Raw genomic sequence first — 71,884 nt, forward strand, 5'->3', positions numbered from 1 at the left:
CTCCTTCACTTCAACTCCATACATTTTAAATTCCACTGAAATACGAATGAATTCTTTTGAGTGAACAATGATTTTAAAAAATGTTGTTATTTGACAGATATAATCTGATGTTCCGTCGATTTGCTCGTCTTTCTCAATGTTGTGAAACCTCAGCACAGCATGCTCACTGCTCCATTTAATGCCAGTGTTATTATTTAACCTAGTGGTCAAAAATGGGAACTGCAATAAGCGCTAATAGGGAACCAATGGGAAAGGATTCACGCTGCCCCATGCTCGTTCTGTGAACATTTTCTGTGAAGGAAGATGAAGCGGACAGGACAGCTAATAACAGGGTTGCCAGGGTCTGGTTTTTATTCCAAAATGGGCTGGTTTAAAAACACTCCGTAGCCACCAAGATTTGTTATAACAAATAATCAGAATGTAATCTAATATTATAATATTTCCACAAAGAAAGCCAACATGCAAATGCATACAGTGTGTCTGTGATGTGCAGAAGCATTTTTCTTGTCAGATATATCCAAAGAATGGAAGATGGAAAGGAGGATTATAGAGCGGATAACGTCCGTATATCAGAATTTGCGCACGCACCATGGTGACCCATGCAAAAGCTGAGAAAACGGAGAAAAATTTGTCTCCCTTTTTCATTTTCCAGACCTGAATTCTTTAGGCTAGATTGAGGTATGTTGTGTGTTGTGGTTTTTAGGATGAAGTTGTGCTGGAAATTTTGCTGAAACCTGGCAACCATCCGCCGGCTTGCCTTCTTCCCATAGTGCGTCCTGGTGCCATCTCTTCCTCAGTGATGCGACATACACGCATCCGGTCATCCACATGATGTAAAAGAAAACGTGATTCATCAGACCAGGCCACCTTCTTCCATTGCTCCATGGTCCAGTTTTGATGCTGACGTGCCCCTTTTAGGCACTTCCAGTGGTGGACAGAGGTCAGCACAGGCACTCTGACCGGTCTGCAGCTACGTAGCCACATACACAGCAAGCTGTGATGCATTGTGTGCTCTGACACCTTTCTATCATAACCAGCATTAACTTTTTCAGCAGTTTGTGCTACTGTAGCTCTTCTGTGGGATCGGACCAGACGGGCTGACCTTCACTCCTCAAGTGCATCAATGAGCCTTGGTTCGTCCTTCCTTGGAGCACTTTTGGTAGGTACTAACCACTGCATACCGAGAACACCCCACAAGACCTGCGTTTAGGAGATGCTCCGACCCAGTCCTCTAGCCATCACAATAAGGCCCTTGTCAAAGTTGCTCAGATCCTTACACTTACCCATTTTTTCCTGCTTCCAACACATCGACTTCGAGAACTGGCTGCTCACTTGCTGCCGAATATATCCCACCCCTAAACACGTGCCGCTCTAACGAGATATTCAATGCTTTTCCCTTCACCTGTCAGTGGTTTTAATCTTATGTATGATCTGCGCATGTTGCCGACTCTCTAAACTGCTACTCTAAACAGCCTGTAGCATTAGTCAAATCTGATAGCCTGTCAGATTCATTCTGTTTGAGGCTATGTCGTTATTAATGTCGTCCTGTGCCACAAACCGAAGTCTACCCTCACAAGCAGCTGCTGTATCAGCATGTGTAGTGTGTCATCAAAACATCGTCTCTTCACCCTGGAGGAACTCAGCGTTACTATTATGAAACCATTTCGCTTGCGCCTTTTAGCAGGGGCTCTCATCATAAAACTATTACACATACACAAAGGAACACAAACATCGAAAGACCGACAGGCATCACTATTCACTATAGCTATTTTGTTTTTGTTTGTTTGTTTCTCGGAGTTGAGTGTATCTAGTCCGTCATCATGCGGTGTCTCTTTCTGAACAGCGAGTACGGTAAACAGAAAAGCTATAGCTCTTTCTTTCAAAAGCACACAAAACCTACAGCTTGTCCTTTTGTGTCATTTGTGCTTTGATTGCACGGCTTGCTTAGTCTATTGACTTCAAGCTTCTCCAAAGGCATTTTGAGAAATCAGACAGTGAGAAATTAAGCCATATCGTTTGTATTTATTACACTCACAGTTGTGTTTCTCATACACACACACACACACACACACAGTATCGCTTCTTCAATATAAGGCACTGACATACTGTTTGGCATTCAGCATGTTATTCGAAGGAAATGGAAGACAGTGAACACACAAACACACACACACACACACACACACACACACACACACAATGTTGATGGCACGTGTTTAACTCACAGCTTCAATAAATAATCCAACACACTTCATGTTTCATTCTTAGATAACACAACGCATAAATGAAACCATCAGTAGAAAAGAGCTGGGTTCAAAACACTGACTGGATGTCTGAGAGCTATTTTTTATTTCATTAGTGATTAAACACTTAATTATCATCATTATCTGAGAATTATTATCCACTGCTGTATTTTTGAGACATTCCTCAAAAATGATCTAAAAATAATAATCTATACTCACATATTAAACACACGGACACGGCATGTGTGTATACTGTATGTCCTATAAGGCTTGCACAGCCACCAAATCAACACTTCTAATCAGCACCCCTGACTGGTGCAGGTACAGTCTAGTTTAGTGTTTGTCCTGTTAGCGTTGCTGATAGTGCTAGGGTTAGGGTCAGTCCTGACAGGATCACATCTCTATTACAATGTTAGATTAGCTATTGAGAAGATATTTAGGTGAAAGCTGCTTAATGCCGGTTCATTCGTTTTCCAGTAAATACTTGAGCCTGGTCTAGAAATAATTTCAAGGGGGTGTTACCGAACTGTTTGCCGAGTCAGAACATTCAAACGTTAACACGAGACAGCGTTAGGACGGCGTTAATCGTTTTAAGCCGAGTGCACACTACATGATTATCAAGATCTCAGAATCCCTCTTTCTCACAAAAATAAACATGAGAGATGTCTGTCACTTTCTATTGACTTTCTGACACTATTTTGCACGGGCAACAAGAAAAAAGAGAAAGAAGAGCAAATGTGGAGGAAATATTGGTTAGGAAGATGTGGAGAGAACGTATAGTGGGGGGAAAAAAGAACTTTTTATACTGTGCGCTGTCAGGAATCATGTTTTGGTATGACTTCTATAACTGCTAGGAGACTAGCCCAGGGAACTCAGGGCACAAGGCAGGGGACACCCTGGACGGAGTGCCGACCAATCACAGGGCACAATCACACACATTCTAGACATTTTGGAAATGCCAATCAGCCTACATCACATGTCTTTGGACTGGGGGAGGAAACTGGAGAACCCGGAGAAGATCCCTGAAGCACAGGGAGAATATGCATACTCCATGCACACAGGGTGGAGGCAGAATTCCAACCCACAATCCTGGAGGTGTAAGGCAAATGTGCCCCCTTGGTATTACACGAATAAATATTTTTATTATACAGACGTATTATTATTGTGTTTACATTTTGCCCTCTCGCTCCCACACAAACAGAAGGATGATAAACTGGATTCAGGGATCTGCTGCCCGTTCCAGCGGATTAATGCGATTTAGTCTCAGGCTCTCATTGGCTGTTTCTGTACTCTGAAATTCATGGTAAATGGTCTGCACTTATATAGCGCTTTTTTTTTTTAACCTTAACGTTTCTACGAAGCGCTTTACACGGTTTCTCATTCACACATTCATACACACTCAGACACCAATGGTAGCAGAGCTGCCATGCAACGTGCTAGCTTGTCATCGGGAGCAACTTGGGGTTCAGTGTCTTGCCCAAAGCCAACCCTACGATTAGTGGACAACCCACTCTACCTCCTGAGCCAAAATTAGTTGTCGACTGGGAAATGAGTTCAAACTGTATAGTGTGCACTAGGCTTTGGACTCGATTTATAATTCTGAGTCTTCGTATCTGCGAGCGTTTTCCATCATCGTGAGCAGACGTTCGGACTAGCGTCCGTCAACATAACGTAAATGTGTCCACTAGGGGGCGGTGTTATATGTAAAGAAAAAGGACAATTGGGAAAAAAAAGTATTACACTGTATTTTAGGATAATTATGTATAAAGAAAAGATGAACGACTAGGATTCCTCAATTTAAGCGATTTTTTTTTCTCAAAAAAGATTACAGATTGCCCAATTATTTTATCTTCACCTACATGCACTCGAGACAAAGAAGGGTTACTCGCTGGCAGAATCAAAATGAATCAAAACTGGCTTTCACACCAGACAATTATTATTCATTTTCAGTATGAACTGCTGTTGGTCTGCGAGTTGGCTGTTGTTAAAAAAATAAATCAATATCTACTTCTTATGTTCATTAAAAGGAAACAATAGGAGTGTTAAACTGACTTGTTCATATTTCAGAGAATGTGAGTTTGTTATAAAACATTGCTGTTTTTTTAACTGGGATTTATCTGCAATTAATAATGGCACAATATAAAAATAAATCCATGAGATTAAAAATAGCCACTTCAAGAAATGTGAACAAAAAAAAAGTGTAAATCACGTCAATGGTGATTGTTGATTTCTGATAAACACAATGGATAAGAGTGTGTGTGTGTGTGTGTGTGAGTGTGTGTGTGTGTGTGAAAGAGAGTTCCAGTTTTATGTTTGTGCTCATTGTGGTGAGCATCTTGTGAGCGCCAGACCACAGGGTCCTAGTGTCCGCAAAACATCAGAACAACATCAAAGTGAGTAGTGTTAAAGGTCAGGGGTCACTGGGTGAAGCTCTTTTTGATGGAGACGTTTGGGAAAAGCACGCTGAGCTCCTGTACGGTCCGCATGTCAATCTGTGAGCAGAAGGAAACGTCAAGTAGACGCAGGCGGGGACACGACTGGAGCAGCCTGCGTAGAGCAGCCGGACTCACCAACCGTGTACCTGCATGTGCGCGCACACACACACACACGTACACAATGACTGCACATTACAAACACCTCTGAATCCTTATTTTGGACAAATGTGAACGAGAATGTGTAACATGTTCTTATCAGAGTAGGCAATTCTGTGCATCTGAAACAGGGTGAAAAATGATCTGGAAAGAGTGTGTGTGTGTGTGTGTGTGTGTGTGTGTGTGTGTGTGTTTTAGTGCCTCTCCTCACCCAGTATATCGAGGTGCTCCAGTGCAGGACAGTGTGTTGCGATGTGTTCCAGGTCCGCGTCACAGATATTGCGGTTAGCGGTGAGGTAGAGTCTGCGCAGGCGGCTCAGTCTGCGCGCCGCATGTCTGAACGAGGCAGATCCTCCGTGGAGGGCGGAGCCGCTGTGGAGGGCGGAGCTCCATCCCAGGTCGAGCTCCTCTAAAACGCCACAGCCCGACACTAACTCGGCAAGGCCACGCTCGCTCAGACTCCTGCAGCGCCACAAATCCAGAGACACGAGGGAACGACAACGGGCGCTCAACACACTCACCACCACATCGTAGTCCTCAATCTGGAGACAGACAAAGAAGGACAGAACAGCGCCCCTTCAGACCACTCACCATAATACAAACACAAATAGAACAGACTATTTGAAAACCGTTTCAGTCGGGACTGATCTTGTATAGTCTTAATTAAAACAAAAGTCCCCTGTCAATCAGAGTGACACTAACCAATCGCAGGCATCTGTGAGCTCATATATGTGGAAGAGGGCAGAGAGTCGTGTGATAAGTACAAAGCTAGCTAGAGGGTAGAAATTGGCAAATGGCCACAATATGGAGAAAGTGGGTGACAGTGACACTAAATGTACTAGGGCTGGGTGATAAGACGATATCATCCTAAATGCAGCGATATTGTGATAAATTTAACAATACACTTGTTTTCGCAACAATACACTTTTTTTTTTTTTTTTTTTAGATATTGTGATGTATTTTTTTTGTTTGTTTTTTGGTAATTGGAAACTGACTGGCAGAAGCAGCTGATGTGATGTTAACATTTCATACTTTATCTTTAAAAGTAGAAAATAGTCAAAATCAACACGCTTTTATACGCTCTCCGTCCACTTTAATACGAACACCTGTACACCTGCTCATTCATGCAGTTATCTGATCAGCCAATCATGTGGCCGCAACGCGGTGCATAAAATCACGCAGATACAGGTCAAGAGCTTCAGTTAATGTTCACATCAAACATCAGAATGAGGAAAAAGTGTGCCTTCTGTGACTTTAACTGTGGTATGGTTGTTGGTACCAGATGGGCTGGTTTAAGTATTTCAGAAACTCACGAGCTCGTGGGATTTTCACACACAGCAGTCTCTAGAGTTTAGCCAAGAACAATAATCTGAGGCCATCATGGGTGCAGACTCACTCAAACTGGACAGTTGAAGATTTGTGGGGGAAAAAATCTTTATTTATTTTTACATTTTTGCCAATGCAACACGACTCTACTGCTGGAAAATTGTTAGCAAATGTATATATCTATCTTACGATCTATCTATCTATCTATCTATCTATCTCATATACATATATATCGTGATACATATCATGCATTGAAGAAATGTCCTTGAGAATCGGGATATAATATTTTTGTCATATCATCCACCACTAAAATGGACCCTTAGAGCACAAATAGACTTTATACACTGAACACAAAGACGAAGATGTTCTCGCTGAGAAAAAAAAATGGACAGTCTCTGGGTAAAAAAATGCAGACTTCTAGGACAGGGAAAAAAAAAAGGCTTTTTGTTCAAACAGGACTCTTTGGCCCCCCCAAAAATAAAATAAAATAGGTGCATTAGACAATTTGGAGAATTCTGAGGTACAAACAGTGACTTTTCGCAAACACTTCAGCTAGGAAAAGGACGCTTCGTACTAATGATGGCTCAGCATATGATTTATATGATTTTCTGTCCAAATGTTAAATTCATTCCAAAAAAAAAAGTTACAAAGTGTGAACACTGGTGTGTTTCAGAATATTCGAAAGAGGAAGAACAAGATGATTTCATCAAAAGATGCCAAATAGCCAAAAGAACTCACCATCACGCAGCTGCCTAAGTTGAGATGTCGCAGTTCAGTACAGAAAGTTAGGATGCTCAATATGGCAGTTTGCTACACACACACGCACACACACACACACACACACACACAAAGAAAAAGAGAAAGCATTAGAACAGACCACAATTATGCAGCCTGTTTCACTACCAACAGCTGAGTAGAAGCTCATTATTTCCTATTTATATACAACTTGGCATTTAGAATATAGGCCTTTGCATCTTACTTATACAGCTGAGGTCATAAGTTTACCTACCCCTTCCAGAATCTTCAAAATGTTAATCTAATAATAATAAGAAGAATAAGAATAAGAAGAAGACAGATCATAAGAATTGCATTTGTTTTTTTTAATTTAGTCCTGCCCTGAATAAGCTATTTCACATAACAGATGTTTACACATCATCCACAAGACACAATAATAACTGAATTTACACAAATGAAACAGTTCAAAAGTTTACACACGCTCGATTCTTAATACTGCGTGTCGTTACCTGGATGATCAATGACTGTTTTTATGTTTTGTGAGAGTTCTTCATGAGTCCCTTGTTTGTCCTGAGCAGTTAAACTGCCCACTGTTCTTCAGAAAAATCCTCCAGGTCCTGCACATTCTTTACTTTTCCAGCATCTTCTACATATTTGACCCCCTTTCCAACAGTGACTATATGATGTTCAGATCCATCTTTTCACACTGAGGACAACTGAGGGACTCGTACACGACTACGGACTCGTACGGGGGGGGGGGTTAGGTCGGGGGTGTAAACTTTTTTGTAAACTTTTAAATGTAAACATTTTAAATGTAAACTTTTTCAATGTCAGTATGTCCAGAAATAGTTTATTCCTCATCAATTGGACAAGTACAATTTTTAATTCATTACTGCACGACATGTCATTATTATTATTATTTATCCATTTAATGTTGTGGAACTGCTGTGGCAGAAAACATACTCAGTAAAAATACTTAACAAAGTTCTGACACTGGAGACTCCTTCCATCAATGTTAAAGATGTTAAACATCTCCTTACAGAAAGCTTCAGTGCATCGACGACAATATATTTATTCTTTGTTAAGTACCTTGTTAGAACGAGCGCATTAATATTAATAATACCGTCAGAGCCGCTGTTTATAGAAAAACATCAACACATTCTGACCAGATTGCTAATGAAATATCCAGATAAATCAAATCAATTTAAGATTACATTCGTGACTAATCAGGATGAACTAAGCAGAATGTCGGGTTATTAATGTTGGTGTTTACTGATACTGATGAAATGAAAGTTAGGGCACCCCGACCGTATTTCTCCACCCTGAATCAAGGAGGCATGACAGAACAAACACTTCATATGAAATAATTAAAGAAAACAGATCCGTCAACCACAGAAGACTGAGAAACCCTCGTTGTGAGGAATAGAGATGTCAAAATAAAACTATTACGTGACTTCATGGTCTGGAACATATTGCTAAAACCGGGATTAAAAACACAGAGGTTTAAAATTTCAGGGAAAAAAAAAAAACACATCTTAATTTTCACACAGACTAGCCGAGGTAAAAACACGTCTCTGTTAAAGCACAGAGAACAGAGCTATTGTTCTGAGCTCGGGTTAAAACACGTCTGGGTGAAGCGCTTGTGTGTGTGTGTGTGTGTGTGTGTGTGTGTGTGTGTGTGTGTGTGTGTGTGTGGTGATGTTTCTTTGACTGTACATCTCTTGTTCTGCTGATGATGAAGAAACATCAGTGACAGTATAACAAGATTTGAGAGTGGAATAGATATAGCTTGTGTGTGTGTGTGTGTGTGTGTGTGTGTGTGTGTGTGTGTGTGTGTGTGTGTGTGCGTGCGTGCATAAGTAAACAACGCCCAAAACACTATGTGAAAAGGCAGTCAGATCAGTTGTTTACTACAAAAGGCAGGCATTAAGAGGCCATAACAGCCCTGTATGTCCTCTGTGCAAGATAACCCCAATCGGGTACAGTGTTTATAGTTATTGTAGCAATAATTGAGGATATAAAAAGTCTACACGCTCCTGTTAAAATGGCAGGTCTTTGTGATGTAAAAATAAATAAATAAATGAAACCAAGATAAATCATGTGAGAACCTTTTCTACCTTTAATGCGAAATTTTAACAGATTAATTAAGGTGAAAAACAATAAGAATCATTTTAGGGGATTAAAAAAAAAGAAATAAAAAGAAATGTACAATAACCTGGTTTATAAGTGTGTACCCGCATAAACTAATACTTAGTTACAGCACCTTTAGATTTGATCACAGCGTTCAATCTTTTTGGGTAAGAGTCTATCAGTTTTGCACATCTTGACTTAAGAATTCGAAGTTAATGTAAAATTGAATGGGCATCCCCTGTTCACAACCTTCTTCAGGTCACCCCACAGATCTTTGATTGGATTTAGGTGTGGACTCTGGCTGGGCCGTTCCAATACCTTGAACTTGTTTTGGTGAAGCCATTCCTTTGTTGAGCTGGAGGTTTGCTTTGGGTTGTTGTCATGCTGAAAGGTGAAATTCTTCATCATCTTAATAAATGTTTCAGCAGAATGTTTTGCGCCAAAATTGACTGGTATTTGGAGCTATTCATTATTCTCTCCATGCTGATTATAGCCCCAGTTCCAGCTGAAGACAATGATACTGCCACTACCGTGCTTCCCCGTGGGCATGGTGTTCTTTTGGTGATGTGCTGTGTTTGGTTTATTTTTTATGCCAAACATATCTATTATGGTCAAAAATTTCAACATTGGTCTCATCAGATCATTAGACATTATTCCACATGGTTTTAGGAGATTGGATGTATTTATTTATTTATTTATTGGTTTAAAAAATACTTCCGTCTTGCCACCCTTCCCCACAGCCCAGAGATATGAAGAATTCTGGAGATTGTTGTCCCATGTAGGGAGCAACCAGTACTTGTCAGAAATTGCTGCAGTCCTTTTAATGTTACTGTAGGCTTCTTGGCAGCCTCACTGACCTGTTTTCTCCTGATCTTCTCATCAATTTTAGAGGAACGCCCTGTTCTTAGTAGTGTTTAAGACAAATTTAAAGAAACGTGTTGCTTTTGAAGACAGAAATCCCATAATTATGAACATGAGTGAGATAAACATAGCGGTTTGAGTTGTGTGTTTGTGTCCATAGCTTCACTGTCGCTAACGTAACAGCACCAGGGCTGCTCACCTCAATCTTGGTGCGGTACAGGATGAGTCGGCGCAGGCGTGCGAGTTTAGCGATGTGGTTGAACGCCTGAGGTTCGAGACGGTCGCATGACGCAAGATCGAGCTCCTGAAGGCTCACGCACGTCTGCGCGATCACCTCCAAACACATGTCGTTCAGGAAGTGACAACACGACAGCTCCAAACACACCAAGCTCGCTCCGCATGCCTTGATGAAACTGAGCGAGAGAGAGAGAGAGAGAGAGAGAGAGAGAGAGAGAGAGAGAAGTGGAAAGACACTATGAAAAGTGATTATCATGATGTACTATCGGCAGATGGCTGCTATTGTGTGTTCTTGTGTCCTCATGGGCCACATCCTAAACCATCTCACCTGCAGAATCCGCTTGCCGTGACGGCTCCTCTGTTTCCGGTCCAGGACATGTTGAGGCGCTGCAGGACTGCGCAGCGGGATTGTAAGTGCACCAGAGACAGATCGTTCAAGCTGAACCAATAAGGCTGCAGGCTGAGCTGAATGTACTGTAGCGGGTCGTAACAGTGGCGCTGTAGGAGCTTACAGCTCTGAGCCAGACGACACAGATCTGGCACAGCCAAGTGGCTCACAATCAACTGGATCAGCTGGGGAAACACACGGCAGATTCATTATTATGGCAGCACAGGTATAATTTGTGGGTCAAATTTATCTAGGGCACAAGCCAATTTTTTTTGTACCGATCAAAAATTTATTTCTGAGCTGACGCAGGTGGAGCGGCGCCAAAGGTGGAGAGACGTTTGAAATCTGCCGGTGCAGTGGAATTTTCGAACCTATTTTGGTCATGTTTTACCACCTCAAGCGCAGAGTTATACATTCCTACAACCCGCTTTTGTGATTGATCACGATTCATGTTACACCACAATAACAATTCAATATTTTCTCAGTTACAAATAACATGACTTTTAGTTGCATACAGTTGAGGACATACGTTTACATACGCCCTGAAGAATCTGCAAAATATTAATAATATAAAGACGGATCATAAACATTGCATTTAGTTTTTTATTGAGTAAGCTATTTCACATAACAGATGTTTACATATAGTCCACAAGTGACAATAATAGCTAAATTTACACACATGAACCAGTTCAAAAGTTTACACACACTTGATTCTTAATACTGTGTGTCGTTACCTGGATGATCAACGACTGTTTTTATGTTTTGTGATAGTTCTTCATGAGTCCCTTGTTTGTCCTGTGCAATTAAACTGCCAAGTGTTCTTCAGAAAAATCCTCCAGGTCCTGCACATTATTTGCTTTTCGAGCATCTTCTGCATATTTGACTCCTTTCCAACAGCAGCTATGATGTTCAGATCCATCTTTTCACACTGAGGACAACTGAGGGACTTGTACACGACTATTACAAAAGGTGCAAACATTCACTGATACATTAAGAGCCGGGGGGTGTAAACTTTTGAACGGGATGATCGGTGTAAATTGTTATCATTTTGTTTAACGATCTTTACTGTTCCTTCAGAAGACAAATGAAAAACAATTTACACGCTCATCCTGTGAAATCCTGTGAAATAAGACTGTTGTATAATATGACGTGGCTTCAATCATGTGCTGTAAGAATTTGTTCATAATAAAACAGAAACGAAACTTAGCGGACACGACTAAATATCCCTAAAATATATTTTTCTGTCTGTGGTGTTAAAAACGTACAGGGAAGAATAAATAGCGATGCCGCAAGTGTGTGTTCTGGGATTAAAACAGTGGTTTAATATTACTGATGAATAAGAAACCCTGGGAAACAATACACTGAAGAATCCTGTAGCTAATCTCGAAACAAGCAGGAGCGTGTCAAACACGGCGTCAGCTGGCACGTAATGGCCGTATAGCATTACAGACTTAATAAAGCGCTAGCGGTTTGGCTATAAGATCTGAGCCGGGCTAGCAGAACACATCATGCTGCCATTTCTAGTGACGTCCTAATTATCCAAAAATGATGATAACCATGCTATAATAAGGAGTCGAGTTGAGACTTGAAGCGTGTTGTGTTGAAAGCATCCAACAAAGAAGCACAGCCATTTTGGATCTCGTTCCTATAGCAGTGACGTGTTAAAAATGAACTGAACTGACCTCTCGCTTCTGTGTGGCGAGAAGCCGATTAGAGGCTTAGTTAAAGCCTAATGTTAATGTAATAGAGCTGAAACGTGATCACCTACTTTTCCATGTTTCTCTTCCGTTGATTACATTAGTAGGCATTTTTAGAAAATGGATGATTGCTGATAGTTTAAGATTTATCATTGAAATTATAAATGCTGTTTAAAAAATAAGGCTAAAATGTTTAACCATCGCTTGACAAGAAGGCGGCATTTTCATTACGGCTAATATCACAATTGTTGAATTCTCAATTCTGATTGGTCCGAAAGTGTTGATTCATTTTATATAGCAGCAGTTCCATATGGAAGCCTGTTTCCACCATGGAAAAAAAAAAAAGGTAAATGCGACTTTATATCTCGCAATTCTGACTTTGTTACTCGCAATTTTGAGGTAACATCTCAAAATTCTGACTTTTTTCTCACAATTTTGAGGTAACATTTCACAATTCTGACTTTTTTCTCACAATTTTGAGGTAACATTTCACAATTCTGACTTTTTCTCACAATTTTGAGGTAACATTTCACAATTATGACTTTTTTCTCACAATTTTGTGGTAACATCTCACAATTCTGACTTTTTTTCCTCACAATTTTGACATATCTCACAATTCTGACTTTTTTCCCTCACAATTTTGACATCTCACAATTCTGACTTTTTTTTTCTCACAATTTTAACAATCGCATTTTTAACATCTCACAGTTCTGGCTTTTTTCTTCACAATTTTGAGGTAACATCTCACAATTCTGACTTTTTTTTCCTTTCTTTCATTCGGTCCATTCTTTGTAACTCAGGAAATGTCAAGTGGACGTCTAAATTGTGAGAAAAAAGTCAGGATTGTAACATGTATACTCGTAACTGCGAGAAATAAAGTAAAAATTGTGCAATATGAACTCGCAAATGTGAGGAAAAATGTCAGAATTGTGAGATATAAAGTCACAATTGTGATAAAGTTTTCCACCACAGGAAAGTCTTCAGGACAGAGAACAGAATACAAAAAAAGGCTCTGCCTATTTTACTACCTAACTTCAACATCAACAGATACACTGAATTTTAAATGCTTTACCTGGGATCCCTACACAAGCTACAATAAAAAAATATATAAGCTTACATCATGCCTATAATAAACACTGAATTAAGCATATGCTTATTTATATTCAATAAACTTCAGCATTTCATTTTCTTTCAGGCTGTTGATTAATATTAATGCTGCAACTGGACTAAGACTTTTATTTAGGCAGAAGAAATGAATGAACAATAGCATGTGTAGAGGAGGACTACAAAGTTAACTTCATTAATAATAAATTTTGCGAGTTTGCGATCTTCAAAGCATTCAATTATGAGTCAGCAAAAATACAAAACCTTTCTTATTATTTTCATATTGAGACAATTCCTATAATTCCAGTGGTAGTCTATCAGTTTGTACTAGAATGTCACGATAATATCATTCGCTATGATGCAGTGTCAGTTATCGTCACCTCATAGGGTAGTTTGTCGAAGTAGCCGTTGCTCATGTTGACATCCTTGCTAAGCACGTCACTGTCCTTGTTGGGTGTGGTGTTGGCAATAATGAGGGGCGTGGTGATGCTGCTGACGTGGTTGCGCACACCACGCAGCACAATGGCGTCCAGCTCGGTGTAATAATCCAGTAGAGAGCTGTTTACTTCCAAACGCAGTAAATTGGTGGCGAAGCTAACCTGACGGATGGCGGGGCAAAACAGACGTGCCTGAGGACTGGCGACTTTGGTGGGCTCCCCCGCCCACAGCACCTCCCACCTGCACACATAAACAAGACGACATCATCTAAACACTGCCGTTCACACAAAGTCACGGAAAGACTGGTAAACACACTTCACTGACTTCATTCCCATCACCGGTATCGGCTATGTATGATATGTCATAGTGAACAGTTTGTCAAAATGGTAACAGGATACCATAGCTGGTGTACAACTTGGACACACTAGACACTACAGTAATATGTTTTTGCTGTTGGAAAATTGTTACTGTGATTGGAAACACACCACATACCCCCCTGGAGTAGAGGTGTGCATCAGGACTGGGAGGCATTTACTGATTATATTTATTTATCATTGATTTATAACCGTTTTATCCTAGTCAGTGGTCATTGTGGTTGAAATGACTTATTTGTTTATATTTTATACAAACAGAACCAACTAAATTCATCATAAAATATCATAGGAGGTGCAAACAATGGAAGGGATTGGTCCAGGAGGGTCTGCAGATGCAAGCGTGATTGGTCGAAATTTTATCAGGAGGAAACAGGCATTCAATAAATTTTTTATTTTTAAAAAAAGCAGTCCTGGCTCCTGTGTGGAGCAACAGAAAAGCATTCACCCTATTGATGCCATAGCCATCTATTGCCGTGCTCTCAGGGTGGGAGGGATGGCATTACTGTATGCCTCCTGTCAATCAAAGTGACACTAGCCAATCATGGGTGTCTTTGAGCTCATGTATGCAGAACAGGGCATATAATGCTTTCCTCAGAGCGTCCAGAAGTTCTCAAAGATGCGCTGGTCGACTGTTGGTAGTTGGCATGTAACAGGGGAGAGTTACTTTGTGGGTGGGAAGTGGTGAGACCAAATTGGTGAGAAAATGGGGGGAAACATTCTTGCGCGTATCTCTACTCACGGGTCCTTGAAGAGAACCCATAAAAGGGTCCACAGAACCAAAGGATGCGTGATGGTTTTTTAATTTAGTTACATTACTGGAAATCACAAGGGACCATTACCAAAGTTATTTTATTTACTGAGTACTTATATTTATTAACCTGTTTAAATTGGTTTCATCCAAACCTCAATAGCTCCCAGAACAATTCAGTCTATAAATAATGTCACCTTGGATCGAACATGTTTTGTTCGTGTAAAGTCCAGAAATAAAAAGCTCTAAAAAAAAAGAGCTATAATATTACTGTACATAATTTCGTATTATTATTGCAATTGAGTATAATATGTGATTATGTTAATAAGAAATCCGTGCTGAGAGCGGTTTATGAAATGTATTTTCCAGTTAAAGGAGTCCCTTTAGTAAGCTTTACAAGCTCCTACACCAACGGTTCGTCCTCTTAGCACCACTGATGTGTGTAAAGCTGCTTTGAGACAGTACTGCATAATAAAAAGCACTGTCAAATATTACGTTATTATTGTTTATGTGTTCTCTTTCATTCACCTGATATCAGTAGGGTGGTTTTCAGCATAGGGATTAAACGAGCAGGCGAGGATTTGGGCGATGGCCCCGGGGTGGTACGTCTCCAGAACGGTGATGGCAGTGGGGAAAACCTGCTCCTCAAATGCCACCTCGAGAAAATCTCGGCTGTGGAAGGAGCGTGGCGTGCGGCTGAAACTTTGCTTTGCGTGCTCGTCCTCCCACCAGCGTCCGTACGTGCGGAACACGGCCGTGTGCGTGAAGTCCCCTGAGCTCGGGAACACGCTGGGGGCTCCGGCTGCGTTCCACATCGTGTACGACATGCTCCCTTCACTGCCGTAATGCGAGCTGAAGTCCAGCACTTCCTTGGCGTACTGATCCAACTCTGCCTCCATCTTCGTGACGATGGGAAGAGCTGTGCTTCCGCAGTGAAACGCAGCATCGTTGAGTGAGCCGCTCCTGCACCGACGCCAATGCACAAACACGAAGGAACACACGCCCAGAAGAGTGAGCATAGGGAAGATAGGGAGCACAGGCAACAGGGACTACTTGAAGGAGGATTTATACATTATATAAATAACTAGGCTATTTAGCTACACTAAGCTGCTTTCTAGGGAACGTTGGCACGTAGATGAGATTGCTGTTAAAGAGAATATATACTCTTTATAACATAGCTATAACATATCAAACTATTATAACATATCTATAACTATATCATAAGCTAAGCTACATGCTGAGAAGCGTAAAATAGGCAGGATGGAGAACACATAGGGGACACAGAGGGGACACGGGGTGGTGGTGGTGGTGCTGGTGGTAAGGCGTCTACATTCCTACAGGCCGAGCTGCATGCATGACCTGCGAGACAAACACACACATACACAACCACACAACACACACAAAAACACACAGTGAGAGAGTTAGAACGGCAACACTACAGCACACCAAGCCTTTCCTTATAGCAGCGGACTTTTTACAATTTGTCAAGTCCTCATCAGATCTTCATGTACCCACTTGGAATTCGACATCTTTTTTATTTTTTATTTCCTTGTGTCTGTAAATGTGTATGTATGCATTTGTAACTGTCTTTAAATAGCTTTACAAAGACCATAAACAGGATAAGGCAACAAGCATGGTTCACTACAACACAGACATTTTCGCTCTTTTACAGGCAACTTCAGAATTATTGGCACCCTTCGAGGACACAAAAAAAAATTATGGCATAAAATGAACATTATATACATTACATTATATACTACACATCCTCAACTAGAGAAACTTACTACTTAATAGCCAGTACAAGTCGAACGATTTTACCGACACCGATAGCTGCGTCGGGCGGTACCTACCTGCCGATAACCGTTTACTTAAGCGATAGTTTTTAAAATTGATACTGAACGTAAACTTAACAATCAAAGTAAAATATTGCTGAACTTTATTACAAAAATACAGTACTGACTGTACCATGAAAATGCGCTGTACAATTTAAAACGAAATAATACATATAAATATTAATACATGAACTATTAATAAATATTAAAGTAAATAATACACAACCGAACTAAACCAAAACATAACACTCCAAATAAGAAATAAAAAGAGAAACATCCAAAGTGAATCAAAAAATACTGCAAATAACAACAAATTTAGTCAGTGATTTTTGTCACAGTTTTTATTTCACCTCTAGAGGCCGCTCTTGTGCGGTATAATAATGACAGCGGACAATTCTCAGGCGATTCCGCAATGGACGTAACCAGGAAGAACTATTGGTTGTTTCTTTGCCAATAACCAACATTCCAGCAATTGGTTATCGGTGCCGATTTATCGGCAAAACCGATCAATCGGTCGACCTCTAACAGCCACACCCCCTTTATAAAACTGTCTCCAGAACCCAAATGAAATTGCAAACAAGTAAAATCCCTTTACCTTTCAACACAAAAGAAACTGAAGCTTGTTGATCTGATAACTCGCTGTAAAATATGGTGGAAGCACAATACCTGGTTGCCTCTGCCAGGAGGTCAAGACCTAGAATTAGATCATTCTTTTAACAACATAATGACCCAAATGTTTGCTGAAACACAAAATCAGTTTTGCAGTGGTAACATCGTTGTCTGGATTTAAGCCGTAATAAAGACGTGGTCTGGATTAAAAAGCTACAAAACTAAGAATCTAGTTAATAGAGCTTGAAGAAAGAGTGTTCAAAGAGTAATCCTCTAAAATGTTTCCAACCTTTACAGAAAAACATTACAGGAAAAGGCTCAGTGCGTCTCTGTTATTCTCTGTCAGAGTTTTACAGAAAATATTTACAATACTTAAGAACATTTTATGCTTAAAAAAAAAAAACCTATTATAAAGATCTTCCATATGTTTAAGCTTTAAGAAGGGTGCCAATATTTTGAGTTGACTGTAACTACATTTAGCTTGGGTAAGGTTAGAGAGTCCAGCAAACAATTCAATAAGTAAGGATCGAAACGCAATAGGACATGCTGTTATAGGAAAATAATCAATGAAGGGGTTGCGCATGTAGCTTGAAGCAAAGTGAAATTATTAGCACCCTGAAGTTGATTAATATCCAATAACAGCATATCCTGGAGTGTTTTATTCCTCTTAAACAACAGAAATTCGCCAACAATCACATCTTGTAATAATTAAAGAACAACATGCCATACGTTAATCTCTTTACAGTTATGTTTTATTTTGTGGAACATCCACGAGACTTGTTATTTCCTGTTATCAGTTATGTTATAGCAGTATAGTATAGACAGTAGCTCCCTCTCTCTCTTGCAGTTAAAAAAATGAAGCTCATAATGTTACCAAGAAACCAGATATCTTAAAGTTCTCCATCCTGAAATCTTACTGACTGTTACAAAGCTTTGAGACCGGAGACTCCTTCGAGCAAGTGCACTATTTTCGTCAAACAACACAGTCTGGAGCATGTTATTGCGCTTATACCACAGCGAATTGCCACCAATTACAATGTTTAAATTATTAATGAATAGTACGTCACACATTTTAATGGTTTATAGTCTATAGATCCATCCATGTACATTAATGTTGTGCATGTTGTCTATGAGACAAATTAGTTACTGTATTCATCTAGGTCATTCAATCACCACGTCACTAACATCAATGAATATACGTTTTACATTATTAAATAATGATTTTAAAAAAAATTCTGTTTAGTATTAGTCTTGGCTTATGTGGAGCATCCGGTGTAGGAATCCTAGTGTATGAGCTGTTACTATAGAAACAATAATAGAACATATTAGAACAAGTGCATTAATATTAACCTAGCATTCACGTTACAGCCGGGACTACTTTCCGAGCCGTGCTGTTACACGAAAACAATGCACACTTTCTGACCAATCAGATTCGAGTATTCAACTGTGCTGTGGTATGAGTCTTTTTTAAAACGTTTATTACTAACCTCAGATAGGCCCATCATGACAATTACTTTACTGACTTATCGTACGATATAAATGAACACCAACATTTTAGCCGTTCATACTGCTTCTGTCTCTCATCTGCTCTAGAGATGTCCAACTCAAATACGAACTTTTGTCAAATTTTTATTAAAACATACTGTTTAAAAAAACGACACGCAAGATATTATCAACGCACGAACAATGTTTTTTGGAGATGAAAAAATTCGAAAGAATAATTCTAGTGTTTGAAATAATCCAGTCATAGTCAGTAATTTCGGGGAATAGTGAATGTACAGAGGTACACTGAAGCGCTTTAGTATACACATCCTATAAACCTGTGAGATTAATCAGACATATACACAGCATAAACCTAATATTAAAACTCGCTACTGCGCAAAATGACGCGCACTTGAACTTAAGTAAGGCGCTAGGTAGAGAGGATAAGTCACAGTGTGAATACGATCTTTCCATAAGAACGCGCTAAAACACGGACGATGAATAACTAAAGCATAAAAAATTCACAGTACTGTATTACAGCACTTTTTTACTTTGACATTCCAGTTCCAACATCTGAATATTCTTAAAAAACTAAAAGCTCATTTCTCTTTGAAAGGCTGTACATGCATTATTATGCAATTATGTTATCATTATATCAGTGGCATTAAAAATGGTCTTAAAATTACAGTAATATCGCTTATTGCAATTATTTCTGGGACAATATATTGTCCAACAAAAGTAGTTATAGTGACAGCCCCAGCCTCAAATTATGCGGAGTGTCCACCATACAAGTTTCAGTGAATGAGCTGTTACTATAGAAACAGTAACGTATTAGAAAGAGCGCATTAATACAAGCCTGTGATGTCACTTTTCAGCCGGAACTACTGTCAGAGCCGCTGTTATAGAAAATAAACCAGAATCAGAATCGAGAATTCAACAGTTTTAGCAAGGGGATCATTTAAATAATCCTCAGCCCACGCACATAAACAGTAATTAGACGTCAATGTTGTTTTAGCCTGGGATCATTAGAAAGCGCTTAGCTTAGCGTTCAGGCTAATTTGAATTATATCTAGTTTGTAAATTAACAACGTTTTTGTTTATGCTAGCGAGATTATCAAACAAAATGTAAAAAGAATACAGTTAAAAACAGCATCTGTGACCAAAACAGGGATATAACCCGGATGTTAGAGAGGAGAACAGCTCATCTCTGCAGTGTCAAATCAGCAGAATTAACAAGCAACTTCTCAGTAAGCTAAACGGCTATGCAAAGATGAAGCACGGCTAATAACTTACAGCTCCGAAAACCGGAAGTCCATCTGTACTTCCCTCTGTCCCTCCACGCATGTAACTATACTCAATACGTGAATTTGTGAATGTTTATATATATTATTTATGCTCATGTGTCATTGCGGGGTCTCATATTGTTTACTTCCTATAGCAACATCCGGGGAAGCGGTTACGCGCTAAGCTTTGTGGGATTTGTAGTTCATGACCAGTTCCATAAATTAACTTCCGCTTGGCGCATAAATCAAAGAAATAAAGGCTACTATAAGATACTAAACTATAAGAAATAAAAGCTTTTATATACCAAGAAAAAACTATTCATTTTGTAATCACTGTACAATGTAAAATAAATAAATAAATAAATAAATAAATAATAATAATAATAATAATAATAATAATAATAATTAAACTTAAATTTAAACACATAACAAATTGATAAAAATAAATAATGTGTAATAATAATATTAAATAATGAAAATATACATAATTGATGTATATAAATTGTAACCTGTAATTGCAAGAAACAATATTATAATAAAAATTATATTCTAAAATTAAACAATTTGTGGTCACATTCTACCAAGTCGGTTTAAATAGTTAATATTTATTTTATTATCGATTTTTTTTTTTTTTTTTTAATTTAGGAACAAATAGCAATTCAAACGAGTGAGCGCTTATATAAAAGTGCTGCATTGGTCATATAAAAGTTAGCAGTATTTTTTAAATAATGCATCTGTGCAACATGCAGTAAACAGATAAACATGAACGGATGGAGTAGTTTATGGGCGTTTTAATTCTTTAGACAGTTTATATTCAGTAGATCTGCAGTTAGGGCAAGTAGTCTACAGTATACCACCATTCAAAAACCCAGAACCTGTGTGTGTGTGTGTGTGTGTGAGAGAGAGAGAGAGAGAGAGAGAGAGGGTTTTTTCACCCAAATGTCCAGTCTAACAATGCCTAACAGCTTAATATGTCTGGTGGATGTGCTGAATAAAACATTCTCACAACACAAATGAACAGACAATGTGTTAATTGTGACATTTAGCTATTTTCCCCATAAATGCCCGTTCCCTCGTGACATGCCCAGCTGCCTCTCATGGGGTGTGGCTCCGAGCTGAGTGGCGTGCGCCGAGAGTCACCCGCGTCCATCACGCATCACAAGCCTCTTTTTGAGGAAGACGGGATTCTTTTTTTTCTTTGGCATGACATTTACATTTAGAGGGATGAATGGCTCATGCAATCTCGGAGGAAATGAGCCACAAAGAGCGGGAGAATAACAGAAGAGAGTCGGTGAAATAAGAGGAGCTTTCACTCCTTCTCTGTTCTCACTACAAAGGCTTTTTTTGTGCACCATGAATGTCTAATTTTCGATCAGTACTGTTTGGGTTTTTGTTTTTAATACTGCAACCTTTTCATGGTCTGTTACTGGGGCCCAGAAAACACACACACACACACACACACACACACACACTACTCAGCAAAACATTAAACCACTGACAGGTGAAGTGAATAACATTGAGTATCTTGTTACCATGGCAACTGTTAAGAGGTGGGATATATTAGGCAGCAAGTGAACAATCAGTTATCGAAGTCGAGGTGTTGGAAGCAGGAAAAATGGGCAAGCGTAAGGATCTGAGCGACTTTGACAAGGGCCAGATTGTCATGGCTAGGCAGTACTTATTACGACTGATGTCAAACCTTCCATTTATGTCTAAAATATTAGAAAAAGTTATGTCTACTCAATGATGCTCCTTTTTACAGAATAATGGTATCTATGAAGAATTTCAATCAAGTTTCAGGCCCCATCACAGCACAGAGACTACACTTGTCAAAATTAGAAATGTCACACATACACACACACACACACACACACACACACACACACACACACACACACACACATATATATATATATATATATATATATATATATATATATATATATATATATATATATATATATATATATATACTTCTGCATTTTAAATCAGCATTTTATATTTATATTTTATTCTAGTTATGGCATGCATGAAGGTAACCGTTATGTTATTTACCTTTGTTATTCTCTCTAATAAGTAGCAGTTGCTTATTCTACTGGTACGTTGAAGTTGGTCGGGAGGAGGTATGATATGAGAAGGGTATGATACTTAACTTTAATGAGGTTTATGTTAGGGAAATTCTTTTTATTTCAGCAATGTATAGATCAAATATAAATAAAGACGTACAACACACACACACACGCACACACAGATGCTGTGTAGAGTAACATGAATCTGCTTTTCTCCGTGTCCCTTTGTTGCTCCGGCTGCCAAGAAGAGAAGAAGAAGAAGAAGAAATAAAAATTTCTTGTGAAAAATGCTGCAAAAATATATACAAACAATGAGTGAGTTTGAATGTAAACATAAGGAGGTACTGCATAGTTTTACTTTAATACAGTCTATAAAAAAAAAAAACCTTTCTTAAGTGGTGCTATTTTGTCTGCATAACATTAGTTTAGAAAATATTGGCACCCTTACAGCTAATATTTGTCCCCCTGGAGAGAAGGGCAGCACTGGGCTTCTTCCTGTAATGGCTAATGAAAATTGGAGAGAGATGTTGAACACTCTTCCATTCAACACTCTTCTTCTGGTAGCACTCTTCCAGACTCTTCTGTGCATGTCTTTGTTTCAGACCTGGTTTTACATGGAAATAATGTCAGGATTGTACTGCTGTAGCACTATAATGTTAATGATATTACTATTTCAGACTGCCTTATGATGGTATCATAATACAGGTGTAATAAATATCGGCTTTGTGCTTTGCCCTTCAGCCCTGAATGTATCGGTCAAATAATAAACGCTAATCGACAGTATACACCGAAAATTATAGCTATCTTTTATTATCCATCAACCTCCGCTCATATTTATTCATAAATTCATCTTGCCTATCAGAATATTTGATTCCCACTCGGCGAGCATTTTGATTATTAAAGAGTTTCAGGGTTGGTTTTTTTTTTTTTTTTGTCTAAATGACAGAATCTGCAAATGTAATTAACACGATGTGATAGCGCTGTGAGGGACTCATAACCTTCATCTTTCCCCTCGATACTGCCGTTATCATTTTCATAAAATTCATGCAAATGGCTTAGGAAACAAGAACAACAAAACAAAACAAAACAAAAAAACCGTAACAGAATGATTCAGTTCTGATTACAGCTAATGCCATTACAGAGATACGAACAGGACGCAGTGACCCTTCGGCAGTTTTGTTGCTAACTTTTAACTTCGCCTACGTCTGATATCATCAGCTGAACAGGTCAGATATAAGACTCAGGAACCTTTATAGGTTTTAATTAACTAGAGATGAGTGAGTAAATGGCAATTATCCAATCAGCCAATCATGTGGCAGCAGTGCAATGCATAATATCATGCAGATACAGGACAAGAGCTTCAGTTCATGCTCACCGAAAAGTGTGAGCTCTGTTACTTTAACTATGAGTTGTTGTTGGTAACAGATGGGCTGGTTTGAGTATTACAGAAACTCTTGATCTCCTGGAACAAACCGGTAATGGTCTTTCGTTAACAACCCGCTAATGTTTCGTTAAAGGGGACCTATTATGTTAAATTCACTTTTACATGGTGTTTGAACATAAATCAGTGTCGGCAGAGTGTGTACACAACCACTCTACAAAGGTAAAAATCCACCCACTCCTTTTTTAAAATTCCCTATAAATCTTAAAGTCTCTCAAAATGAGTCGTTTTCATTTTCTCCCTAACGTAACGTCATGTTGGAACAAGCCCCACCCAGGGACTCTGCCCTATTAGTATAGCTCCTCCCCCGAGTGAGCTGCGCACACAGTCCGCCATATTTTCCGCGCTGGAGCAGCTACGGTGATAAGAAGAATGTCTCAGCTTCGTAAGCATTGTAAGTGTACTGTTGTTGGCTGTAAAAATGAACATAAGAGTCTTCATGTACTCCTGGCATCAGAGCCACAGACTGAATGTCTTTTATGAATGAAATGATCAACCAGGTAATTGTCGTTCAACAAACCAGTAATTGTCGTTCGTGAATGAAATGAACAAACTAGGTGAAACAAACAAGGATCTGCTGACTCAGTGATGTCATCTGCTGACTCAGTGATGATATATGACAAGCCTTACATGTTGTTGTTATCTTGTCCGTAGCATAATCTGCTATACATGAATGTGTAAAAATGACTTATCGCTTTTTTTTTAAATGAGTGTAGCATTGAAACCTACTTTATACACGTATGTAAAAATGTTTTGTTTTTTTTTTGTTTCAGATTACATTCGTATCCTCATTCGTGACCACTCTCTCAAAACTAGTCTGCACTGACTGAAATGTCTTTCTTGAAAATAAATTCACAAGACTTTCGCTTTGTGGACTGGACATGCCCATTTTAATAAATCACAATACTAAAACTAGTCTCTTGAAAACTTGGGGTTTTTAAATGAATGTATTGAGTGAATGAAACAATGACTTACTCATTATATCTAAAAAAAAAAAAAAAAAAAAAAAAAAAGACACTCACTGATGCCAACTACTGGTGTAATGATGTAACTTACCAAAAAGAGTCATTGAACGAATCAGTGAACGAATCTGACCGAATCTTTTTGGTGAACAGAATCAAAACATTCGAGTTACTGGGATTTACCAGTAATTACCACCAGTAATTAGTAGACTAGTTTGAGCTGACAGGAAGGGTAAATAAAATAATCTTTGCAACTGTGGAGAGCTGAAAAGCATCTCAAAACACACAATACGTCGAACCTTGAAGTGGATTGGTTACGACAGCAGAAGACCACATCAAGTTACACAGTTTCACAGAAACTGGACAGTTAAAGACCGTTAAAAACATTGAGAGAGGTGTTGATGATGATGATGATGATGATGATGTATGCTGTGCAGGACCTCAGAAATTATCTGAATTGCATCTTAATGAATAGCCAATTGTCTTCTTGTTGTGGATTATTGCTTTTGAAGCCTTACTATATATTTCTTCTTATATCTCACTATGTTTATGCTAAATTTACTCATATTCATTTGACTTTATTTTCATATTGGAATATATTAATGCTTAGTCTGCAAGTGTGCACTTGGTGTTTATAACAATTAACATGAAGGTTTTTTGGTTTGTTTATTTGTTTGTTTTAGTCCACACAGGAAGCGTCAGACTTCAGCGCTCACGTTAAACCACATTTCCAGCTCTGAAGGCAGTTTGTCGCTCAGCCTCGACGTCAGCCTCGAGGGAATCGTCTCTCTCACCACCATTTAAAATCATGATTAGTAATAAACCAATAGCATTTTCTTCAGAGGTGATGGACCAGCAGTTTAGAAAATTCACATTCCCGCTAAATGGCTTCTGAGTCTCATCAAAACAGCAAAAAACGTTCGGTGATTAAGAGCGCGATGATGCACGCTAATGCTAGCACAGCTTAGCTGCTAGCGTGTCTGCTAGGACTTCATTCAGGCAATAAGGCGCATTTAAGCAGATTAATGAACATCGTACACTCTCTGGGGCTTTTGTATTGAGAGGTTAGCATTAGTACGAGACCTACAGAGTTCTCAAATGGGTTAGGGAAGAGGAAAATACATTTGAAGTGGATATGTTTATTGGAAGTATATTAAAAACAAAAACAAAAGTCTTACGCGAATACTTTTTTCCCCTCACTGTAGATCCTCTAACAATAGTCCTGGGATTAAAGAAAATTACTACATCCGTCTTACGTCATCAATCAGCACAATCCGGGCTCGCATAAACAGAAAATGGGCTTGCATAAACAGAAACATTTTTAAGGTAGCGTGAAGTAATACAAATAGTTTTTCCTTCCATTAGCATCCATGCTGAAAAAAAACCCAATAGATACCATCACAGAAATTCTCACGGTTTCCACTAGAAACACCAATATAAACTATCAGCTGTTAACCATTACCAAATGGTTTCCATTACCTAGTAGGACATATTAAGGACACAGATGCTTAATGGTATCCACTAGACATAACATGCCACCAATAGAAGGCAACAAATTACCAGTAGAGACCCAGAGGGACCATTACAGTTGGCATGAAAACCAATACAATTCCCATTATAACCATTAAAACCATTACAAATTCTGTGAGGGTTTCTATTGTTGTTGTTTTATTCAGCATGGATGTTTCGTTTACGTTTTGGCATTGCTGCTAGTATATTTGTAGCTATAGTTTTGCGTCAGTCTATGCCGTCCACCTATTGGTGGCTTTCAGACGCGCGTCGTAGCAGCGACGCAGTCACATGCTGATACAGTGTTTTGATTTTTTTTTCATTAGATATAAATTAACAATGAATTAAGAACTGTAAGAAGTGTATAGTATAAAACTTGGCTTTACGTTAAACATGTTGGCATCATTGTTTGGAAGTAAGGGTGCACAAACATCCGCAGTTCCTTTATTGATAGAGACAAGGTGGAGGATTTCAGTGCTACATTAACACACTATGGATGAGTTGTGCATTTTAGGGAAATAAAGTTAGGAAAGCTCCATCCTTCTGGTAGAATGTAATTGAAGCTCCATTCAGTGTCCCTCCACAGTGTGTGTGTGTGTGTGTGTGTGTGTGTGTGTGTGTGTTTGGACATGGATGAATAATTAAGTCGCATTCAAATCCACTGCGTCTGTGGTGTAAAGGGACAACGAGACAGATGGCACAGCGCAGATAGGATCCAACACACACACACGCGCACGCACTCACGCACGCGCGCACACATCCTCCATCCCCCATCAGAACCGGGCTCGCGCCGCTAACACCGTCCTCGCGCCTTTTGTTTCTGCCGTTTTTAATTTCGGAGACCCGATCGAGTGTGACGCCGCGTGTTTACCGGGCGCGTCTGCTTAAAACCGTGAAGCGAAGAACATAATAGAAATTAACATAAGACGATCTTCCGGGGCTCGAGCGGTGCCGAATTAATCCGCCAGAGCACCGCAGAGGTTAAAGCAACTCCGCTAATAACCGCTCTGCCTTCAGGAGAAAGAAAGAAAGAAAGAAAGAAAAACAACAACAAGAGGTGAGACGGATAAAGCTGCTAAATTTCCCCTCGGAGTCGCGAGCGGATTGTTTTCAGAGGCCGATAATCGCGGTATTAGGGCAAAACTCCGTATCAGGAGGCCAAGAGAGGAAGGCTTGAAGAGAGAGATAAAGTGCATCCCTTCATCCATCCACCTCTGAGGAGCAACATCACACTCTTCCATTTCACTCTGATCTGTGAAACATTTGTATAAAGAATAAGTGCATTTCCAAAAAGTAAAATGTTTTGGTTCAAAATGCCCTCCTTGTGCACTGGTTTCTAAGTATTTAGGGGAGAGCAGGGTAGGTTGTCACATGGGTCCATCCTTCTGGTAAAATGTAATGTTTCGCGCATACATCGACTTGCAGCGACAAAGCAACCGGAGGCCATTCATTGTCACTGAGAGCTGGCGAATTCCAGCGGCATGAGCAACAGCGACCATAGGTGATTAGATGTGGGCGTGTACTAAGATGCGACAAAGTTGAGAACAGTTTAACTTTATGCAAATTTGGAGTGACTTAGGGGCAGTAGGGCTGGGTATTGTGACCAATTTGGCGAGTCGAATCTTATTTATATGGTTTCAATTCGTTTCAAAAATCGATTTGTTATCAGTATTTCATTTAAAATGTTAGTTTTGCAGACATGGAATCCATGTTTTAATATAAATGCTGATAACTGAAACCTTCCTACTTAGCTATATTACTGAAATGCACATTTACGTTAACAATAGGGCCCACACAATTATGTTTAATTACTTTTTACTTTTACTTTGAGTAGCAAACATTGTAATAAGAGATCATAAATATGTGCATGCAACGCACACAAGGTAAGCACAAACTGCAAAATGCACATTACTGTAAAAAAAAAACCAAACAAACAAAAAAAAACCTTGTAAATTTGCATCAGTTTAAGAAATAAAACCGTTTTCAAAATTCAAAACATGAAAGATGGCGACATCTTCAGGACGAGAGGCGAACTACAGATAATATTCACATTCTCTCGTGCATTAAGAATCGATTCGGGGATTTCTCGAATCAATATCGTTTCATTGAATTGAAGATCGATTAAAATCGGAGAATCGATATTTTTTACCCAGCCCTGTGGGGCAGTACTAATGGCAGTGAAGACAGTAGAGCGCAGATGATCTGTGATCCGCCATGCTGCGTGCGACAGTCTGGCACTTGCACTTTCGCACAAGTGAAAAAAAGGGGCATAATTATTTATTTAAAAAAACAAAAATAAAGTTACATATTGTAGGACATCTTTTAATTACTTACATATTTGTTTACTTATTTGAATAATAATAGAAAATATGAAATGTTGGGAAAAATGAAACGGTACTGTTATATATGAAACTAAAACCGCCTGTAGGTGGTGGCAAGTGAATCATGAATCGTTCATTCAACCTATTCGTTCAAAGCAGCTGATTCATTCATGAATGAAGCAAGTGACTGTCTTTATGAATGGATCATTGAATCATTGATTCACCCGATTCATTCAAAAACATTGAATCATTCCAGAACGAAACATCACTCTGTGTTGCCAGGAGACACGACTGTTCTGCTTTGTTTGGAACTATTATAATATAATATTGTGTCTAAAAATGGTCACTTAATGCTAACATATTCTGTATTAAACTGTTGAATAAAATGAATATCACATTTACAATCGTGCTGATATTTGGGAAAACAGCACTCTTGCTCGTGTGATATTGCTTAATCTATATTATATTATAAATATATATATATTTTAAAAAACAATAACTTATACAAGGGCAATTCATTCTTGAATCAATTCTTGAATTTTGGTGGAATTTTGTATTAATGTTGGTGGCATTTCCGACCCTGTGCAATGTTATTTTATGCCAAAGCCAGACTAGCTTGCTTGTTGTTAAGCTTAATAGACGTCTAGGGCCAATCAGGCTGGCTGTACCGAGATGTTTTGATAGTGGTTTAATTTCACAGCAGTAACAAACAATGCTGAAGCTGAGTGCAAACACTATCGTTACCTGGCTGTCATGCCTGTGATGCATATATACGCTGGCGAATTTAATATACAAACCCTCTCCCTCCAGAATGTTTCATTTTAGCGACAAGAAAGTTGGTTTGTTGTCGAAAGTGGAATGCTAGTTGCGCCACCCACTGATAAATGTTACTATGGCAACCAGTAGTAGGAACGCCTACTGGCGACTTCATAGCACAGCGACTGGTGACTTAAAATCGATGTATGTGTGAACGTACAAGTTAAGTTGCCACACTGTTCATTCCTTCATGGAATACTCCTGCCAAGTTCCATACAGTATGTAGTGTCTATAAAACTGCAATTATATAGATAAGTAGTGTTGTATTTCATGCCTTGTGACCATCAGGAGCATTGAGACCCAACCTAGATAACCTGTGTCACAATGTCATGAGGAACCAACTCACCTCCAGGACACACTGGAAAGCTGTTCAGAGATGACTGCTATACACTATACACTACATAATATACACTGTATGTCAAAATGTATGTGGACACCTGACCATCACCCGACCATATCTGGTTCTTCCCCAAACTTTTGCCACAAAGTTGGACGCACACAATTGTACAGAATGTCTTTTTGTGCTATAGCATTACAATGTTCCTTCACTGGAACTAAAAGGCCCAAACCTGTTCCAGCATGCCAATGCCCCTGTGCAAAAAGCAAGCACTGTGAAGACATGGATTGCCAAGGTTGGAGTAGAAGAACTTGAGTGTCCTGCACAAAGCCTTGACCTCAACCCCACTGAACACCTTTGGGATGAACTGGAAAGCCGACTGCACTCCAGACCTCCTCACCAAACACCTCACTAATGCTCTTGTAGCTGAATGAACACAAACTACAGTCACGCTCCCAAATCTAGTGGAAAACCTTCCCAGAAGAGTGGAGGTTAGTATAAATGCAAAGGGGTACTAAATCTGGAATGGTATGTTTAATAAGCACATTTGCGTGTGATGGTCAGGTTTCCACTAATCTTTGGCCACAGTGTAGAATCTGAAGATGGGAATCAATTGATACCCAGGAGGCAGGCAGACTTCCTGGAGCCGCACATCTCTGTAATGTCCATGAAAAGGAGGCACTGCTTATAGTGTCACACCAAGGGGTGTGAAGTGGTGATGTCCACCACCCAGTGGGCCAAGGGGAGTTCTCCATATCTTTCCTCAGTGACAGATGGACAGTTGATCTGATCATCGAACTGCCACCGTCCGGTCTGTATATTACCATAGGGTGCATACTGGACATAACAAGGAACACTCATAGAAAGCTGCCAGGTCAAATAGATTGGTTAACAAAAGTGGGTAGTAGGAACAACCCAGAACCTTGTAGGAAAGTCTGATAGAGGACTGATAGACGGAAAGTCGGAAAGTCCCTGTCTATGTTGGGGGCCACAAGGGGGGCCACACTTCTTGTCAGGGGCACAGGGGGCACCTGAACCTACATGGAAACTTGCTGTTGTCCAGTAGTCTCTGTGAGGAAACTAGGATCCAGATGATGTAGCTCATACCATTCACTGGGCCTGCAGGACTGGTTAGTGCAAGTGTGTTTGTGTGCTTGGCTGACATTCTGATAGAAACATGGGTCCCACAAACACAGTTTAAGCACAGACTGGAGGAGAAACATTAGAGAACAGGCCACACACATACATACTCATGGATAGACAAACAAAATCTTAACTATTTAAGAAAACAGTGCCACCTGCTGGTGCTGTAACTGAAGCCACACACATGGCAAGCAACAGGAGGCAGATGGAAGGGTCACGGTTTGTGCCAGGCGGTCAGAGAGCCAGGAAATGAAGCCAGCAAAACACACACACACACACACACACACCCACACACACACACACAGGGTGTTTGGGGAGTTCCCATTTAATTTCCCTCTCTGTTTACCCTCATAATGGGCTGAGAGAGGAAAAGTGTGTGAGTGTGTGTGTGTGTGTGTGTGTGTGTGTGTGTGTTTCCTTTCACTCTGTGGACAAGCTCTAAATCTACTCAACTACAACTAACTAGTGCCCAGTTAATTCATCAGAGCATGAGGATTCGCAAACTTCTCCACGCCAGGTCTCACATGTAAGAGATTCCAGATGTTGTCAGAAAACCCAGATGTTTTTTTGCAAAGAAAATATCCCACTTTTCTGTCTGAATAAGAAAATACTTAGATGCCTTTCAAAATTCTCATTAATATGGTTTGGTGTTTTATATATATATATATATATATATATATATATATATATATATATATACAACTCAATTATAAATCTTCTATGGTAGCACTACTTGTATGTTCTCTGCTTGATATATCGCTTTGCTTGTATTTTCTCATTTGTAAGTCGCTTTGGATAAAAGCATCTGCTAAATGAATAAATGTAAATGTGTATCGAGTTTACAGCGCATTTCAATATACAGTTGTCTCTGGCATACTGGGCATATGACAAATAAAATGACTTTGACAGAAGGCTTTGAGCTTTGTGGTTTCTAAGTAACATTACAAGCTGCATTTTATGTTTTGACTTCAAGCATGAAAGAGCAGAGAGGCTGATGAGGGTGTGACTGTTTATAGCTAGCCATAATATATTTAATAATCGGAAGTTGTTTCTTAGATATTCCACAACATTAGCCCTCTACTGCATATAGAGCAACATATAGCCCTCTACTCTCTCTCTCTCTCTCTCTCTCTCTCTCTCTCTCTCTCTCTCTATATATATATATATATATATATATATATAATAACAACAATGATAATAACAATTGTAATAATTGTAATAATAATAACAATGTGCAATGGTGGAAAGGATCATTCAGACAAAAATAAAACAAAATGTACAGTATGAGATTACAATTCCAATTACTGCCTTTTCCAGACTATAAATTACTTAGTCAGCATGTAAAAGTTATATCTTCTAGAAAGGAATTACACTTATAAAATGTATGTGGATGGATTTACTTACTCAAAATACTTGCACAAATTAGTTCCAAACATGTTTTGAGTGAAGTATATTTTTAATTCTTTCTTTTGAAACCTACAACTTAGAAAATAAGGTGCAATTGCAAAATGTCTGAAATTAAAACCCTGAATTTGAATTTTTTTTTTAACAATATACTACTAGAGAAGCCTAGTGTCTTTTTTGCTAGGTAGGCTTGTTTCAGTTCATGAATGCACATTCCACAGTTCCATTATCGCATACTGCTGCCATATGGCAACAATGACATTTTACAATTTAACAGACTACTCAAAATATATAAGCTTATTTAAATAACAGAAATAAATGGTCACTTATCTTTAATGAATGAATGATCATTATTGTCACTGTATAGCTCTGCATACAACAAAATTTGAAGTGCTACTCCTATCGATGTTGATATAACCATACCAAAAATACGATTAAGTAAAATAAATAAATAAGACAAACCAATTACCTAAAGTGCAACCTAAAGATATAAGTAGAAGTTAAAGCCCACTTTTTCCAGTTAAATAGGAAAATAGTAGTTTTGTATTATTGTCTATAAAAAAAAATTGTATATTGTAGATAAATTAATTGTTGCCATATGGCAACACCATGCCCTAAATGGTTAAGTGTAACTATAAATGGATAGAAACTACATAGCATTCTTTAATAGACAAAAATGGTTAACATTATAGCACTACCACACCATTCTTCAGGAAATAAAGTTTCTAGTGGGCAGACCTTAGGATTTCGTCTAGAGGAATCCTTCAAAGTGTAATATAGAACCCAAAAACAGAGCATTCCTGTTTCAGAACAGGTTCCAAGTACCAAATTTCCCCCGTCTGAGGACATACAACAAACAGTCCAGTGGGAATGTCGTTTATTTACAATGTACAGAAAATTAGACAGAGTGAACCATGTGTGTGAACCTAGAGACACTGAGGAAGACATTTAAAACCTTCTGCCTATTTAGATTTATCTTTACAAATGTTGTGAATTTCTGTTAAGTCAGTACAATATAATCTGTTGTGTTTCCATCAGCATCTGTTGAGCACCAGTGGGGCACACAGTCAGAGAAAGACCCCAACATACATCGGTACACTTCTTATCAGCATCTTGAACAATTTGTAAAATGATTCAGCCAAATAATAATAATCACATTATATACCCAATCAATCAATAAATGCATAGATATATGATATATAAATAAACATGGAGGTAAGATGATTATAGTGCTGCTGCTCAAGCCACTCACACAGGTCTTGATGGATGAAAGTAGTTAGCAAGAACAGCTAATGTGGTGTCTAGGGTCCTTGTATCTATAATGGCACAAGATTGTAGCAAAAAGCCTCATATGGTACTTGAAATATTAGAAAGTTTATCTTTTCAGATTCAGGTTTGAGAATAATTTTGAGGTTTGTAGTTCGAGGTACAACTTTTGTATATCGTGAGTTTGCTTGCTAACCTGTGAGTTGATTACTAGCAAGCTAGCAAACAAACAAAGAAACAAACAAAAAAAAATCTAACCGAGTCTAATTGAGCCTCCTAACTGAACTTCAGCTGTTTTAAAGTGTAAAATGGAGTGCACACATTTACATTCGACTACAGTGTGTGAGGAATTTTTTTTTATATGAATTGACAAAGTATGTTTTATACTGTTCCACATTAAAGCCTGTTTTTAAAAGCAGAACGCGAAGAGAATGTGCGCCATCTTGTGGTTAGGAAAAGGAACTGCAACGCTGTACAATCAAACACGTAATTCTCTCTCTCTGTGTGTTTGTGTGTGTGTTAGAATTGTGGTTAAAGTTTAAGGAACTGCGCCTCAAAACATTTCCGTCTGTCTATTACAGTTATAGGGCGATGACAGAAAGGACACATTTGTAGAATCAATCAACCAATAAATAAATGAATAAATACATTTTTAAAAAATACATAAATTCATACATACATATTTATAATTAAATTTAATCAAATATTCGGGATCAAATATTTTTGTCATTGGCAGAAAAGATCTGTGATTTGAGACCTGGGAAACATATGCACAACTTAGTAACAAACAAACAAACAAATTAATTGATTAATTAATTACATGCTTAACCACACACACACACACACACACACACATTTCTTCAACAAGTAACTGATGTCCAATATGTACAGCATCTCAGTTCACACTCTGAGTGAATGGATTTTATTCAGGAAATCCTGTGTCTCTCAAACACACACACACACACACACACACACACACACACCACTGTGTTTGAGTGACAGGTTGCCATTATAGTGATTTATAAGTTCACCTTTTGTTTTTGGTTATTTACTCGGCCTTTACAGAAGAATTTCAACCCTGATGCTTTAATAAAAAGCTTTGTTCAAGCTTTGTCCTTTAGCTCAGCGTCCGATTGGTCCAACTCGATGTCGGAGTCGTAGAGTGATCGTCCGGAGCGGTCTGTGTCCGGTGATCGTTTGAGTGAAAGAGTGTGTGTGTCCACCTCGTCCAGCGTGTCAGCGCAGGAGAACAGGCCGTGCTGTGTATGAGCGTCCGCGCACGTCTCTGAACACAAATCCTCATAACCTAGCACCCACTCGGGCCAGAACTCGCGCCGGATCTGCTCACAGTACCGTGCCAGGTTCGGCAGCTCACCTGAGAACAGGTAACATAAACATTAATCCTGAGGACCTCCACATGAGCTGAGCATCATCTCTGCAACAGTCTAAAGTCTACAGTACATTACAGAATCCTGTAGAGCAAAACTGGTGCCAGAAAGGGAGAGAGAGACAGGTAGAGCTTGACAGACAGACAGACACATTGATAATCAGACAGACAAACAGAAACCTGGACAGATAGATGAATAGAGAGAGAGAAAGAGAGAGAGACAGGTAGAGCTTGACAGACAGACAGAACCCTGGACAGATAAATGAATAGACAGACAGAGAGAGACAGGTAGAGCTTGACAGACAGACAGACACATTGATAATCAGACAGACAAACAGAAACCTGGACAGATAGATGAATAGAGAGAGAGAAAGAGAGAGAGACAGGTAGAGCTTGACAGACAGACAGACAGAACCCTGGACAGATAAATGAATAGACATACAGAGAGAGACAGGTACAGCTTGACAGACAGACAGACAGACACATTGATAATTAGACTGACAAACAGAAACCTGGACAGATAGATGAATAGAGAGAGAGAGAGAGAGAGAGAGAGAGAGAGAGAGAGAGAGAGAGAGAGAGAGACAGGTACAGCTTGACAGACAGAAAGACAGAAACCTGGACAGATAAATGAATAGACAGACAGAGAGAGACAGGTAGAGCTTGACAGACAGACAGAAACCTGGACAGATAAATGAATAGACAGACAGACAGAGAGAGACAGGTAGAGCTTGACAGACAGACAGACACATTGATAATCAGACAGACAAACAGAAACCTGGACAGATAGATGATTAGAGAGAGAGAGAGAGAGAGAGAGAGAGAGGTAGAGCTTGACAGACAGACAGACAGACAAATAGACAGAAACCTGGACAGATAAATGAATAGACATACAGAGAGAGAGACAGGTAGAGCTTGACAGACAGACAGACACATTGATAATTAGACAGACAAACAGAAACCTGGACAGATAGATGATTAGAGAGAGAGAGAGAGAGAGAGAGGCAGACAAACAGATGGTCTAACACTGTTTATTTTTATGTCACATAACTAAACTATGTAGTCACTTGATATGTCGTGCACATCATTGTCTGGTGTAGGGAGTAGGGATCAGTGTGGCATTTGAAACAGCCCAGTGGAAATGTGCAGGATAAACATACTACAAATCCTTTTTATCGGGATTAAATATTTGATATATAATACATAAACCGGTGAGTACTTGGCAGTCCCTCCAGGATTTGGCCATTTTGTGATCGTAGAAATGAACGCAAAATCAAGCACACACCACAATATTCTGAGGAGCTTGAAATTTTTCAAAATTACCGCAGATTTTCCACAGCTTTGTGATGACATGTCATGTGACGTCATGTGACGTCATGACAACGCACATTCAGCCAGAGCCCTCGTCGATTTGAAAACCGCCGCAGCAAAATCGAGCGTTTTTGACCGCAACGATCACGAAAAACCTCCACGGAATCCTGTGTGGACCGACTCGGTCAGTACGCTGCAAGTATGTGTTTACTGCTCCTGAATGCTTTGAAAGGAAAAGTCCACCCTGAAACACATTTAATGTGTTTATTCTGACGTGTGTGCAATGTTTTTAACGAGGTCATTTATTGGTTAGTGCTGTACTCCTGTTATTCCAGTGAGAAGATTGCGTTGGTGTGCCGTGTTGATGTCCCAGGGGGACAGTGTTATTGCTAGAGCGGTTATAATGATGTTTAATAGGAGAGAAAAATCTTAAACATAACGGTCAGATTTTTCTATCAGCGTCTCCAAACAAAACCGTACAAGCTTCGTTTTCTCGAAACGTTTTTCCAGAGACGTTCAAAGTAGGACTCCTCGTTACAGAACGCAAGGCGTTTATCTGAGTTACGCAGAGACTCGGCTCAGCTAGTTAGTGAGCTGAGATGACGAGCGCGGTGGAACACTGGATTAAAGGACTAAAGCACTGCCGCATCGCTCTCTTTAGATAGACATAACGCGAGGGGCAAATCCCACTGCGGCACTATCAGCAGAATGGCATTGTGGGTAATGTGCTTGTTGGCAACATTTCGGTTAGCGAACAGAATCAGAATTTGTCGGTAATTTTATTGGAGGAGCTGAGAGATGATGATATCCAACGGAACGGCGCATCCTATCAGGTGAGATTAATTCGGTTACTTAGCATCAACGTTTGTTCGCGTGAGAATGAAATTAGAATGAATAAATTATGTTAATTAAGATGGTGGATTGTATTTTTTTTAATGCTATTTAGGGTCTTAATTTGTGTTAAATAGAATTTAGTTACAAAGTTACAAAAAGCTGTGATGTGTTTAAAGCCTGTGAAATTCCTAATATTCCTCATAGGGACACGGTGTGTGTGTGTGTGTGTGTGTACGTGTGTCGTTAACCTTTAATGAGTTGAGCTGGTCTGGATCCCGGTAGTGTCCACATGGCCTGAGCAAGATGTCCAAACACTGCAGCGTCCACACTGGACACTTTAGAGCCCATGATGTACTTCTTATCTCCTGACAGACACACACAGACACACATATACTACTGACAACAGTACACACTTGCTGCAAAAAAAAAAATGACGAGATGAGACTATCCATGTCCAACACACACACATACACACACACACACAGCATGTGTCTCACCCAGCAGTGTGGAGAGAGTGCGCAGGTCTCTCTCTAGCAGTGTGTGGATGAGGTGTGTGTTGAAGCGGCCAATGCCGTGGCAGTACATCTCCTTCTTCACCAGACTTCCATTCAGCTCACACACACTCCACTGCAGCAGCTCACACACACCCAGCATGTGGCGAGTCTCCTCCACGTTCTCCACCCACTGACAGTATGCTAACGTCCTGCACGCACACGCACACACAGTAAATATGTACATCGTTAGATACACAGACAGACAGAAGGGGCATTCAGAGTCTGAGACATTCAGCTTATAGTCCTGAAGGGTTCAGTCTTAAATAGATGAGGAAGTGTCCTTCCTCACTGACGTACATCAGCAACACAAGCCAGGGTTCCTTACAGAGCGTTCCATTACAGTTATTTATATCCCTACAACTCATACACACTCACAGACACACTCACAGACACACTCAAAGACAGACACACACTCAAAGACAGACACACACTCAAAGACAGACACACACTCAAAGACACACACACACACACACACACACACACACACACACACACACACAGCAACAGACCTGATCCATAAATAACCAAATCAATAGCAAGATGGTGCGGAGCATCCGGTCATGGACAGAACGGACGTACAAGAGATGTACAAGAGAGCACTATGGAGCTACACTAAATTATTTTAGATCTAGACAATAACTAGTCATATTTTTTACCATTCTAGTATGAACACTAACTAGGCATGAATTAGAGCGTTAGGGATGGAACCTTAAAGTGCACCTATTATGGTTTTTCACATATTCCCTTTCATGTAGTGTGTTATAGCGCTGTTTGTGAATGTAAAAAGTCGGCAAAGTTTCAACAATCGAAGCGCACGACAAACGGGGTTATTGACTCCCAAAAGAAGGAATCGATTCTGAACAGCTGAATCGACTCGTTAGTGATTCCAGACTTTACTTCCTGTACTAACCTACGTAGGTTTGTAACAAAAAGCCCCACCTCTGATCGACGGAGCTGAAACTCGTTATGGTAGTGGCCGTTTCCTTTTTGAAGCACGCTGACAATGGCAGACCAATCACAACACACTGGGACATTTGACCAATCAGAGCAGAGTATGCTCTCTGAAAGGAGGAGTTTAGAGTGAATCCTTTAGTACGGATCATTGAACGAGTCGTTTGTGACACTGGGGGGAAAAAAGGTACTGCTGCAATTTAAATTATCAGCACGTTAAAGTGTTTTTTGACCTCGGATGCACGTAAATCTATTGTATGAGACCTTTAAAACAAAATTAGGCACATAATAGGTACACTTTAAAATGGTTGAAATTCTAATAGAAACGTGTCCAAGAGCTCCAAAGAGCAAAAGTGGCCATGCTCTCTGTGTGGGAGGGACAGCGTTAGTCTCCACCCCTGTCAATCACAGCAACACTGACCCATTTATGTGAGCTCATGTATGCAGAAGATTGCAGTTAGCGATTTCCTCCGTGTTCCATGTGACGCAGCATAGCAGAGTAGCAATTTGAAAAGATCTCGCCTTCCCCTTTCAGCAGCTGTTGTGTAATACACTGTACTTACCAGTGTAAATGTTCCTCCACCATTTTAGTGATGGTGCGAGTGATGGCCTTATCCTCCGCACTCAGACCCTTATCGAGACTCGCGCCCAGCTTCTTTTCCAGAAACTCGATGATAAACTCCATCCCAGACACGCGCTCGTGGTTGTACTCGATCCACGGCATCGTGCCCTGAGCAGAGAGACGGCCGTCGGAGTAAGTCTGCACGGAGATTTGAAAACGGACAAACAAGTTCAAGCTAAAACGTTGCATCAGATACGCAACAACAGCACACAAATAGCAGTCGGTGGCATTAATGCACATGAACTAGCCAACAAATACAGTTCCCTCTGAAAGCATTGGAACGGCAAGGCCAATTCTTTGGTTTTTCCCTATACACTCAAGACATTTGGGTTGGAGATCAACAGATGAATATGAGACGACAGAGCTTTAATTTCCTGAAATTTACATCTAAATGTGTGTTAAACAATTTAGAACATGGTTCCCAACAGTCAAATAACATTCAGGTGTGTGAGTGTGTACCTGATAGGGAAGGTCCACCATTCTCAGGTAGGTCTCTATCTTCAGGCAGAACGGATAAAGACTCGGAGAGAGAACAGGTCGGGAGAACTGATGGAGGATGATGGCGTCGGTAGAGTCGAGTTCCTGCTCCTTCCTGCAAAACACACTCTCTGTTAAGCCCTGTTCAGGTTGGAGTCATTTTACATGGGGGATGGGGTAATGTAATTATTACTGGAGTATCTCTGGGATTTTAAGCGTATTTCTGTGGTAGGTGTGAATGATAAAATGGTCAGTGAGTGCAGATACAAGGAAGGTGAGTGTAATCAAGAATAAACCCCAAGTGTGCGGGACAAGCGCATTATGTATTCAGACTATACGGTATTATTCATCATTTCCCAGCAGAAAGGTGACTCAACTGGCTGTAGTCACGTCACCAGGACGTCTTTTCTCCCATCCATCAATCAGAGAAAAAAACCCTGCTCCCTACCGGCTTTGCTCCAAATCAGAGCTTGAATGCAATCCAGATGATTCATACCTCTTATAGTGTGTTGGTCATACATCTTATTGATGCTCTAGCTGTAGCTTGCTACAAATTGTTCCCTAATTTCATCAAACAAGGATGCATTCTGTCCAGAACGATTTTAATTAAGCGAAAACAAAATCATGTTCGCATAACGAGACAAGTAAGTTATAATAAATCTGGGTTACATGATGTTCGCTGTCACTTTAAGCTTTGCTAGGTAGCTAATTTACAAGATGTCCTCAGTCTTAAGGTATAGTTTTGGAGGACTCAGGGCCAAACTGGGTGGTGATGGAAATGGACACACCACCAGCATAGGGATGAATTTATGCTTATGATAAGGAGGCTAAACACACTAGGACTATATTTTGGTAATTGTGGTCATTTTAACATTATCTAACAGAAACAAAATGACAGAGTTCAGTTGAACTACGTGATATTTACAGTCATGTGCTTTGCTGTTCCAAGTGGAACACCGGCAAAGATGTTATGTGGGAAGTAGACAATCCCGAAAAATTATACAATTCTACTCTGTCCTACACTTTCATAAATTATGGCACCAGACTGTACTTTTCCTTGTTGCTGTGGTGGTACCATCAAGGGTATGTTTCGTATCTTTGACATGTATATTTTACCTGCGATGATGCATGTGATGTACCTTTACTTAGCTTGTAGATTAAAGCTTTAAAAAGTACAACAGCGGTCCTAAAGGTCCAATTATCTACATTCAGTTATTATTAAAGGTACATTAAAGGTAAAGTTAACAACATGTACCCTTCGTAGTACCACCCCTGTGACAAGGAAAAGTACCATTTGGAAAAGTACAGTTTATGGCTTAAAAAGTGTATAATTTGTCCAAATCTGCTAGTACACTGTATAAAGACAATGTCAAACTGAGCTAAAGCAATATAAGTCATATAGAGAGTTTGAATCGGACCATTAGAAATTTACTGTACATTTAAATGCTGAATTTTAACCCTGACTTGGAATGTTATTAATATGATTTTGTATCATACCATCTGTAAATGAATTTTGAACTGAAATTGAATTTCACGGTTTGCAAAAGAGCGATCTAAAAATCCGTAAACTGAATTTCAAGGCTTAAGTGGGTGTGATTGAACATTTCAAATCCGAAATGAAGTATGCACATCATTTCTAAAAAAAAAAAAAAAGAAGCATTCAGTCTCTCTATTAATTTATAATATCATTATGCAGACAAACAGTAAAAGCAGTAAAACAGAGAACCCCCCCCCCAACCCCAAATAAATGTCCAAATGAATCAGATTTAAATAGAACATTTAAATTGTTATCTGCTATATTAAAAGAAGGGAGATTTTCATACTGATGTGTAACGGCGAGATTAAATGTCCATCTACATTAACTAGAGAGTAATTAATTAATTACTTAATTAATTTTAGAAAAACAGTACTTCATTTAGAATTTGAAACATTCGGAAGAAACTCCGTTTCAGATTTTTCAAAGCACAAAATTCAAGCCATTTATTCATCTTCAGTGAGTGCTTTATCCTAGTCAGGGTTATGGTGGATGTGGATCTGGAGCCAGTCCAAATTCCAAATCGAAAGCCAGTCCATTGCAAGGCACCCCTCACCCAGATTTGCCCCGATGAGCGATTTAACAGAGCCAATCCACGTACTGGTATGTTTTCGGTCAGTGAGAGGAAACTGAAGAAGAAGCCTTTATTTGTTACATATATTTATATTTATATTTATTCATTTAGCAAACGCTTTTATCCAAAGCGACTTACAAATGACATTACAGCACATCGCATATCCCATCTTGTTAGGGAGTTGGGGCCAGAGCGCAGGGTCAGACAGGAGAGGGTTAAGGGCCTTGCTCAAGGGCCCAACAGTGGCAGCTTGGCGTTGCTGGGGTTTGAAAACTCACATGGACAAGGGAGAGAACATACAAAACAGTAACCCAGACGGTGTCTCAGTAATCCAGCACACTGGATTTCGGTTCAGAATCTAATTACAGGTTGATAGTCGGATACAAATTCAAAAACAACAAAAAGCAACTAATTCAGCTTTAAATTCCATCTTCTAATGGCACGGGTCTAACTCTATAGTAATAACACCAGAATGCAGTAAATGAATGGAGATGTGTGTCGCTGTCCACAGTGCTGAAATCACTGCAGCACAACATCACTGCTGTTTCCCATTTTCTACAGAGATCCTGCTGATTACAAAACATCTAATCAATTCCTGTAGTTGTGGTTTGAGATATTTATACTTACTCTCACAGATGCATCCCTCAAATCCCAGATTATTCCTCATGAATGTGACTGACAGTGCTTTTTATTATGACTGACATTGATGAGCTGATACTTTAAGAGAAGGTCAATGTAAACACCAAGTTTAGATGACAAGTATAATGGCTTTCAAGGGCTTTAATCAGTACGTCATTTAAAAGCATTGAACAACCAAAGGATTTTCCTTCCTAACAGGATATTATCTGCGATTTATTGTTTTATAAGTGCCATAATAAACCTCTCAGATCTCTCTCTCTGTCTGTCTTATGTCCATAGGCTGAATCCTAAATGGCTCTCTAGTCCCATTGTATACAAACAGAATATATTGTACAATACACATGACTGTATAGTCGTGTGTAATGAATCATGGCATTATTACTACTACAGATACGAATGAAATCGATGAGCAATAAAAAATAAAACATAGCACTGGTCTATTATACACATCTGTTTTGATCTGTATATTATAACACACAGATACATATCAATATTTTAGTACTGAGAATAATAACTCCTACTGGTTTAGGACACCATATAACAGCATAAATGATATATTAAAAAAAAAATAATAAACATATATATAAATAAATAAATCCCTCGTACTTGATAGATAGCAGTTCGTAGACGAGATAAGCAGCAGCAGCGAGCAAGGCTCCTCCGCTCACATACAGGGTTTTCCTCCACCACGACTCGGACACCCAGGCCGCAATCATTATCCAGCCACTTTCCTGAGGAGGCACGCCGACTCTCACAGCACCAAAGTCCGCAGGATAGAGTACAGCTCTCGCGCTGATCCAGCACCACGGAGCGGGACGAGGGGAAGTCCGCGAGCCGCAGCAGCATTCCCCCGGTTCCTCCTGGATTCCTTCTTAGTCGTCATCGATGGAAGAAAAAAAATAATATATTATATATGTAATAAATAAATAGCTGCTGTTGGTCTTCAATTCATGGCCAAAACAACCGAAGGTGAACGTGACACCACCTGGAAATCTCTTCCTGCCACCCACCATGAACCGTGGGCTGTATCCCAAATAGCACCCTCCTCCCTTCTCCCTAAACACTAACTGCACTGCGTAACTTAGGGTACAAGCTAGGATAGGTACAGATATTTTGAGAGGAATTGGCTAGCTATTATTATATAAGAAGTAAAAAAGACATTTTTATTATTATTAGTATTTATTAGTAGGCTACTAGTAGTCGTAGGAGAAATAGTAGTTCAATGTCATGCATAAGTATTCACCCCCCTTGAACCTTTCCACATTTTGTAGTATTACATCCTGGATCTGAAATGGACTTAATTATGCTGTACGTACAGCCTACAGATTATTCTGTATGTCTACGCAAAACAGCCCATAATAGAGTTCCTTGAAGACTCAAGAGTTGGTTAAAGAACATATCTAAACTAAAAAAGAATCATGAAGACCAGGGAGCTATCAATAAATAAATAAATAAATAAATAGATAGATAGATAGATAGATAGATAGATAGATAGATTCTAGGCAAATTTCTGGAAAAATATCAAGCAGGATTTTGGTATTTAAAATAAATAAATAAATAAAAAGATCCCAAACTTTGAACATAGCACCATTAGATCCATTATTTATAAAAACGGAAAGAATGCAACACTACAACGACTCCACCAAAAGAGAAACTGCAAAGAGGCAACAAAGGGTAAGGCTCAACAAAATGCTGCTACCACCACCATGTTTCTAGCTTTCTACCGAAATAATCCCAAGTGGCACAACGCACAAAAATACTTTTTAATCACAACTGATTTTAATGTACAAACAATATTATTAACCATAATATTATACAGTACAGTTTACATATGCCTGGCAGAATCTGCAATAAATTTAAAAAATTTAAATAATAATAATAATAATAATAATATTAATCAGAGGGATCATAAGACTTGGATTTATTTTTTTATTTAGTCCAGGCCTGAAGAAACTATTTTACATAACAGATCTTTACACATAGTCCACAAGACATACTAATAACTGAATTTACACAAATGAATCGGTTCAAAAGTTTACACACGCTTGATTCTTAATACTGTGTTTTGTTACCTGGATGAACGACTGTTTTTATGGTTTGTAATAGGTGTTCACGAGTCCCTTGTTTGTCCTGAGCAGTTAAACTGCCCACTGTTCTTCAGAAAAATCCTCCAAGTCCTGCACATTCAAACAATCACTGACGCTCATGAAGGCAACACGATACATTAAGAGTCAATGGGGTGAAAAATGTTGCACTTTTCCAGCAGACAAAATAACAATTTACACCGTTTATCCTGTTCAAAAGTTTACACCCCCCAGACACTTAATGTCTCGTGTTGCCTTCTTGAGCATCAGTGAATGTTTGCGCCTTTTGTAATAGTTGTGTACGAGTCCATCAGTTGTCCTCGGTGTGAACAGATGGATCTTCATATAGCCGCTGCTGGAAAGGGGTCAAACATGCAGAAGAATGTGCAGGACCTGGAGGATTTTTCTGAACAACAGTGTGTTCAGTATGTTTGAGGTGGTCAGTGACTTAGACTTGTTTCTGACACTGTATTACACAACGCTGTCCATCAAAATGGAACGAAGGATATAGCCGAGATAAAAATGGTTGTGTTCACACAAGCATCAGAATCAGAAACATTAAGGTGGAAAAGTTAATAGTTCGTATCATTATATAGTTATGTAATATCGGATTTGTACGTTTAATTCGATGTTGACTTATTTTGATATTTTATGTACAAATGACATCACTGAGTCAAATGTCTTTTTATATGTACTATATGTTCCTCGTTATGTATTATAGTATGTATATTATGATGTATAGTATTCTGTATTTAAAACCTACACTGAGAAATTGTACTGATTCAAATAAAAGTCGAATCCTCAGTGGGGGTTTGATGTAGTGGCTCCTCCTTCTGTTTGACGGCGTGCAGTGCATAATTCACAGCTGTGCTCTGCTGCCAACTCCAACATTTGGAAAGAGGGTTATACAGCATTCCTCGGACAGACTGAACAATAATTCCAGCTGAGAAAAAGAGACAGGTTGAAAGAAAGAGAGAGAGTGAAGCAAAAGAAATGGATTAGTGTGCTACGCAGTGTACATTATGGAATGTGTAAGGTTGTTTTCATACTGTTTGGAGCAAATAAGTGCTGATATCTATCATTGATTGATGGATGGATGGATGGATGGATATAGACTAGATCTACACGTTTTCAAGGGAAAGAAGGTCTAGTAGCAGTGAAACCAATTTAAGCTGTTCTAGAATGTTCCAGGACTTATAATCGGTCCCTCCAGGATTTCTTGATTTTGCGATTGCAGAAATTGACACAATATCAAGCAAACTCCCCCCTTTTTTTGAAGGAGCTTGCAATTTTTCAAAATTGCCACAGATTCTCTGTAGATTTGGGCAAAGATATGTCATGTGACATCACCACAACACACATTTGGCCAAAACCCTCTTCGATTAACGTGCGTCGAACATGAATACAGCTAAAACGTCTCATTTACCGACAAACATCACCGCAAAAGAGCATGCAAAACTATTTCGTGCGACTGCGATTTCACCAATTTAAGCAGTTTTCCGCAAAAAGTTGCGTTGCAAATTGCAAATCTTTGGCCGGAACAATCCCAAAATAAGTCCACGGAATCTCGTATGGACTGTATAATGGAATGTATATGGAGTGCACTACACAGTTCTCCAGTGTGTGTATGTGTGTGAGACTCACAAGACTCCAGAAGTGTCTCCAGCTCCACTGGGGTGATGAACTTGTCCCACTCATGAGTCCCTCTCGGGACAATGCGCAGCACCTGCTCAGCCAGCACGATTCCCAAGACGTAGGACAGCCGAGTCCGGCTGATAGTAGTGATGAAGACAGACCCACCGGGCTGGAGACACACACACACAAACACACACAGAGCTCAGTATGGCCTGACAAGCCTCCCTGGGTCAGTGAGTGAACTTGTGAATATCCTCTGGAACACTATTCAAGAGTTTAGGGGTGATAAAAATAAAACATCTACTACTACTAGCTGAGCTGCGATATAGGATTATAGGAATTAATATTAACCTTGCCTTGGCAGAATAAAGTGCTCGAGATGAGCAAATCTAAGATGTAATATTACGTTATATTACACCTTATATTTAAGTAAAACCGGTTGTGACTGGCTGATTGAATCTGAATCAGGAACACTTGTTTGAGAGAGTGTGAACCTTACCTTCAGCATGCGATAGCAACAGTGGACGAAAGTGTCGAGATCTGCCAGGTGTTCGAGCACTTCAGAGGCCACGATCGCATCGAATGCTTCCTCGTTTCCCTGTTCCTCAGTAAGGTCCTCCAGTGTGCATGCGCGATAACGCACTCGTCCTCTAAGCGCAGGATCGAGGGATGAGTGCAGCTCTGCTGTCCGCACGCTCACTTCTACCGGGTCAACACCCAGCACCTCAGCACCCATCCGCCCTAAGGGCTAATGGAGCCAGGATTCAAAATGATGATGGAATATAAGAGAGAATAAGAAAATCTGAGTGTGGTTAAAAAGCTGCAGTTGGTGTGGGTGGTAAAGATAAGACGAGGTACCTCAGTAAGCAGACCTCCACCACAGCCCACATCCAGTATCCTGAGCCCAGACAGGGGGCGACCCATCACACCGCCACCGTGCACAGTCAACAGGTTATCACTGGAGATCAAAGAACCAGACGGAATGAATAAGATCAGCATATCCTCATCCACCTTGTTTCTGTGGTTTGTGACTAATACCATAGCAATCTATTAATTATTGCCATTTTAATTTATTAAAGAATGGCACATCATACATTTTACCGGAATTTTGGTATGGAATTTGTATACTGACCGGATGAAGGGCACTCTTAGCTCATTCATGGCATGGAGAGGTGCAAATTCACCTTGAATGTCCCACCATTTATTGGCCAGAACCTGGAACTTCCTGACCTCTGCCGGGTCCAGAGTGCTGTAGGAGATGGGACGGACATTATGGATATGGACACTATAAGAAAAAAGGGGCATGTTCATGGGAAATTTATGTTTATTCATGACAAGGAAATATGAACCAACTAATGACCATACACTTCAGTTTAAGGTAATAAAACCAAGATATAATTCAATTTAAAAATAATATTAACACCATAGGCAATGACATAAACAATGACGTTTTGATCTGTATTAAACTTGACCTCTGTTAAGTGTTTAAAAAGTGAAACAAATATGAAATATTTGCATTTGTTTTGAAACGGATTCTCTCACCCTCTGGTCTTGCCCTCAGAGTGTGTATGCTGTTTATGTCCCGTCCAGCTGGTGTGTGAGCGCTTCAACGCAGCACACTGACATTCATTTGTCGCATATTTTATCACAGGTATCGGGCATGTTAATCTGGATTTGATCAATACAAAGCCAGCGAGACGTACGGATTGCTTGGAAAACATAACCGCGCGTTGTTTAATCTCACTTTTCACGACACATTGCAGTAACTTCAATGTGACCGCATAGGTCCGTCAGCGATTTCCGTCGGGAGGAAACTGAGCCGTGTAAAACAAGTTCCGGCTCTCAACTCAACACTCATATTTCTTTTTTAATAGTTTTTTTGTTTGTTAGTTTGTTTGCTTTGTTTTTTAATAATACTTAGCAATAAAAATATACACACGTAATTTCCAAAAATGACATTTTTACGGACTAATTCGTGTTTTATTAAATTGTTTAAGTGGAACCTCCTAGCTAAATAGCAGCCTCTTGTGGAAGTTGGGCGTACTGCGTTGATACTGTAGATGGACGGACAGAAATTATGTCTAATACGAAATGTTTTCTTCGAGCCCTACCTCCAGAGCTTTTACGCCTGAAACAACTTTTATACCTGAAGTTTGAGCGCGCTGTTATGTACATAAGAGCTCAAACAACTTTGAGGAGAGAGCTGGGCAGTATTCCCAACTCGTTTCAGGGGAAGGTGTAGTGCACGCTCATAGAAATCACCAGATGACGGTTTATGCTTATTTGCATATGCATTTGAACGCCACGTGAATTTGCATATCATTGTATATCAAAACGTGTTATATGAGTATTTACTGAAGTTACTTACAGAATTTTGTTGTTTTATCAGAATAGGAAATAACTGATTATAAGTCTTTGGTCATTTCACCAGAAACCAATTATTTACATACTATACTTTCTATTCCGAAAAACAAAAACAAGCAGTGCTAATGAACAGTTGGGAAACTGACACGAAGGAAAACTGTTGCTAATGGAATAACTAGTTTAATATCACCAGAGGCCTGTTGCATGAAGCAATTTGAACAAACTGAAGAGTTGCAGAGAAAGTTTTGAGTTGACAAAACCAAACAAATCCAACCCGGGTTAATTACGGTTAACAGGTTTCTTGACGCTGGTGATCATCTTTCTCAATCGACGCAGGTTTTAACCTTGAATCAATGCCTATTCTGTGTGTTCATGCACGTAAGAGCCAGACCTTTACAGCAAACAGCCAATAGCGTTCAACATGGAAAAACGCAGGCGTGCATACTCTTCGGTCGAAGAGCAAGCAATGATTATGTGGAAATATGAGGAAATTTAACCTATATCAGTGGTTTTCAAAGTGGGGGCCGCCAGGGGGCGCCAGGGGGGCCTCAACACTTTGGTGTGAAAAATAAATAAATACATGATTTTTTTTCAGACCACCCCACACACACACACACACACACACACACACACACACACACAATCAATTCCTAATCTAATGTAAAGGTGTAAGATGTAATTATTAATAATAAAAAAAAGGGATATATTCAGAAGTCTGTATTTTTAATGTGTATTTTTAATCTGGCAAAAGGGGGGCCTCAGTCAAATGTTAATGCCATTTGGGGGGCCTTGCCCTGGAAAAGTTTGGGAACCCCTGACCTACACTAACCACAGAATGCAACACCATTGTAAAGGTCGGGAAAATTGCTGGTGGAACATTGCTGATTGTGTGAATGCACAAGTTTACTTTTATAGGCTCACAATGAGAATAAACAGAAAACTTGAATTGAAAACTTATAACCCAAACAGATTTCACATCATTTCATTTAATATAAATGCAAATTGTTGTAACTAAATATTAATAAAGTATATGTGAAAATATATTAGGACAGGAATAATGCCACTGCATGCACATATGTACCATCTGACAAACAAAAATCGATCTTTTTACAGTTGTCAGGAAAAGCCAGGGGATTGTGTTTGTCCATTAAAGTTCTTTCCCTTCGAAGTGCCCTTCTTATTATTTGTGCTCCGAGCTCGACAGGATTCTTCACAAACAGTGACGCCATCACTACAAACACTAAAGGATTAACATTCATGCATCAGATTTATATCACTTTGCTCACAGCTGATTGGTCCAATTTGGGTTTGTGATTTCTTACCCAGAATAAAACCTGCTCCAGAGCAGGTTAGCCATGTAGTTACCATGGTAATGAAAACGGCTAAAAACCAATCCACCTTGTTGAGACCGGAAAGCCAGAGTTTGCTCAAACTAAACGCAAACATACCTGGGTAGCCTCCGAAACCGGCTTCGTAGAACATGCCTCAGAAAGAGAGTTTAAAAACAGTGAATGGTTGTTTCAAAACAATGGTGATCAGTGATTGGTCACTGGAAACTTCTTGCAGAATTCAGTCAGGCTTTGCACACAGTTGGCGAGTAGACCGACCCTGTTCTCTCAACCCATATAACCAGCAGCTGAGACATGAGCTGGAGAGCCGAATCGAGTGCAGTTGATAGCATCTGATCAAAAAGTCGCTAAATTTTTTTTTTTTTGTCACTAATGTGTGTTTCAAAATAAAGCTGCTAAAGGCAACTAAAAATTGGCACCAAATCTAGTAGCAAAGTCACAAAGTTGACAACACTGGATCTGCGGCACTGGAAGAGGTGGTAAGGTTTGACCAATTTTAATAACAGGGTACTACCAGTGTCATTTTATTTTATCAACAATTAAAACATGCAAATGTCATCATAAATTATGTACCGATTTCATTTCACAAAGAAACTGAAATTTGAACACAATCTGAAGATTAAACAGCACCTCACACTGCGAAATGCATCACAACATGCGACCACCTGAGAATCAGTGAGTAACACACTTCCAACTATTTCACTACTACAATTGTTATTAATTCTGTAAACATTATTAATACTGAATTTGCTTCCCAGTTGAACTTTGCTAGACTTGATACAGTACTGCCAATAAATGTTACTGAATTTTGCTAAATGAATTGGACTGTACAAGTCTGTCTATGTGGAGTTTCCTCATGGGTTCCCTGTGGCTTCTTCGGTATCCTCCCACCTTCCAAAAAAAGTATGCTGGTAAGTGGATTTGCCACATTGTCTACCAAACTGTCTCTAAGTTCAGAGGTCTCCTAGAGCCAATCAGAATACATCCTTCAAGATTCAGAAGCTTTTTGCCAGAAAAGTAAAGGGGGGGGAAAAAAATAAAAGAATAATAATTCTGTGATTAAGGGTGAGTGTGTTTCACTCACCCTTAATCCCGCCCACCCTACATTTTAGAATAATAAAAAGTCATCAAAACTCTGAAATAAAACAAATGTAACTATGGGAATTATTCTGTGATAAAAAAAAAAAAAATCCAAATCAAAATAATTTAGTATTTTAACATCTTCAAAGTAGACCCCCTTTTTGCCTAGTATTTCCAGAAATGTATTCTTGTCATTAACTCAACCGATTTCTTGAGGAATTTCCGAGATGCTTTTTAAACAGTATTAAAGGAGTTCCCACCTACGCTGGACCCTTATTGGCTGCTTTTTGGAATATTTTGCTTCAAGTCACACATTTAAAACAATTTTTTTTATAAATAAAATGTTAGTTTTCTAATGAAAGAAATGAATACGTTGGCACAATTATATTTTGTCTACGACACCGATTTCAAACAGACACCTTCAGAACAAAAGATTTTTAAGATCATGAGAAACATTTCAGTCATGTGTATATACACATACACACACACACACACACCCACCTTGTATCCTGTGGCAGGAGCATCCAAGGCAGAGATTAATCAGTGACACTAACCTATCACAGGTGTCTGTTAGCTCATGTATAAAATGGAGAGTTAGCACCAGACTGGAAAATATAGGTAATTTAAAAAAATAAATAAATAAAAAGACGAAGCTCAAGGTCAACAGGAAAAAAAGCATTCTTATTTTATTGGACACTTTACATTAGATGATTTCTCTCCCCCGTCTCGAGGGCTTTAAAATGTTACAGCTTCAAGATCCTATATCAACTACTAATGCTGAGTCTTTCATAATACAAGGCCAAAATCACCTTACTGTTCAGAACTTTTCATTTCACAGACATCGCTTAAAAATGAACACATATTTACAGTGTGGGTTTGAGTGCAGAGTTCACCTACAACGCTGCCTCCATAACGAGACACGCCCTTTAAACTCATGGAATTTTAAAATAAGTGAGAAAGCGCAGGAATCCTCAGCGCCTGCGACGGCTCGGGGAGTTGGACCTGCAGAGAAACGGAACACACGGAGGGAACGTCAGTGTTATCTCACTCTCACACAGTCACACCTCACAGCTTGTAGCATCAACATAAAACAGAACAAGGAGCAGGGTTAAATGTACAATGGCTCAGTACAACATGGATTACTGCTCTATGTCTTGAAAATCTATTGTTTAAAAATAGATAAAATAGGTAAAAATGCATGTTCAGAATTAAAAATGTTAAATAACATCAATGCAACGTTACACATCACAGACAGGGAATAATATATAAAAAAAAAAGTAAAGAAGATAAAAATGGATACTACCTTGATCGCGATTTAGACTTGTGTTTGCGGCTTGCCTTCTTACCAGACTTGTGCGATTTTTCCGTTGACCTTGATCGACTACGTTTAGTTTTTTTAGACTTTTTGCCTTTGCTAACCTCGGGGGACGGGGACCTGCTGGAGTCAGAGTCCGAGTACTTCCTGTTTGATTTGGTCGAACTCTTTCTACTAGACCTGCTGTCCTGTCGGGAAATAGTGTCGCTCTCTCGCCGCTTCTTCTTCGATCTGCTCTCCTCCTCTCTGGCTGAGCTAGCATCCCTCTCTCTTTCTCGTTCCCTTTCTCGCTCTCTTTCCCTCTCCTTCTCCTTTTCCCTTTCCTTCTCTCTCGCCTTTTGCTTGTCTTTCTTTTTCTCTAGCTCCTTCTCTTTTCTCTTCTTCTCCTTCTCACGGCTTGGGCTCCTCTCTTTCCTCCTCTCTCTGTCTCTGCTTCTCGTTCTCTTCCTTCGACTGTGGCTGCGGCTGCGACTGCGCCGTCTATCACGGCTGCGACTGCGCTTCCTGTAGCGAGCCGAGCTCCGGTCTCGACTGTTCCGTCTCCTCTCCCTGTCACCGCGTTCTGAATGATTCCTGCGGGAACTCCGACTACGACTGCGGCTGTGCCTGCGATTCCCACGCGAAGCTGAGCGACTGCGCCGTCTCTTCCTGCGCGGAGAGGAAGAACGGGATGAAGAGGAAGAGGACGTGGAGGAGGAAGACGATGACACAGAAGAGGAGGAAGACGAGCTGGAGGAGGACGTACGGCTGCGGCGTGACCCTGAATGCTTGACCTCACTAACCTCTGACCTCTGGCCTGACTCCAACTCCCTATCTTTAACTTCCTGTTTGTGTTTGGAATCTGACTGCTCGTCCTCATGACTCTCTCGCTCCCTTTCCCTGCTCCCTAGGCCTGGGGGTTCTGGGAAAAAAAAACACACAAAATTACTAAGATTCTCTGACATAATGAACATACACTGTTTATGACATACAGAAGAATGGCTAAAACTTTTAGTTAAGGGTTAAAGGGGTGGACGAAGAGGGCGGAGGTTAAAGGGGCAGCTACAGAGGATGGAAGCTGAAGGGGTGGATGAAGAAGATGGAAGTTGAAGGGGTGGATGAAGAAGATGGAAGTTAAGGGGCGGATGAAGAAGATGGAAGTTAAAGGGGCGGATGAAGAAGATGGAAGTTAAAGGGGCGGATGAAGAAGATGGAAGTTAAAGGGGCGGATGAAGAAGATGGAAGTTAAAGGGGTCAACAGGCAGCTTTGGCCTAAAAAAAAAAAAAAAGTAGTCTGGGGCAATAATACAGTGAAGTGTGTGTGAATGATACTGACCTGGGTTAGTAACAACATGCTCCTCCAGCTCCTGTCTTTCCTGCTCCTTGCGCCGAAACGCGTCCTGTTTCTGGCGAATCCGATGCCGCAGCTCCTCTTCATCTGTATCAGACGAGTCCGAGCCCTTCACGCTACGCTCATCCTCACTCTCGTCTGATCCGTACGCCCCGAGGCCGCCTGCAGCCACAAAATCATATTATTTTTTATCAAAAATCACAGGAAAATAATTGCAGCCCATTACGCTCCCTGAACCACAAACACCATGTTTTAACATTTTCCACAACTGAGCATCAAACACCAGTCTTGCCTACTGGAACATTAAGAGACACGCATACACACACACACTTAACCAATCAAACGAACGTGTCGGACCATTCTGACAGATTACACTTGTTTTCCGGGTTGACAGATGTGTTTGACTCGAACATTACGGCGAAGTTAACTTAACAAGGGTGTGTGTGTGAGATTAGAATGAAGCCAGCATTATGTAAGCATAACATTAGTGTGAGGTTACTAATACATTACTGTAACGTTAGTGTGACAAAAATGTGAGGTTGTTGGCATGACTGAGTCCGAGTGAGCACTGGCGCACGGTAAGTAACATTAGCATGAGGCTGACATGAGATTAGCATTATATTAATGTGATGCAAGTGTGGGGGTACCATGACTACCATAACATTACACTTGAGTTGATCGTAAATGTGTTTTGCTGATAGAGAAGAACTTTAACACACCAACACACGCGCGCGCACACATACACACACGCCTTCTCTAATATGGCCTTCTGGGTAATAGAGCATGCTCTTAATTAGTAAACAGCTTATTAACTTCATGTGTCAAATGTTAATATACTGAAAAGCAAGCACATGACTGCTTAATAATCTGCTATTTATGGAAAAAAAAAAAGTGACAGAGTAAGTTATGCCTATATAGACACCCCCTCCCCTAACCCTGTCCTTTGATTGACCCCTGACCCCGTCTGAGGAAGTGTACACTTACCGAGGGAGGAGAGAGAAGCCAGTGCACTGGACTGTGCCAGCTGTTTTGCAGGAGCTTTGATTCACATCAACAACAGGAACAACATGTTAAAACACAAAGCCACCATTTTCTCTCTCAAAGCCTCTAGACAGGAGGGTACACTTGATTACGCAATACTGACAAGCACCGCCTTGGCAAGAACAAAACAAAATAAAAAATAAAAATAAAAAAAGTGGAGAGAAAAAGAAGGTTAACAAACAAACACATACACAGAGCAGCAGAGGGAGAGAACCAATCTGTACTAATGAAGTGTGTCTCTGGAAAAAGATGTCCGTTAGTAACAGTTTTCGTCTTGCAGTTGTTTTTATTTTTTTTGTCCTCCTTTTTTTTTTGCATTTGCAGAGAAAAGCTGATGTTCTAAACATTAATACCAGCTGAACTAAATTAGGCTTTCACATTTGAGAAATCTAAGAGTGCGTAAGACTGTGTGAGAAACTGCATCTTTCTTTCATTGCTAAAGTGGAAGACACCTCTGAATGGGCAGAAGAGGAGAAGACTCAGACCTTTGCTGGCTTTGCGATGCGTCTCCAAGGCCACGCGGACGATTTCTTCGTTCGTCACCTCGAGCAGAACTTCGGTCAGAAGCGTTTTGGTCAACAGCATCTGTGACATGAGGAGACAGCCGCATGACGTATGCTCTAACAATTTCAAACTGCACTCTGATAGCGGTGCAATCACGTGCAGAAATTAACATGATAAAGGTCACATAAATGCCAATACTATCTATGCATCTATCCATCTACATATACGCACACACATATATACACACACAAACTTATGACCTCAACTGTATAATCCGAGTGAGCTTAATTTGTAGTTATGAACATTAACGTTTAATACAAGCCTAGCCTGTGTGTGTGTGTGTGTGTGTGTGTGTGTGTGTGTGTGTGTGTGTGTGTGTGTGGAGCTGACCAGCTGAGACTCTCGCTCCTCTTCTGTCATTTCCGGTTCGCTCTGTTCCTCATGTACAGGGGATGGGATTTTCACCATAACGCTTTCCTCTGCATCTTCACCCTCATCACCATCCTCATCATCGCTGTCCTGTAATAGAAAGAAAAACATATTTGCATCCATTATAAACAATATCAGAAATGGACAGTCCTTTCATTGTATGCGAATTAGCTAGTAAATAAGTAAATTAAACGAAGTATTCAGAGATAAGTCAGTGTTTAGCATGAGTGTGTGTCCTCTCTCAGCGGAGCTGATTGATGTAGCACGCTAAATCGCTCATCAGAAAGTTACCCAACAGGCTGTGCCAACTCTTCTGCAGTACACGGTAGCGTTTGGGACACGCCCGCCATGTGGCTCTGGATTCCGTGCGCACGCTTGATACAGTTCACTGTGTGGAGCTGATGAACAGGGTGTGGTGCAGGACACGTGTACCGAACACTTACAAACTTGCTCTTGCGCGGCACCCGAATTTCGTCTCCCTCCTCCGCTGCTGCGCCCTTGTCTTTTTCCTCGTGAGCCATTTCTGCACGCTCTTTCTCCATCCTCTCCTTCTCCAGCTTCTTCTGCTTCTCTCGGTCCATCTTCTCGAGGCCTTCGCGAATCCACGCAGGCAGAGTGCGCCTTTTCACAGCGTCTGAATTAGAGGTCGAGACCAAAACGTCAGGGACGAATAGCAGTGGAGAATATATAGTAACTGTGCAGAAGTCTGAGGCACCCTATTTCTTTTTTCAATAATAGTACAAACATTGTTATAGATTTTTATTTAATGACTTCTACATTATCGAGAAAACATTTTAGATTATTTCCGAACATTGGTTTTTCCAGCACAAAATTAAGTGTTACAGAAAAATGTTTGTCAGTAAAGACAAGGAGTCTTCACACCAAATATCGACTTTGTTTCATTTATTACTGTTTACTTCGCTTTACAATTTTTAATGTAAAAACTTTTAACTTCATTATTTTTGAAGACATCTTCGTTCTAACGCATTTCTTTGCATGTGTACAGTACTGTATATGAATGTCTAATAGGAAGATGATAAGAATCTAGGTCTGTCTCGTATAAATTGCATTTAATTGCTTTTTATGTATTAAACAGTTGATATTAGCTCTGCATGGCTTTCGGGAGGAGGAGACGTTATACAAGGGTATAATGTAAACTTACAACTGAATTTACATTGAATTCAATGTCGTATAATTAGGATTTTAGAACCATAATATATGTATGTGTGTGTGTGTGTGTGTGTGTGTGTGAAGCATTACCGATAACAGGTGCTTCTGTTTTGATGCCCATCTGCCCGGGCGATCTGGGTCGGTCTGGTCTGAATCCCGGCATCCTGTCTCGCCTGTTTTGGGGGCCATCGGGCCAAAACGGCGGTGGGAACCCAGTGCCAGGAGGGCCGAACGCTCCGTGCTGAACATAAAACAACAATTTCCATAAGAAAGTCTGCGATATTCAATTCCAATTTTAAAACAAATTGGTACGACCTTAATAACGATTGCCTGATAACGGTAGCATAATTTATAGGCAACAGATTACACACCGCATTTATTTATCTATCGCACGCAATAACAACTCGAAACTTAACATCAATATAACGGGTTTTATAAATCCGAGTCGTACCTGATAATCGAACTGGTTGACTGCCATTGGAGCGGCGGGGTAGTGTTCGGTCCCGCTATTGAACCCGTGACTGTTCTGGCTGAAGACGTGATGCGGGTCGTTGGTGAACTCGACGCTGTCCTGACTGTTACTGTCCTCGGATGGGTTTACGATGTCCATTGGCGCCGGAGCTGGAGGAATCCACGTCTGATCTGCGGGAGGTGGGGGAGGAGGAGGAGGAGGAGGAGGTTGGCTGTGCATCCCCCACTCTAGACAGGAAAAATTAACATCAGTAAACATCATGAAGGTGTACCAAATATCACTGACATAGCTTTACAAACATTAACCCCTCTGTTGATTAGCTAAAAGGAAGCATGAATGTCTTTTAAAGACTAACGCTTACGTCACTTAACTGGCATGTTAGCGAGGTGAATAAAATCACAAACCCTCTGAAAAACTCTTTCACACTGAACTGATACAACAGAGCTGCTCAAAAGTCTGTAAAAATTTTTTTAAAGTGTTGCCGCTTACAGATACAGACGCCAAAGTAGCAGGTGGGGCTGTACAAGATAGAAATGAGCTAAACCTTATGCAAATGAGAAGTAAAGTCATGTGGTGACTAGCAATGAGAGTAAAGAAAAGTGTCATTCATGACGTCTGAACTCGGGGTTGAGTGCACTTTAAAGCGTCCGCCTACCTGGCTGCCACATCCTGTTAAAGTTGGAGTCATTCTGAAAGTTTGTGTGATTGTTATGAGTGTCAAGTCCTGCGCCGTCCTGTCCGTTAGGTTGCTGCTGCTGCTGCGGCTGCTGCTCCAACGTGGTGCCGCTTGACTCCTTCTGCGCGATCCATGCCTGAGCTAAAGCCGCCCAGTCCACCTGACCTGCGACACACACACACACCCAGTTGATAGATTCCATCAGATGTTCCTGTGTTACGTTTGCCTGGAAACCTTACTAACTTTCACAAGAGCAACAAATCTACCTGGATCTTGCTGATGCTGAAATGACTGCATCCACTGCTGCTGACTCAGAGGCCATTGTTGCCAGGGCTGCCCTCCCTGGTCCCACATCTCCAATCTTCTATGCACTCAGCCTTCACAAAAACAAGCATGAAATTAACCCCCGTGTAAACCACACACAGCTAATCTCAACCACTCTGTTTTACCATTGCATGACCTTTGGCTTGGGTTAGATAAATGAGAAAAAGAACAACAAACGCAATTTGGGACAATTAGGAGAATTCAGTGAACAACTAAACAGCTTGAAAATTTTTCAGCAAAGAGAAAATGTTGTTTTTCATGTTTGGTTATCGTACCGTGAAGATTCTCAAACCTTAACATACACAGTTTGGACAGATTGCTGCAGTCCTTTTAATTGAAAAACCTCAAACGTTCATGAGATATATTATACAGACTGTATAGGGGGTCGTCACACCGAATAGTGATTTTGTTTCATTTATTACAGTTTACAGCCATTTACAGGTTTTTTTTTTTTTGGGGGGGGGGGGGGGGGGGGTTGTTTTTAAATGTAGACACATTTACTTTACAGCATTTCTATGCATGTGCTTTCCACAATACATACATATACATACATACATTATATATATATATATATATATATATATATATATATATATATATATATATATATACACACACATATATAGTATAAAATAACATACACAAATATAATATATAATTTATTTATTGTTTTTATACTACATGTACACATTTTTATATTATATATAAAGTACATACAGTATAAAATAACAATAAATAAGTTATATATACACACATACACATGTATAAATATATATAGAGAGTTTACCTATTTTATACTATATGTACACCATATGTGTACATATAGAAGAAAATAATAAATAAGGTGATTATATATATAAAGCATGTATATACATGAATAAATTACATATATAAAGTGTATATATAGTATAAAATCATAAAGTGAATTTATATATATATATATATATATATATATATAGTACATATAGTATAAAATAATAAATATATATTAACGTATAAGATGTTATACAGCGTGTAAGATGCTGAACATCAACGCTACATCACAACATTCAATAAGCTAAAGCTCGCATCTTTTTCAGCTAGTTAAACGAGCTCCGGTATATTTTCTATCTGAGCTAGTAGCTCTTCTCCGCCGGTTAAAGTTAAAAGTTCAGTCATGAACTCATTCGCTAACAACAATTGCAAACTAAATGATAGTAAACACCGTTACACGGAGTTATAATAAACGTTAGCGCGATTACAAACGCGTTATCGCTAGCGCTGCCATGCTAATGCTAATGCTAGGCCTCAGTATTATACATGCATACACTAAAGTACAATATCCCCTAATAACATACATCGACGCTATTAAACCGCATTTTGAAAACGATCTGTAGCTATTCTAAAAACATAATCATTTACTACTATATAAGGTTTGCATTTTTGCACACTACGGTGCGCTCCCATACCTCTGACGCGGCCTGCACAGAAAATGGCGTTACTTGATAACCCGGAAGTGCTTTGCGCAAAACGTGACTAATCAGAGAGTATCATCTCATCCGGGAACTATGGCTTCACAACATTAGCTAACTAGCTCTTTAACAGTTGCTTAGGTTTAATGTTTGGTTAATTAACTAAACACATGAGAAAATAACTGTATCAAATTATTATTATTATTATTATATTAAATATTATCGAATTGAGATGTTTGGCCCCAGTAAAAGCAGAAAAAATCTCTTAATGGGCAGACAAGCTAGCTTGCTAGTTAACAAACAGCAGGTGTATATGGGACTTGTAGTTTGTAATATTTGGGGCACGCTGTTATAGGTAAATCATCAACGACAGGGTTTTGTGAAGTGGCCTGACGTGAAGCAGAGACTGCAACCACAGTTGCAAGATGATTATTTTTCTTTAACTGCATGTCCCGAAGAGCCTGATTCCCCTTTCACCAGGAATCTGCCAATGTTAACGATTTTTTTTTTAAATTAAAGAACGACAACATAGTTTTTATCCATTTGTAGTTACCTTAGGTGGCAAACCATACATCAGTCTATTAAATTTTTTTAAGTACCTTATAAATGAGGTGAATAAGGAATTTGACTTAGACCTGTTAGACCAGTTCTGAGCACACAGAGGTGCTGTATGACTTCTCTTGCAACAATCTCAGCCTGTGTTCGGTGTTTCAAAGAAAGTTTGGTATTCCATCCATCCATCCATCCATCTTCTACCGCTTACTCCTTTTCAGGGTCACGGGGAACCTGGAGCCTATCCCAGGGAGCATCGGGCACAAGGCGGGGTACACCCTGGACAGGGTGCCAATCCATCGCAGGGCACAATCACATACACACTCACACACCCATTCATACGCTACGGACACTTTAGACATGCCAATCAGCCTACCGTGCGTGTCTTTGGACTGGGGGAGGAAACCGGAGTACCCAGAGGAAACCCCCGCAGCACGGGGAGAACATGCAAACTCCGCACACTCATGGCCCCGGCGGGACTCGAACCCCGGACGCTGGAGGTGTTTTTTTTAAACATGGCTTTTCAAATAAGTCTACAATTTAAAAAAGGTTGCATTTACCTAAGGGAAATGTCAAACTTTAATGACATTGAAAAGTTCAACGCATATTATACGCTATATGGCCAAACCAGTGACCATCACACCCATGTGTTTGTCTTCCCCAAACTGTTGGACACAAACACACAAAGTTGGACACACAGTATTGTATAGGAAGCACAGAGCCCTGACCTTTTCTCCACTGAACACCTTTGGGATGAATTGGACCAGGCCTTCTCAGCACACAGTGCCTGTACACTGCTTGTTACTGAAATTAAAAGTTGATACAGGATATAGCATATTCATGTGCCATAAATAGAGCTTTGAAATACAGTATAAAAGCTACCTAGCTATCTGTCATGCACCTACACTCAAAATGATTAAAATTGATTAGTATTTGCACACACACACACACACACACACACACACACACACACACACACACGGGTAATATTTAAACACAACTTCTTTTTCCAGCATTTTTCCACTTAAAGCTGAAGTAAAAAATGGATTTTGCTTTGTTTTTCAGCACATTTTTTTTATCTGATAACAATAGGGCTTGTCTTGGAGGAAGCAATCTTAAACTTAAATGGCAAGACGAATAACTGTTCAAATTACATAATGATAACGATGACAGTGGCATCTCAAGTCATTTTAATGCAGCTCTATATAATGCATAACCATATTTCTTAGTAAGTGTTGATTACATCGATCAGCTTTTGAAAGACAGCATGTTTGTAGAGAGAGCACATTAGAAGTAATACAGGATTTTCTCCTGGAGGGAAACCATGCAGAGTCTCAGAGACATTTCTGGGAAATGTGGTGCATTGTGAATAATTGGTCTTTCTCTCTCTCCTTTTCTCTTTTGTACGATCACTGTGACCCAGTGTTGCCAGGTCCACCGTTTCCCAGGCAAAAAAGGGAATCGATTTTGAACTGTTTCTGGAGATTGATTGGAGGTTTGGCATTTGGCATACATTAGATTAAGAATATTAATGTTCTCCAGGTCAAATAGATTTTTTTAATGCAAAAAGTGAATGCACATACTGTATGTGTGCACTGTGGATACGATTACAGTATGTGAATCAGTATGTATGTACATATACTGTATATCATATGTGAGAAATAACACTGTTTAATTACTGTATGTAAACATAGTAAAGTAAAATCACCAGCTTTGCACCCAGTGTTACCGGAATTGGCTCTGGATCCACCAGGACTCTGACCAGGATAAAGTGGTTACGAAAGATACGTAAATAAATGAATGAATACAAATGTTTTGCGTGGTGTTACTTTGTAAATTTGATAATGTAATCATAAGGCTGTGCAAAGGATTTAGGAGGAGCAGATTCTGAGTTTTGGGATTGTGCTAGTTATTGGGCTGATTTTGATCTGCCAGACTTGCCAGATCTACTGTGTAAAAAGCCACTCTAGCTTTAACTCTGTAACAGCATGAGCTGCTAATGTGTAGCACTTTCCCAGCATTGTAGCAAGTAGGTTGTTGTTGCTGAATGTACAATAGTGGGTCGGGGAGAGAAACATGAACAGATGAGAGTAATGAATGACTGTAAGAGAAGTATAGTCAAAGTGCAGTTTCCGCTATAGGCTCTGCTCAGCTCAGCGGGGAACACTAGGTCCAGGACCTCCTGTAGACTCTGCTTCAAGGGACAGCCAATCCAGGCCCTGCTGTAGATAGATAGACGGGGGGCAGCAGATCCAGGCTTTTCTGTATGCCCTATTAGGTGGGGGACAGCAAGTCAAGTCTCTGCTGTAAGCCCTGTTCAATGGGACACAGCAGGTCCAAGACACACTATAAGCTCTGCTCAATTCAGTGGGGGACAGCATGACCATGCGCTGCTGTAGACGATGGAACCCTGTCCAGTAGTGGATAGCAAGTGCAGTCTCTGCGGTAGGCTTGTTTCAGTGGGAGACAGCAGGCCAAGGACATGCAGTAGGCCCTGTTCAATTGGAGACAGCAGGTCCAGGACACACAGTAGGCCCTGTTCAATTGGAGACAGCAGGTATAGGACACAGAGTAGGTCTGTTTCAATACGATACAGCAGGTCTAGGCTCTGTGGTAGGCCTGTTTCAGTGGGAGACAGCAGGTCCAGGACATGCAGTAGGCACTGTTCAGTTGGAGACAGCAGGTACAGTACACGCAGTAGGCCCTGATCAATGGGAGACAGCAGGTCCAGGACATGCAGAAGGCCCTGTTCAGCTGGAAACAGCAGGTCCTATGTCAAAGTAAAATGTCATCAGCAGTTGGATTACAGACTCAGTCACAAGTGTGCAAAACAAATTAAGTAAAGTACTTTCTAATGAACATGACCAAGCTGGATTATGTACTCTATCATAATTTTGCCCCTAATGTGTGTTTGGATGAGAAACTAAAATTTCATAGATTGAGCACATAACATCTAATCAAAGTACAAATTACAAGGGGTTTTATGATGCATCATTACACTATGCACTGTGATGCAAAAATGTGACTTGGAAATGTGTAATATCAGCATTCTATTAAAGCTGCATCAAATGCAATTGCACTATTTGACCACGAGAGGTCCCAATCCGTGCATCCCATAGAGTTTTATATATATATATATATATATACACACACACACATATATATATATATATATATATATATACATATATATATATATATATATATATATATATATACATACATATATATATATATATATATATATACATACATATATATATATATATATATATATATATATATATATATATATATATATATATATATATATATATATAAAGCAAGCTGTTCACATGATCATGCTCTTTCTTGGAAATATGAAAGAAGTATGTAGTGAAACAAAGCTTTAATCTTTATGCTTTTTCCTTTCCACAGGTTGAATGAGATGGCTAAAAAATTCTTTGACTAACCATACAAAAAACAACATTATCAACTAAGGCTGTGTGAATGAACCAAAGTATGTCTTAGCATACATGGCTAGATGGGTTCAATCCAGCAGGGAGCCTACATTCACTCTACATTAACGTAACCACTCTTTACAACCGTGCTGAGCAGAAAAGCAGGAATACAGTGGCTAGTAGGAGCATCTCAACTGAGCATCTTTGAGTATTATTGCTGAATTCATTTCTGGCTACCCATTTTATAATGGTTACTTCCAGCATTATAATGCTCCACTCAACAAAGCAGTAGTCGTCTCACTGAGTTCCGTGTACTTCAGTGGTCTCCGCCAGTCAATACTGACCATGAATCCATGCCACAAAGAAGAGAATAAAGAGGATAAACGGGGGTCCAGGCTCTTAGATAGTTCGTATGGTTAGTATGCTGTTCCTAATAAAATGAAAATGAGATAATTTAACTGCTGTTTCACTTGAAAACTGTAGCAAGATTATATAGCCACTTGATTTGACAAGTAACTGTGCAGGGCTTAAGATTAACCTTTTTTTTTTTGAAGCAAAATAGCCAAGCTTGTTTACATAAGCCTTGCTTATAAAGTTTGCTCACTTTGTAGAGTAATTTCTGTTATATGAATGAAGTGACGCAGTGAATTACCAAAAATGAACTAACTAACTGTTTTGATGGAGCATGATTCATGATCCCAGGCTGCCCTGAAACCACAGGCATCAATGATCCACCATCATATGTTACAGTGTGTTTAGGAGTCTTTCCTTCTACATTTACATTCAGAGCATTTGACTGTCTTGTTTGTGTTGTAAACCTTTTCCTGTAGGGATGAACTGTGTTTACAATCTGCAGTGATTACAGTACAAAGTACAGTACTGTGTGTGGATGTAGTATAAATCATCTTCCTCTTAACTGCAAGCTGCTGTACTGAAATAATATTTTGAAGCGAACTGAATCAGCAGGTCGCTCAACACTTTCTTTCTTTTTTAAAAAAGATTTGCTGTATCCCTAGAAAAACAGCAGCCAAAATTAATTACAGAACTAAATCAGCATAGATAATGATCAAACTGATGCTTGGAAAAACAATCATTATTATTAATTGGGGGCCAAGCACCCTATTGTTATTCTACCTTTTCTTCTTCTTCTTCTTCTTCTTCTTCTTGTCCTTCTTCTTCTTCTCTGGCTAGGGTGTTTATGCTTCAGGACACAATCGGTTACAAATACACCCAAATTCCCATAGGTCTAGCATCACCAACAGGCCAAAAATTTGGCTAAATTTCAAAGTACGTTTATGCCCATAATATTTCAACGCCAGGTATCCAACATGTCCAACAAATCCAACATTTACACAAATATTATCTGCATCAATTTTGATCCTGCTTGTGTCAGTAGACAGAAACAAATAGAAAAACTGATTGTTTCCAATCTACAGAAGAGTGGAAAACAGGAAAACAGAAATAAATGAAGATGTCTGTAGCCACTGACAATGATGTGTTTGCCCTTGGAGAAAGCAGAGCAGTCAGAAAGAGAAGATCTGATATGCTGTTGGAGATTCAGTAGTGTGGGCTAAAATAATAGTGCAGGAGAAAATGCTGATCTTATTTCTTCTTGAATCCACAGAACCATGTATACATCATGTCCCACTGAGCTGAGAGGAGCAAAGGAATATAAACATGGATATTAAGTTCTCTATGTGTGATTTACAGGTGTTACAGGTCTTATTTTCTGGGCTGTGTTCCAATTCCATTATATTCCTTATTTCCTATATCCTGAGATAGATCACATTAGATTAAAGTGCATTCATATCATTTGAGAAATTAGAGTAATGAAGAATTTGCTTACTCATCACTGACGTAAACAATTATGACTCATTTGCCTCACACCTCCGGGGTTTTGGGTCAGAATCTCGACTCCCGACACTTTTTGCACGGAGTTTGCATGTTCTCCCCGTGCTGTGGGGGTTTCCTCCGGGTACTCCGGTTTCCTCCCTCAGTCCAAAGACATGGGTGATTGGCATGTCTAAAGTGTCCGTAGTGTATGAATGGGTGTGTGAGTGTGTATGTGATTGTGCCCTGCGATGGATTGGCACCCTGTCCAGGGTGTACCCCGCCTTGTGCCCCATGCTCCCTGGGATAGGCTCCAGGTTCCCCGTGACCCTGAAAAGGATAAGCGGTATAGAAGATGGATGATGAAGAACTAGTACTAAAAGGCAATCATGATAAGAGTCACTTCACTCTTTCGCAGACTGTTCAGAGTTATGAGGCTTGACTCGCCTGCACAATTATGGAGTATTGAAATATTGTGTTTTGATGTCGGCGAAATACTCAGCATCTGTCAGCTATATCACATATGTCCTCCACTCAGTCGTACAACCACAGTTACATACATAACCTTCAGTTTTCAAAGATATGAACTGGTTATAAGATCTATGCAAAGCATGGGCTCTATTTGGTATTTTATTCCTCGTCATATTTTTCAGAACACTGCGTGCCCTTACTTTTCTTTACATGCAGTTCTATTACCACTAAGTTGCTAAACTTTCTAAATTTCATTGCCTCGATCCTCTGCTACTTTTAAAGGTTTTTGCAGCATCATAATTGCTATTTATGTGACGGCAGTTCTAAAGCTTATATGATGGATCTATTCAATAAGAAGTGTATCTATAATGATACCCTTGTTATTGAATAGATCCATCAAATAAATAGCATTCGTGTTACATTTATTGGGTAAAAAGGATGTTTTGTTCGATCTAGTCAATAAAAAGGGTATCATTATAGATTTATATGAGGATTTTTCTCTCCCAGTATAACTTTCCTGTTACATCTAAATAATTCAGATTCAGAAATAGGGTCTGTAAAAATCAATCCTTTTCTTCTCTTAGCCTTTTCTTGTCTTTATTTCTAAGAGAAATAAAGACGTGAAAATTAGACACCATTTACATCATAATCTCCAGCATTTCTATCCATTTCAATCCAAGTCCACACACCCTGTTGTGCTTATTTTACACTTTGTCTTTATTCAAATCCATGAAGATGCACTGAAACTCCACTCATCCACTTTCTATTCAATATGAACTTCATTTAAATGCATAGCTTGATGACATCATGCAAAGTGTTTTTACTATATTAATACATATACATATATTCAGAATAGACAAAAAAAAGAGGTTTATTAAGTGAACTGTATTGTAAATACAGATGGTCCAATGTCAACTGTCTCCATCCCTCAAAAGTAAGACACTTGTACATTTTGTTACTTTTTTTCCCGCAAAAATAAAACACGCTGTCGCGTCTGTGGTGTCGGTTGGAATGTAACTAATGTTTACTAGATTCCTGTAGTGTGAATTCTAGGTAATTCTGTCTTAACACCGCTCAGACGAGAGAAGCTTTTCACAGCACAACCATAGCGTGGGCACTCTACCAAGCTCATATGGTGGTGATCCTTTTTGGAGTTTGCCAAAAGACATGTTGGAGACTCAGCAAACATGACGAAAAACATTCTCTGATCTGATCAGACCAAATGTGAATATTCTGGCCTTGGCACGAAGTACTACATTTGGCAGAAACCCAATACGTGGGTAATAAATCACCTCATAGATGCTTATGTGGTTATGTGTTCATGATGCAACTACTAACAGGTCTTCATTCATCTGCAATCGTTGTTAATCACATTAGAATTGATAGCTGCTGGAGGTGCACTACATCACTCTGCTAGGGAGTTCAGACTAGGTGATCAGATCACAAGTGGAAAATGCTATACCAGGGGCTGCGTCTTACTAGCATGCATCCATGGAAGTCCATGGAGCCTATCCCAGGGGACTCAGGGCACAAGGCAGGAGACACACTGGATGGGGTGACAACTCACCACAGGGCACAATCACACACCCATTCACACAATATGGACAGCCTACAATGCATGTCTTTGGACTGGTGAGGAAACTGGAGAAAACCCCCAAAGCACAGGGAGAACATGCAAACTCAGCTCACACAAGGCAGAGGCAGGATTTGAACCCCCAACCCCGGAGGTGCAAGGCATATTTTGAATCGTCTTGCTTTTCACTAGGAACAGAACGTACCTGTCTGGAAGCCAGAAAAGAAAGAGAAAACAAGAAGAAGATGAAGCAGAACTGTGGTAAGTGGTGGAGATAATCTAATAATGAAACAATTAAAAAAAGGTAATGGACACCGCAGTGATCAACAGTGTTCTATGAAAGAAGAGGTGCTAGTAATGTATTCAAAAAATACACTCACCAAAGCAGAAGAGAAGAGATGAGGTAAGACAAGACTATCTCCAACTTTAGAGGACTGGAAACCTGCAGCTCCAAATATAGCCACAAACTTCGGAGTGGATACCTCCAAATGCTGTACACTTTGTCGTATTGTGATTCAGGGATTGTTCGTGATGGAATACATTGTATAATGTGATTTCTGCTGCGATAAAATGATCAAGCAGAGCCATTTTAATCCAAAATTGGCTGAAAAATTGTGATAAATATAAATATTTGTGTTTTTTCAATAATGACCTAAATAATCATAGTTGGGTTGTTTTTTTTTGCCAGACATACACACTTTAACTCACACTTTAACTCACACTTTATTATTTTAGTGTGTACCTCAGTTTCAGTTTAAACACACACTATTGACACCAGAAAGCAAGCAACTTCTGTATCATTACATTAGCCAAGAGGCTGAATACACAGTTTCACATGGGGTACTCCGTGAAAAGAGGCACACACATTTCTTCTCAATAATGTACAACAATGTCATAAGGTCATAAATAAAGGCACAATAAACACATACACACATGAAACATGCACAAGGTTCTTTGCACAAAAGTTCATGTTTACAGCAGTGGATCTTATCACATGCAGTGAAACTTATTCAATAAACATGCTTGACGAATTGTGAACGTTTGAATAGAAACATTTTTGAAAACATGGACACATGTGAAACCATATCAGAGAGAATGATGTTATGGTTTAGTTGGAGCTTTGCAGAATTCTCATTTTAATGCAATGGTTCTGAGAATGATTTAATATAATAAAATGTAGTCAAGATATGGTGTTTTGCTAGTTAGCAATCACTTGTAAGCTAGCTACTGAGTAAAAGTTAGGTAAGCTTTTACTCACTAGGTTGCTTGGAATGTGAGCTTTTTCTTGCTAGGTTAGCTTTCACACACTAGTCAACTTTCACGTTTAGGTAGGTTTTTACATACTAGCTTGCTTCTGAATTTAAATGAGTTGTAGCTCATGGGGCTAGTTTTCACTTACCGGGTTGAAACCATTTGAGTGTTTATACCAGGGTCGTTAGCTGGACTGTTAACCATCGGGACTGAGCCCAGATTCTTCTGCATAAAAAAACCTTGTATTTCTAAATAGACTGTCCCCATGCATTTTTTTTCTTGCATGTAAGGGCCAATTGCTTAAAAAATATGAAAATTGGACAAAAAGTTTTGATTGATCATTTATCAGGACTACCAGGCCGATAAAATATAAAACTTTTTGTCTATCTAACCTGAGATTAGGCTAGTTTGGTGTCACTAGCCAAGTGGTTGCACAACTAAGCTATCATTGTATGGGTTTAGCTGCTACAGTGCCATGGAAAGCATGTTAGCTGTCCTAATGCTCTGCTCATATCATATTCACGTAACTTGGAACTCATATAGATATTTAAACACCTGGCTCAGCATGAGAAGATGTTAGTGTTTCAGTTTCAATCCCTTTACAGGTAAAAATCAGTATGTATCCATTTCCCCCTCACAATAAATGACTGTGTGAGCTAGCGTTTGGCGGAATTGAGACCTGTCAACCAATTCCACGTATTTTCCTGTAAACGTGGTCTGACTGGTCTTGCAGATAAAATACAACACTCCATTCACTGAAGGTACAAAATTACAACACTACCGTCTTCTTTTACTGACAGTCAGTTACGTTGTGACAAACCGCTCCAAGTGGAGAATTATTCGGAGCTAAAGATAAAATCTTCAGCGCTACAGCCCCAATGTCCAGGCCAGGTTATGCCCCTGGTGTATACATTGTATTTGATGCATACAATGTGGGAAGTGACAAGAAATGTCAACCTTGTGATTGTTGAAGGACAGGCTTATGTAGATTTACCCAAGAGCAGCTCCATTCACTTTACATTGAAAGGGTAGACATTGTGGTCAAATTCATATAGACATTGGCAAGTGAGCGGACTTTGACAGGATATGGTGAATACAAAACTAATATGAACGTTATTAGAGAACATGGCTCATTTATACACACGTCCTCTGGTTTTCTCTGATTTTTAGCTGGGGTTTTGGGGGCTTTTGGAACCCTCATTTAGATTGTCATTGGACTCATGTTTGTGTTTGATACTACACTATACTGTTGGTTTATGTTTTTTTTTTTCTTAATGGATTGAGTGTTTTATTGATTATTAACTCTGTATCCTTAGTTTGAGGCCAAGCATCACAGTGGCAGTGTTGTTTTTAATAGTACAGCCAGTCCGGTCATCTTAACACAACCTCATCAAGCTCTGTGAGGAGATAAATAAAGAGGTCAGAGAGCGAGAGTTAGAGAGAGAGAGAGAGAGATAGAGAAAGAGGTGTCCATCCATCCCTTTTCTCCCTGTTCCAATAGGAGACATGGTGGAGCATCTCTAATGGAAATATTGGACACATTGACTGTTTGGATGAAGAGAGTAAGCAGGAGTTAGAGCTGCCAATGCCTAATGTCCATGACGAGAATTTGAAAAGCGCACAATTGCTCTACTGCATTAATTATATTTCCTCAGACCAGAAGGGATTTCCAACACAGATCATAAAGACAAAGCTTCAGATCTTCAGAGATCTCAGTGTTCTCATTTTTTTTTCTCCATTTTCTGTCCACACAAAATCCCAAAATGCCCTTCACAATGCTCACTTTCCTTCTACTTGTTCCTGACTCCTCCACCAAGAATTTCCTCTCATGCCCTAAATGTTTGTTTTTACAAGAAGCAAATTGACATGGAAACCAGGCTGGGGAAATCACATCACGTGAGGACAGGCACGAATATTAGGGCAAAAGACTGTATACTGTACATACTGCATAAGGGAGGATTTATATACATATAGTAGTTTAATTGTCTTTCATGGTCCTTAGCCCAGGTCAGGATTTATTATGTTGAGAAAGAAAATGCTCTTTTTCCTTTTGACATGCAGTGAGTATCCATTAAACGCTGGTACAGTTGGTGATCGGCGGCATCTCAGCTTTGCTGCGAACTCCCTTAATGTTGTTGGATGGAGATCCCCCTTTGCTCTGGCACTTGAACACTTGCTTGTATGCCTTCCGGAAATTTTCAGAGAGGAAAGCGTAGATGATGGGGTTCACAGAAGAGTTGCTGTAGGCCAGGCAGTGCGCAATGACACGGAACGTAAAAGAGGCTTGGTTCAAAGGGAATGAGCCAAACTCCACCCACAAATGGACGATGTGATGAGGAAGCCAGGAGAGGCAGAACACCACCACAACCACCAACACTGTCTGTGCCGTCTGAGGAAAAAACACACATACACAGATTTAACAATCAATACAAAAATTCCTGTCTTCATCTTGGTGCTGATCTATCAAGATGGACCCAAAAACCCTTCCTGTGCTTGGGGAACAAGGCGTGGAATGAACACAAAGGCATCCATTGAAATCAGGTAAAATGTTGCAGTTCATTTAGCAGCCACAGGAACACTGTAAACATTTCAGAAAATTTATTTTTTACCCCATTTTCTTCAAATTTTTCCATTGGTAATTCCCATCAACTACCCAGTTCTTCCATATCATACAACAGTTACCAACTAGGTGGGGGAGAGGGGGGGCTTCCTCCAAGTAGAACTTCCAGGAGACTCTGCAGGTTTCTATACACAAGAGATCACAGAAGGATATGATTGCCTAATAGCTATGGATCAAAGGCTATAATTTGCTAATGGCCATGTGACACCACTTGAGAGCCAGAAAAAAAACAAACCTGTGTTGTTTAGTATGAAAGCCGCCACAAAAGAAAAAAAAAAACCTCAGTATCTCATGATGCGTTTTTGTGAAAAGCATTTTGTTATAATAAGAAAAGCATCTTATTATTATGCCATAAATATATCATAAAAACAACATAATTGATTTAATTTTTTTCACTATAGCCTTCATGGTTACCATGGAAATATGAAAAGGTACAATACTGTGTATTTTCAGAGTGTCAACAAGGCTTTTGGTTTCACAGAACAACAAAGTCACTGAATCGTATAAAATGGATGAAGGCATCTGAATAAATGTAATTTAATGAATGATTAGTCGCTACAAATGGAGTTATTATGGTAATTTATGGTTATTGACCACAAAATTAGCTACGCAATTAGCTTAAAAATGGCTTTGTTTGCGTCTGGATTAATGAAGTGCACGGGTGCTGGATGGTATTAGAATCGGAAAACAAAACAAA

At 39.6% G+C, this 71,884-nt stretch overlaps 5 protein-coding genes across 11 annotated transcripts in view; all 5 read right to left on the bottom strand.

Moving 5' to 3' along the window:
• Positions 1-2,002: 2,002 nt before the first annotated feature.
• On the bottom strand, positions 2,003-20,249 carry fbxl4 (F-box and leucine-rich repeat protein 4). 4 transcript variants are annotated; one of them, XM_053651599.1, is made up of 8 exons: positions 20,086-20,249; positions 15,398-16,228; positions 13,690-13,987; positions 10,449-10,693; positions 10,083-10,296; positions 6,896-6,967; positions 5,043-5,373; positions 2,003-4,732 (listed from the first exon to the last, which is right to left on the bottom strand). In XM_053651599.1, exons 2-8 carry the CDS (start codon positions 15,886-15,888, stop codon positions 4,728-4,730), a joined length of 1,656 nt encoding a protein of 551 aa, XP_053507574.1. In that variant the 5' UTR covers positions 15,889-16,228; positions 20,086-20,249; the 3' UTR covers positions 2,003-4,727. The 4 variants fall into 4 exon arrangements, with proteins under 4 accessions (XP_053507574.1, XP_053507569.1, XP_053507573.1 ...); XM_053651594.1 differs by having other exon boundaries at positions 2,003-4,821; XM_053651598.1 differs by lacking the exon at positions 20,086-20,249 and adding an exon at positions 17,297-19,638 and having other exon boundaries at positions 2,003-4,821.
• A 13,001-nt stretch (positions 20,250-33,250) lies between these two features.
• Positions 33,251-43,463, bottom strand: faxcb (failed axon connections homolog, metaxin like GST domain containing b). The gene is made up of 6 exons (XM_053652171.1): positions 42,833-43,463; positions 39,462-39,594; positions 38,944-39,140; positions 37,373-37,578; positions 37,124-37,240; positions 33,251-34,718 (listed from the first exon to the last, which is right to left on the bottom strand). The coding sequence occupies exons 1-6, from the start codon at positions 42,940-42,942 to the stop codon at positions 34,447-34,449; spliced, it is 1,035 nt and encodes a 344-aa protein (XP_053508146.1). The 5' UTR covers positions 42,943-43,463; the 3' UTR covers positions 33,251-34,446.
• A 255-nt stretch (positions 43,464-43,718) lies between these two features.
• Positions 43,719-47,754, bottom strand: coq3 (coenzyme Q3 methyltransferase). 2 transcript variants are annotated; one of them, XM_053652244.1, is made up of 6 exons: positions 47,488-47,754; positions 47,078-47,194; positions 46,804-46,903; positions 46,445-46,693; positions 45,955-46,114; positions 43,719-45,253 (listed from the first exon to the last, which is right to left on the bottom strand). In XM_053652244.1, exons 1-6 carry the CDS (start codon positions 47,664-47,666, stop codon positions 45,093-45,095), a joined length of 966 nt encoding a protein of 321 aa, XP_053508219.1. In that variant the 5' UTR covers positions 47,667-47,754; the 3' UTR covers positions 43,719-45,092. The 2 variants fall into 2 exon arrangements, with proteins under 2 accessions (XP_053508219.1, XP_053508217.1); XM_053652242.1 differs by having other exon boundaries at positions 47,078-47,230.
• Positions 47,755-51,398: 3,644 nt separating this feature from the next.
• Positions 51,399-59,497, bottom strand: pnisr (PNN-interacting serine/arginine-rich protein). Of its 3 annotated transcripts, XM_053651784.1 has the most exons (12): positions 59,448-59,493; positions 57,942-58,052; positions 57,655-57,840; positions 56,979-57,226; positions 56,618-56,768; positions 55,801-55,991; positions 55,319-55,447; positions 54,910-55,009; positions 54,368-54,421; positions 53,369-53,545; positions 52,042-52,954; positions 51,399-51,740 (listed from the first exon to the last, which is right to left on the bottom strand). In XM_053651784.1, the coding sequence occupies exons 2-12, from the start codon at positions 58,027-58,029 to the stop codon at positions 51,710-51,712; spliced, it is 2,268 nt and encodes a 755-aa protein (XP_053507759.1). In that variant the 5' UTR covers positions 58,030-58,052; positions 59,448-59,493; the 3' UTR covers positions 51,399-51,709. The 3 variants fall into 3 exon arrangements, 2 of the variants coding, with proteins under 2 accessions (XP_053507759.1, XP_053507760.1); XR_008388744.1 differs by lacking the exons at positions 51,399-51,740; positions 52,042-52,954 and having other exon boundaries at positions 53,452-53,545; positions 54,368-54,536; positions 59,448-59,497; XM_053651785.1 differs by lacking the exons at positions 51,399-51,740; positions 52,042-52,954; positions 53,369-53,545 and having other exon boundaries at positions 54,291-54,536; positions 59,448-59,497.
• Positions 59,498-70,353: 10,856 nt separating this feature from the next.
• Positions 70,354-71,884, bottom strand: part of LOC128624453 (galanin receptor type 1-like) — a 9,446-nt gene continuing 7,915 nt past the window's right edge. Inside the window, exon 3 of the mRNA XM_053652117.1 lies at positions 70,354-70,956. Within this exon, the coding sequence (XP_053508092.1) occupies positions 70,639-70,956 (318 nt within the window). The 3' untranslated portion in view covers positions 70,354-70,638. The remainder of the gene's footprint in view (positions 70,957-71,884) is intronic.

The sequence above is a fragment of the Ictalurus furcatus genome, chromosome 20, assembly GCF_023375685.1.
Source record: "Ictalurus furcatus strain D&B chromosome 20, Billie_1.0, whole genome shotgun sequence".
NCBI classification, from domain to species: Eukaryota; Metazoa; Chordata; class Actinopteri; order Siluriformes; family Ictaluridae; genus Ictalurus; species Ictalurus furcatus.

What these genes read in the sequence shown, in the direction of transcription:
- fbxl4 (XM_053651594.1), bottom strand. Translation starts at nt 15,888, where the DNA reads ATGCTCACTCTTCTGGGCGTGTGTTCCTTCGTGTTTGTGCATTGGCGT. An exon ending in AACCACCCTACTGATATCAG is followed by an intron (nt 13,988 to 15,397) that starts GTGAATGAAAGA and finishes TTATGTGTGCAG; the next exon opens with GTGGGAGGTGCTGTGGGCGG. An exon ending in TGTACCGCACCAAGATTGAG is followed by an intron (nt 6,968 to 10,082) that starts GTGAGCAGCCCT and finishes GTGTGTGTGTAG; the next exon opens with CAAACTGCCATATTGAGCAT.
- coq3 (XM_053652242.1), bottom strand. Translation starts at nt 47,666, where the DNA reads ATGTTTTCCAAGCAATCCGTACGTCTCGCTGGCTTTGTATTGATCAAA. An exon ending in TCTGAGGGCAAGACCAGAGG is followed by an intron (nt 47,231 to 47,487) that starts GTGAGAGAATCC and finishes TTTTTCTTATAG; the next exon opens with TGTCCATATCCATAATGTCC. An exon ending in GGAGACACTTCTGGAGTCTT is followed by an intron (nt 45,254 to 45,954) that starts GTGAGTCTCACA and finishes TCTTTTTCTCAG; the next exon opens with CTGGAATTATTGTTCAGTCT.
- pnisr (XM_053651784.1), bottom strand. Translation starts at nt 58,029, where the DNA reads ATGTGGGACCAGGGAGGGCAGCCCTGGCAACAATGGCCTCTGAGTCAG. An exon ending in TCAACCAGTTCGATTATCAG is followed by an intron (nt 56,769 to 56,978) that starts GTACGACTCGGA and finishes TTTTATGTTCAG; the next exon opens with CACGGAGCGTTCGGCCCTCC. An exon ending in GGCTTCTCTCTCCTCCCTCG is followed by an intron (nt 53,546 to 54,367) that starts GTAAGTGTACAC and finishes TTGTGGCTGCAG; the next exon opens with GCGGCCTCGGGGCGTACGGA.
- faxcb (XM_053652171.1), bottom strand. Translation starts at nt 42,942, where the DNA reads ATGATTGCGGCCTGGGTGTCCGAGTCGTGGTGGAGGAAAACCCTGTAT. An exon ending in TACGAACTGCTATCTATCAA is followed by an intron (nt 39,595 to 42,832) that starts GTACGAGGGATT and finishes TGTGTTTTGCAG; the next exon opens with GAAGGAGCAGGAACTCGACT. An exon ending in TGGTGGACCTTCCCTATCAG is followed by an intron (nt 39,141 to 39,461) that starts GTACACACTCAC and finishes ATCTCCGTGCAG; the next exon opens with ACTTACTCCGACGGCCGTCT.